The following is a 72,089-nucleotide window of genomic DNA, read 5'->3' on the forward strand; positions in this document are numbered from 1 at the left end:
GGTTTGAAACTTAGAACACACGGTTTTAGGTTTGGAAATCGCACGCCTTACCGCTTGGTTACCTTTGCAGACATTGATATGTACTCTTCCAGTCTCGGAAGCCAATTGGAACGTATATATGTATGTCAAAATGATATCAATTTGTTATTATTCCCGCTCGAATAAAATGTTTTTGCCTGGAAATATTCCATATCTAAATAAAGTATTGTGATGACTAAAAATAAGTGAGTATTGTATATGTGACTCATCAAAAGACTAATAATAATCGACAGCACAGATGTATTGTCTAAAAGGATATCATATGCTATTCTATGTACCTTTGCTAGTAGAAAAAGTATAGTCGATTCGCCTAGTGTGTCACGGGTGTGTGATGCGGAGAGATGAAAGTCATGTGACTGTACAAAAGTCGATTTTCTGCCTCATTTGCACGTGCCCATGGATCAAATCCAAGCTTTCCTCTCTCGTAGCTGGGCCTTCTACCTTGCTCACACTTCGCCACTGGTTGTATTGTATGATAACGCTCCGGACGTCCAGCAATTCACACCTCGCCATTGGTCAATTCCAAACTCTGCTTTCTTCCAGCTGGACCTTTGGCCTAATTCGCACGCGCCGATCGAACGCTCCGCGTCAGCCTTATGAAAAGCTAAACCTTAGACTTTGCCTTTAAAAACACTGATTTAAACTTTCACGACTTAAGTCAATCAAATTAGATCAAAAATTAGCGTTTTGAGGAATTTACAATGGCACTACCATAGGTTTGGTGGAACAGACACTGATGTGATAACACTGCAGAAGGCGTTTTCAGATTATTAACATGATTTTACCACAAATAAGGAAATTATAAACGGCGGCCATTTTATTACAATCTTGACTATGAATACATATTCAGCAACCTTTCGGATCCCCAGATATCAATTTTAATCATGATTAGAACAAACTTTCCGTCGGACGTACCGTTTTCGATCTACAAGCAAAAACCTAAAAAAGAGGAAAAATTTATGGACACCTCTTGGGATGGAGCAAATTTGGATTACACGCATTTATAGGACCAAATGAAGGTATTCAAACAAATATCAGCTTAATGGGAATTAATTCTTCGAAAAAATCTAATTTGATTGGCCTAGTTGTGACACATTATTATTTAAGAAAACGGGAATTAATCGCGTTCAATTAAGTTCAAAAATTAGCTTCAACGTCAAGATGATGATGTCGACTTTATCCAGTCTTCTCCGAGACTATAGGGACAACGCCGTCCTTGAAACGTTGGGTCAAAGGTAATTTTAAATCTTACGCGTTTAAGTCCCGTTTTCTTAATCAATAATTTGCTATTTAAGACACTTGTGGCTATTGGTTTTTGTCAGAGCTAAGCCCCTACTGAAGCTCGGCCTTTTCCCTCACAATAATGAGCTTAGCAGGAAAGCTGTAGAAGTTGCAAAACCCTGTGCGGAGCATGGTCTACGTCCTACGTCTTCGTTTACACTTGGACATTGGTTGGTTCTACCTCTGGCCTTTTGCGAAGCACGGTCTTCGGATTTGCTTACACTTGATCATTGTTTATTCCAAAGTCTGCTCTAATTATAATCAAAATACACTATTCAAATCTTTCGGGTTACTCTTAGGCAGGTGTATAAGTCATGTTACGAGTACCTTATTAACCAAAGCAGGATTTAATCGCATAGTGAAGCACACAGTGATAACTAAACTAACTAACTAACTATTGTGGCGCAGTGATCCAAAGAGGGTCTTGGCACAATGATAGTAATAGGTAATTTCGGTTATTTTGTTTAGGCCAGCTTTGATAAAGGTGACATTCGTATTCAGTATTTAGTAATTTATTGCCTTCATAGGTACAGTCAGCGTCAAATACTTCGTAGCAGTCAAAGTGGCCAAACAAACTATTTGGCTACTTTGGTTGCTACAAAGTATTTGACGCTGACTGTACATATTAAGGTGATACATAAGAATATCGCGACTGCAGCAGAATTACCTACTATTGCAACAGTAATGCTGCTGCAGCATTGTCAATTTCCGTGATAAAATGATATGATGGATTGAAAATTCTATTCTCAGCAGTAATGCGGCAATAAACGTCACTCAATTCATCGAGAAAAGTCCATGTAATCTTGATGACGGGGCACCATGGTCTAGAAATACTTCGGGCATCAAAATATCTTAATCCGGCACTGGTTGTTAACCTTTTCAACGCCAAAGACCACTAAAACGGTCATCGTCTGTCGTGCCCGCGACGCCAATGACCATTAAAAAGGCTATGGCGGACGTTGTCAAAGCGACTTTCCTACTGTCAGTTAAGCTTCATATTCGCTCTTCACCAGTTAACTTTTTGGCGTCCATGGCATTTCTTGACACGTGTGGAAAAGCGTTGAAAAGGTTAAAAACGTCCCTGTATGTTAAATTACGTAATTTTTGCGTCAACGGCATGAAATGTACGGGCCCTGCTAATCATATTCTGCGACTCTTTTTCTTTTTGTTGAAATCCCTGTTCAATGCTGCCTAAGCATTTTGTCGCCAGAATTGGATGTAATGGATAACAAAATGTACAGTCAGTGTCAAAAGTATCACTTATCAAAAATAAATATGTCTATATATGTAAAACGTGGCTTATATATTTGAACGGAAACTACAGAAATGTGCGTATTAGAGAGTGACAGATAATTTTCACGCCTTGTTCTATCTGCTACAAGAGTCGGATCAAGATAGCATGGCATTTGCAATGACAAAGTGTGGCAATGTTATCATTAATATAATTTTTTAATGAAAATCGGTGCTGGCCCGTTGTAAAAAAGTTACAAACTAACCTACTTCCCACAATACAAATTCCTGTTTAAAAAAAAAATGTGTGAGCATATTTAATATAATGGCTCCTCAAAATAAAACAAAGCGCCATCATCATTTAGGCCCAAAAGCGTTTGCATGTCATCGTTACAGGAATAAATTCCGTGTAATAAAACGACAGTGATTTTGAAAGGACTGTTTCATATTTACGGTTATTTGTCACTATTTTTTGCATCATTTACAAGAGCGGTTGACATTGAGGTATGTTGACGATTAATCTCAAAGTAGGGAAAGGACAGCGTTGCCATATTTACTAAATAATCTCTAGATTTATACATTTTGTGTTTGACGTAAAACATTGGATCTAACGCGTGAAAAGTACCTAATATGGAGTGTGTTTTAATTTCTACGAATACCTAATATGTAAGTATGACATCCAAAGGGTCTAAGTATGGGATTTTAGTACGTGCTCTGAACAACTGGATCTCTGCCAATAATACTCAAGAGTGACAATAGGCTACGAATGTTCAATATCAAAAATTCGGCTAAAATCGGAATGGTGTCACGTGTCATTAGAAGTATTGAATTCAGAAATAATATGCGATAAAATTGAGTAAATTATTTGGTTTCGTAACAGTACACCAAAAGGTTGTCTGGAAGAGATCGCTTTTTAGTTATATTTTCCTTTAAAATGTTTTTGTTGTTTTGTATGTAAAACGTATTATTATTGGTGGAATAATACATATTCACTTACTTTACTTATATTCCAAGATGTAACTATTCACCGTGTCTCTTGAATACAGATTTTTGTATTTTCCAGTCTGCTAACCTTATGTTTCGGTATATTCAAACGGCTGATAGCGGCCGCTATGAAACTCTAAAATTGGTCACGTTTTTTCATTGGTATTCTGGCGCTTTCGCACTCATGATGTTTTTTGCTGTTACGTGATGGCTTTTGCGCACATAAGCTCATCATTCTCGATCAGTGCATGTGACCAAGAAATCACAATTTGACACACAGGTACCGACATGGAGTCAAATCACCTTATATTATATTTTCGAGTTAAATAGGGCTTAAGCTATTTTCAGAAAAAAAAATAGTTTTAATATATAATTAAATGTTCCGTTTTCCCAAAAGCCTGGCAACACTAGAAAAGGGGTACGAAGGTGGAGCGAGAGAGATGGTCCGCATTATTTAGTCGAGCATTATATCAAGCCGGGATCCACACTTCGGCGGAATTAAATCAAGGCTCGACTGCCACGGAGCTATCGTTATTCATTAGTGGCTTGCATAACTCAGCTTGGTAAATTAAACTTAGCATTAGCGGTCCCTCAATTCTCTTCGTTCTATTTTTGAATACGAGTAGGTAACTACCTATTGATAAAGACGATGAATAAAATTAGTAATTATATTGGATACAATCAATAAAATCGACCCTCCATAACACATTTAAAAATAAACTGATTGATTTGAATACACTTTACTGACATTCAAGAAAGATAAGAAGTCAATCGAGCAGGCAAATTTAATGTCACGTCTTTAAAAAGGAAACAGAATAGTAAACATAATTATTAGTATTATAATTTTCAACTTTAGCCAATATTTTAATGTTATTTTGACTTATTGTCTGCTGTTGGGAGTTCTAATAGTGAACATTCGATTGTTTACTTTCGTTACGAAAAATACGCTAGGCGGATCCATTTTGAATAGGAAGGGGCATTAGCACTATCGAATACCAAGTGAGATTACCGACTCTACATTATCCCTATCAAACGCACTGCTCTTGATACTTGAACGAGTCACAGCGAGTGTAAATAATAGAGCTCAACGAGGGGGCGGCGGGTTTAGGGTCGGCAACGCGCATGTAACTCCTCTAGAGTTGCAGGCGTACATAGGCTACGGAGACTGCTTACCATCAGGCGGGCCGTATGCTTGTTTGCCACCGACGTAGTATGAAAAAAAATAGCGGTCCACCAAAGAGCTGTGGATGAGCAAAACGAAATCAATGTTAGCTATTTTGTTCTGCGTGTCGGTACGTGGGCGTAGGGGACAAGGGACAGCGGACCCATTTCTTATTTACTTAAAAGCTTTTATTTTAGCTGAGCCGGAAAGGTAAATACATTCAAAAGTAATATAAATGGGTCTTGAAATAGGTAATTTTACATGGAGGGTCAATGTTGCCATCCATCAAACATGTATCAAAAGTAAGACCAACGGAATATGTTGGTAAATTATAATCAAACCATGGGTTATGCTAGTACTGCCTATGTGCGTAATTTATATGTACGCTGGGTCCGAATAAATCTCTGATGCAAAAGTTGGGCACACTATAACAACACTCACTACTAGTTAATTATTTTATACATTATAAATGATAGGCCTATAAATTGTTGACATTATTGTATATATTCTTATTGTTGTAGAAGTCATTAATTTAGCATTAGAATGACTTTTTGTTGTTTTGTTAACGGTGAATTCACTATATATAATTTGACCCTAATTTAAGTATTTAATGTATCTACTAATTATATGCATGAAATATTATTCGACACGTGTTTATTTTGGTGTTTATTGTTGAGAATCAAATAAAACAAAACTCATATACCTACCTAAATAAATACATACTCATTACTCATTGCCGTAAGTCAAACTTTCCGAAGATACCATAAACCATGCGTAGGACCACGCTTTCCCTTGAAAAATCTAAGAAAAGTGTAAACGTGACGTGATAGAAAAAACAGACCGGTTGCAGACAACATTTCAGAATGAGTACACTAGTGGCAAAAACTTATAGAATTGCACTGTAGATGCACTCTACCTATTTTGCGATAGCAAAATAAGATTAATTAGTAAAAATACCTCTTCTGTTACAAAACGTTGATTGAGCATCCTATTAAATCCAATAGCTGCTCCACTGTTTTTGTTGCGCCACGTTGTCGATATTCGTCGGTCGGCCCCGCGTCGATTTGACTCCACGCCAGACCAATATTCAGCGGAGCGACAAATCAGCACTTCGATATTGCCTCCATTTGCTATCCAAATCAATATTATGGAAAATCGGATTTTTCATCGCGCCAAACCGCGAGCATTAAGTGAACCGAAAATGTTTAATGCTCAAAATGTATCGGTTTTTTCAGTTCGGCAATTTTTTGTGCTAACGCGCGAAAGATGGTGAACAACTTGAACAAAATGGATTTATTTAAGCAAATGAACATATTTAATAAAGGATCAGCCTCTTGATCAAGGCTCGGAACCCGGTGAAAAAATACCGGTATTATTACGTTCTTTTTCGTTCTTTGCTTAATTATTTCATTTTTAATGGCACTATCTAATAATGCGAAGTTGTAACCTAAATACATGATCCAGTCCTACTAAGTGTATAAAATAATTAAAGATATTGGACTATTTCGGGATTTAAAAATAAACCGGTTCCGAGCCCTACTCTTGATAGATACGTTTACAAAGTATGTATTTATATTCCTCGTCATTATTCTCGATGGTTTTTATTAAGGGAGGTCTAAGTCTTAGTTTCGTATGGCACTAGACGTCCAGTTATGTTAATCCCATAGTTTCCCATAGCTATCTGTTGACTTTTTAATACTCGTATATGTAATTAATTGTTATTTTTGCGTTAATATAGCAATAGCTACGAAAATAAGTTTACATGTCTCAATGAGCACCTGCTCTGCAGCCATCTGCCTAACTTACAAATTATATCAGTGCATTGGGGTAAGTTGAAAACAGGGGTTAGGGGTGTTCTCCGTAATTTCAAATCACGTGTAATATTTTATTGTTCCAACTACTTATACACCGTACGTACACTTGGAGTGCGAAATTGTATACTACGAGCAAATTAGTAAATTCTGGTACTGTCATCGTCTACTCTACTATTTTTAATCTTACGTTATCTCCTGTAAGTTCCATCACAAAAATTTTAAAAGTGTTATAATACCTTATACAAGTGTTATAATTAAATATACATTTATTGATACAAGTGTGACAAAATGAAATCCGAATGTTTCGGTGGTCAGCGGGGGTGACACTCAAGAACATGTACATGTATACATAACGTATACATGTGCCACGAGGTAAGCCTCACTCGCTTCCTGGCGAGCGCGTATGGCAGCAGACCGGGCGATAACGATGAGGTTTCTTCACTCCACCACTGCTTAGCGCCGACCTGCGCACGGCTTTGGTAACCAACTGTTTACGAGGAGCCTCTCCTCTTCGGGCGCCGATTTACGCGCGCCTTTGGTAGTCAACTGTTACGAGGAGCTTCTCCACCCGTGGATTTACGCGCACTTAAAAAGACTTCGTCTTAACTATCAAACTGGCTATAAATTGCAAAACTGGTTAAAAACGACCCGGGTACACAAACGACTTTTCCACTCCAAATTCACAAAACCATCTCCCTAAAAACAACTTCAATCTTTTCTTTTTCGAATATTCCATAAAAAATTTAATTCAAAATAAGCGCAAATATGCACTTAATTTATTAGAAACGGCCAGGAATTATACGAAGAAGGTCGGCGTTTTCGCGTTTTTGCTATAAGCGCCACCTAACGGTATCCGCGTGAATCAACATCAACGAAACATGGCCAAAACACTAAAAACAACCTGACCAAGGCACGGCGGTAATTCCACAAAACTACGACAGATGTAGTAGCGTTTCGCTACACAAATCAATATCACTTTACATTTTAGTACGTCTCTTCTTCTTCCTCGCGTTGTCCCGGCATTTTGCCACGGCTCTTGGGAGCCTGGCGTCCGCTTGGCAACTAATCCCAAGAATTGGCGTAGGCACTAGTTTTTACGAAAGCGACTGATCTGATCTTCCAAACCAGAGGGTAAACTAGGCCTTATTGGGATTAGTCTGGTTTCCTCAAGGTGTTTTCCTTCACCGAAAAGCGACTGGTAAATATCCAATGATATTTCGTACATAAGTTCCGAAAATCTCATTGGTACGAGCCGGGGTTTGAACCCGCGACCTCCTGATTGCAAGTCGCACGCTCTTACCGCTGGGCCACCAGCGCTATTTTTAGTACGTACATTAGTAACATTGTTGCTCGCATGTAGTTAAACCATCGTCTTGATACTCTTGATTGAAGCAAATTAAACAAATTACCTACACTACAGTCGGAAGATAACTCTTATTTGTTAGGAAACGAATATCGAAAACCACAATTTTGAAAACCTTTTATTACTAACAGAGAGACAACAAAAACAACCAAAATAGCTATTATTCTTAGAGGACATTGCCAATAAATGCCTACCTTAAAAAGGTTTTCAAATAAAACTCCTCGGCAACGTTTGTCACGCCTCTATCTTGTCGTTTGCGTAGGTATACCTATCTACCTACAGTAGTTACTAACATGACATAGATTAGATACTAGGTGGTCATCAAGGCCGTACTTAAATTGCTGAAGAGTCAAGACGGCGAAGCGAAGTGACATTCGTTTGATAGTGATGCTGTAGTATTTTTTTTTTATGTTACGTGTCTGTCCTGTCTCGCTTTTACTATAGAAAAGAAGACTATTCTTGTCTCGTCACCAAGGATGGAATAGTGGAAGGACTTGTAAAGACAATCATGAGTAACTAACAAAAAATAATTCGATTAGTGAGGCAACTTAGATGCCCCTACAAATATTTAAAAATGCCTAGTAATTATAGTAGTAATATACAATCTTTAGTTACTTGTATTATTTATTCAAAATTGCCGCAACATATAATTATAACCTTACAATATAAATCTTAGGCATAAATGACAGCACTCAAATAATAGTATACAAAAGGCTTCCATAACAGAAAATATTAAAATCAAGTTAATTATGTATGCCCACGATGGCTCACAGCCATTTTGCTTTTTGGTACGTGGTTATTGCCAAGTTTTATTCATTTTAGTTAGTAATACGAGCGAACAGAATGTTAGATCTATTTGTAATACTATTTTGCGCATCCGGGAAGTACGGCAATATGTGCATCCAGGAGTCCAGTGACAGCGACAAAATGCTTACCTGAAATGAAAAGATATGTACTTTCATCAATGCCCTGCTAAGGCCCCGCCATACAACAAAAAGTGGCTGTGACAGAATCGGACAGACAGACGGACATGACGAATCTATAAGGGTTCCGTTTTTTGCCATTTGGCTACGGAACCCTAAAAAACATGAATATTTGAATATTGAACCCATACATTAAGAAATAAAATTGATGTTGTTTTGTTCGAAAATCGAACGAAATAACACAAATGGAACTCTGTTCTAATTTAAAATGACTAAGACCTTTGGGCCTTAGGAGGATGCGTTACTCGTAAGAACTATATTTATTTTTTCAAATAGCAACTTGAAATTCGTATGATTAACAATCGAGAAAAATAAAATTTCGCCTTTCTACAAATCACACTTCTGTGCCTTGATTGTATTCCATCCACCGTTATTGCGTTCCATTATCTGACAACCTTTTGTGTAGGTTTTCGGTAGCATGAGTATCAATAAAAAGATCTGTCAATTTCGAGGCCCGATTGTACCCTCCTCAATTCAGTTTTGTACAAATTTACCACAATAACAGAACCGTTGACAGTTTATATCGACAAAAACTAGGTTAGAGATTCGCTACATTCGCTTCACAGTCGTTGTTTGTATCGTTAAATGTTTGAGAACAAGTATAGTTATAAGCCCAAGGTTAAAAAAGAAACAGTGAACGACAGCGCCTGACTCGCCTTGGTCTCAGCTCTGTAGGAGAAGCAGTGAATGATGCCACGGTGCAATCCCTGCAGAATCCCGAACACGTCCCCGGGTCCTAATAGTTCATGCGTGGTTTCCGTCAGGTCGGGGCGCACAGACACCACGGAGACGGTGCCGGAAGACACCCAGTGCATGCGGGCGTCGCTGTCACCTGCTACTACTATGTAGTTGCCTAAAACATACATTTATAATCGTAACGAAATATAGCTACGCTGGTCATTGATTCGACCTGAAATCGAAAGGCATTAACTACCAGTGGCGGCGCGTCAAAAATATTCGCTGGGAGTTCATTTAGGTTGCTGTTTCTTTTGAAATTCTTGAATATTCCCAGCTGTCTCGAAATGGGCAATCCAGTGAGAGTAGAGTTCTATGAACGCTCTGCCACTGATGTCTACGTGGTTATACGTTTATTTTAACAGTGTTTACTATGTCGAGTTTGATTTATCAAAAGCCCTGTGATTGAAATTTAGTTATAACAAATAAGTACAATCCCGCGCAATCCATATTTTCCTTGAACTTACTCGTAAAATAAACAATGATGAAAATTATCCTACTCTCTTTAGCTAAAATCTTGTGAGTTATTAACGTTTAAAATGAGGACGGAGACAATTAATAACGGAGTTTCTCGCGTTTTTATCTTAAATCCTTTTTTAATGAAACAAAAGCTTAATTAACTGGGGATTTACCAGGGAAAAATATTGTGTAATCCATGGCCACGGTGAGCTGACGAAGAAACGACTCCCCCGTGTCGGCGAAAACGTAGCAGTTCCTCAAATGTTGGCCAAACATTGCCGACATAAGGTCGCACCGCCTCACGTACGGGGTCTGAGCTAAGAGAGCTGGCAACTGTTTGATCAAACATTTGTAGTCATTATTACCGCGACTAGTGACGAAATTATTTATTTAAAAATATTTTTGGTTAGTACCTGTCGTCCACGCTCTGTCACCCAAAGTTGTTTGACATATTTCCATAATTTTTGGGATTGGTAATCTTAAATGATAGAATATATTTGTTAATCAGTTTTTTAAAATAAAACCTGTAAGACACTAGTAAACGATTACCAGCTGGATTAAAAATAAGTCGTTAAGTGACTCGTTTACCTGAAAGTCCTTGATTTTTAAGTACGTCCATAAGCTCTCCCGTTGCCTTTTCGTATTTAGTTAATGTATGTTCTTTTGAAAACGTAACCTAGATTTAAAACTTAGGTCAACATGTTTCGTTTTTAAAGCTTTTAGCCTAGTCTAAATGGTTAAGTTTAGACTATATATGTATACTAAGTATAGTTACTATAGTAACATATTTAAGTTAGGTTTTGTAATTAAATAATGTAATTAAGACTAATAGACGGTCATTAATAAATATTGTGATATGTAGAGGTCAGTAGGGAAAATATCGTGTGAATAGCAGTTGCGACTATTTACCTGCATGGAAGTTGCGACTACCACAGCTGCCAGCACCTTACCAGAGAGCAGACAAATGTTCTGAATGATCTCGGGAATCAAGTCGTTGACCAGATACTCGTCGCCACCTGTAGCGGTCAGCAAGGTCGCCATCACGTAGAAAGACGTCGTGTAGTCCCACACTTTGCTTGGCGTTTCCCTACAAAAACAAGGTAGGTATTTTTCTCATAACTGGCAAAGCTGCCCGCGAATTTAATCCTCGTTGACTTATGCGCACTTTTAAATTTTGCTTAATTGCTTCCATACACATTTCTACACCCTACTCTACCGCCTTTCACTCATGTACGAAATGAATTTCGATATAAAACGATTATTTTAATTATTAATTCAGATTATAAACAATTTGTGTTAATAATCTGCACGCCTTTGTTAACATAGAAATAAGGCGTACCTAATGCAAGATGCGTTCAGATATATTTGGCAACTTTGACCGTCACTACCAATTTGATGCTGACTGTACCAACACACCAAAGTTTTATTTAATAACAATAAGCTCGTAGACTCTCTGTATCTGAAGCAAAATCCGACTAATGATACAAACAAACGAGAATAATAGATTGTCTTGCGGCAAACTAATGTTAAATTCAACGAAGTTCATTTGAAGTCTGGACAAGAAAATACAGATTTCTTGCTTTATCTTGACTTTCGAAATATTTTTTTTTTATGAGAATTCTTACATTTACAGTTATGATTGTTAATATATATAGTTAATATTCTTCTAAAATTTGAAACTTATATTTATATAATTAACTATTGACTACGGGTATTTTATTCGAAATTAAATTTCACTATAAAATTTACCTCTGACACTAAAGTTACTTAGAACTATCGGATATTCAATGATATAATTATGAATTCCCAGGTAATTTATGATTAGTAAAATGTCTGTTCGCAGCTCGTTAGTGGTCAAAAGAATTATTAAATACATAACGAATGAGGCTGGACCGCGCACTTTATTACCGTAATTATTGTATCTCAGTGCTTAAGCTATTTATACCTATTGGTCAAAAATACGCTGAACATAATTATTTGGGGGTCAGATCGTTAGATCTTAAATGTCCTTTATAATTAACCTTCGTTGGATCCGTACTGAGAGCGATATCTTGTAACTATACAAATTAACGTTTTCTCGGATCCAGAGATGTAAATAGGAGCACATTGTTTATTCAGCAACAAGGAGTTATTGATTGTATAAAATGCCGTTCATATATTATAAAAGACGATTAAGGGAGAGGAGGGGGGGGGGGGGGGGTCGAATATGTGTTATTTTTTCTTACAAGGGGGTGGGAGGGGTCTTAATATTTCTTACGTAAGATCACAAAGATGCGAAATTTTCAAATCTCCACCACAGTCTTCGCCTACAAATACGGTGCGAAGATAGCTTAGATAGACTTCAGTATCTTAGGTTCAAATAAACGTGCCAATTTTTTTTTTTATAAAAACGAAAACACACCAATCACTGTAGCTATTTTTCTTTAAAACTAGTTTTATCTATTTCAACTTTCTTAATTTTCTTAGACTTAATACCTTTTCTACTTTTAATAATTATATCTATGTTAACTGTAAACTTTCTATATACTAAAAGTAAATAAATATAAAACACAATTACTCTTCAAGAAAGTGTGTCTTGATCGTCCGCACGGTGCAGATGGGTTGCACGGCGATGATGACGATGAGCCACAGGCACGTGAAGGTGTGCACGAAGAACACCACCGCGTGCACTGTCATCACCGCCTGCGTAAATACACACACACTTATCTATGATAACATAGGTACATTTTTTTCTGCCAAAAAATATGTTTGACACAAACACAATGGTCCGGCTCTTTTCCTGCATCCGGAAAAATATAATTCCTAGCAACATACTTTTAAAGGAACTATTGTACAGAATTTAATGAAGAACATAATATATATTGTTTATTAGCAGTTTTGTAATAATAATAACCTCATTCATTTTTCTAATACAATGAAAAACTGCAAAACGGGACACAGAAGAGGTAAAAAGAGTGGAAAATATCCTCTTGACAAAGTTGCTTCCCTTTTTATTTCTTTTCTTACTTACACAACTGTACTGTGACTGTACTCGAGTCCGAATACAAGCATTTAATGCTGGTTGTACTTGTATTCAACTGCTGTCAGCTATTTTTCATAAGTTTACCAATTTTCAGCCCAATCGAACATCAGGAAGCGGTTCTAATTTAGCTTCCAATATTTGACTCACATAAACTTATTTATTAATATATGTACTTACTAACAAGTGTGAGTTAAATAAAATCTTGTAAAAACTAACTTAAATATCAGTATGCAAACCTGTAACGTAGTAAGGTTATTTGTAAGAACAACCGATGACTTGTTATAAAACTCAAACAAGTATTTGATTCGGAACAGCTTGTTTGCTCTCAGGTAATGCATAGCCTTCATAGTTTTGCTGTAACTAAATGTTAATTGTTAATAGCCAACACTAAAATGTATACAAAAGGAATTTTGTATACCTTGATGGTCGCGCACAAATCTAAGGCCCAAATTGATGCTAAGCTACGAGTACGTTAGCCTATTGAGCGCTCTGAACTTGATCTGTTACATTGTTTTAAGAGCTCATTCATTATATATGCCTTATTACCCGTAATTTATAATCTGCTATTGGTAATAATCTCTGGTAATATATTATTAAGACAAATTAACGAGAATTTGGTGTAAAGGACGTAATTAAATTTTACACTTGTTGAAGCAAAAGGAAATAACGAGCATACGTTTCAGGAAATAATTCTCGAATAAAATACTTCAATGTTAAAAAACTACAGGAAATAAAATCCAGGATAGAACGTTTACAAAATACCATGCACGCTTCACGGGAATAATTTGATAAAATCTGCGAAAAGTTGTTTGTGCTTAGAAAACTGTTTTTAATCTGTTTATATCTAGTTCATAGACGGCATCTTGCGGTGAGTCGCGCCAATTTTATCACGCTTGTGCGATTTATATTAAATTACGCCTTTGCCTTTATAGATAGGTAAAATAGTACAAAAAAACATAAAAAAGAAGATGGACAGGAATATTAACTTTCATGAATGTTAATTCAACATAGTTCTTGCAATTAACTGATTAACTGTATGTTCATCCAGCTGCAATAGTGATGGCGACTTTGTCAATGAAATTTTGTAGCATCTCTTTAATAAAATGTATGTTTGTGACCAATGAATGTACCTGCATCTGATTTTAAACGGATTTGGGCTGGGAAAACATATATTTTCATTTCGTTTGTAATTTATACACCTTCTCACATTTAAGATGAAATAGGAATATTTGACCAGTAGCTAGTATAAACCGCAACGTCTATGAAATTGACACATGTTCACTAAAGACGGAACGTTGTTTTTTCCGATATTGCTTTATTAGCAAAAATGCAAAACGGAGCACTAAATCCAGTCAACTTACGGAAAACAAAATCCGAAGAGCATGAAAGGGAAGTTCACGAACAGATCTGAGTAGAACAATGTTTTATGCCTGTAGTAGTTTCTACGACACTTGCTAGCGTCCATAATCATTTCACCACGCTTGCTTGCGTACCCCTGAAAAAGTAAGAAGTTCAATTAACCCTGTATAAGAAACCGTAAAGACGTTACGAATTATTCCACTCGCGACACACGCAACACACACATATCGCGACAGTTATGTTGCCAGTCGTGCGCTCGTGCGATGTCGCCAGTATGTTAGGCGAAGTTTCGCGCAACTTCGCCTGACGGGGCTACCGACATAAGTCGCGCGAAGTTCCGTTCCGATATGACAAGTGAAATCACTGGACTTCGCTTGAATTGTCACCAACTGGGCTAAAACATTTTTCCATAGTGTATCCCAGGTTTTGTTCAATCCAAATTTGTGACGTGTTAACGTGATCGAGTATCACCCATTCAGGTTTAAACAACGGCTAGACTAGGGGCAATTGTCCCACGACACGTGTGGACAGCGACATTCCGGACTTTGACATTGCGCATCTTACACATGATGTCGCCCGACGCGTCGAGCGAAGTTGCTGGCGACACGTGTCGTGGGATTATTGTCCCTAGTCTAGCCGTGGGTTAATTAATATGAAAAACTTTACCTCATGCATAGTCAAGTACATGGTCAGATAGAAATAGATGTCGAAAAATGCCATCGCCCACATAATACCATAGCAGTCGTTTAGCGTAATAATGCTGTAGAGAACCATGACGTAATTCGCCGTTGCCATGAAACTGGTCAAGTAACCACCCATCTGTGAAATTTGAAAGTTATAAAACTGATTACCTACTTGCTTTTGAAATACGCGCTTGTCCCATCCATAAGAGAAAAAAAGCTAATATAGGTACCTATATAACTTTCTAACACCACGCAATAGTATCCAGTAGGTAAAAGACTCGCTCTACCACGTCTTTATCGACGCAATAAGCGGGACCTCACGAAGGGGCTATGGATTGTTGAAAATAGCCATTTAATTACACATATAGCAACTTCCGAGTATATTCTAACAAATTATTTTGGTACGAGGCCTTATCCGTATATGTATTGGCGCGAGCGAGACGCAAGATACCCAAATGACATCATTCATCATCATTTTAGATATAATTCTGATGTTAGCGTAGGTTCAAGTCAGCCTGTAAAACTCAGATAATAGTAATGATAACGCCAAGTAATAAACAAAAAAAACAGTAACTACCTAAAAATAATAAGTTACCTAGCATTTTTATCGCCGTCTAAATTAATGCCAGTTACAAATCTCCGGCAAAATACTCATATTTTATTTCTTCAGCCGGTTTTGGGTATAATTATTTAAAAGAGGAAAAGTAGCCGAGTGAGTGTAAAGGCTTAAAAGATAATCGGCCTGCTGACAATGACGAACGCGGGCCATTTCGGACTTTAAATGGTGTCCTGGCCCTGGCCCTCTAATTGAAGCGTGAATAACCAACAAATGATTGCTGAAAGTAGGTATAGATCGTGTCGTTCACGAAAACGCGTGCCTTGACTCGTAATTTAATGTTTTTAAAGGTTAGATTTGTCAAATTTTCGCGTCATCGTAGATGACACGAACTATACAGTATCAAACTTGTAAATTAGGTAGATTCATAGACCTATATATTACTTCGTAAAGACCGGCCTTACGAGCACTACGAATGGGGTCGATACATGGGTGTCAAAATCGCATTTAGTTACACCGCTGCGCGCAGTCGTGTGGCGAATTGCGCAGTGAAAAGTTGTCACGCAGCATAACACAAAAATGACTAATTGCGTTGTAAAAGGTTGTAAAAACCATTATAAAAAGTGTAAGAGAAAGATGGGATCTCATATCATCGATACGTTATTTCTAATTACGTTTATTTATTGCTTAAAACAAATTTTGAACGATACTTTTATTTCATTCTCACGCGCAATCGATGTTCGCTCGTACGTCATGACGCTAATGCATTAACCTTGTAAGGACGTCATTTCTCTTTGGAAGTTATTATGAAGTAGAAATGCATTATGCGTTATTTACATTATATATGGATAAATATATGTACTTAATACCGTATATAATTACCAAAATTAAAATATTACCTGTCTTATAGAGTTATTTCCCGTTTCTTTTACATAATGATTAATAACATTCAAAATAACAAGAAAACGGCTTTGTTATTGTTTTATTCGTTGACTTAGGTATATATTTATTCTTATCATGTATAAAACTTATATTTCAAATTCGTAAGTAAAAATATGAAAGTCCATATTATGCATTTTAACCAGTGGATCGCCACTAGCCACGGACACGGGCTCATGCTGATCCATATTTTTCTACATTATGTCACATTAACTCGTACATTTGAATACAAGAAATATGTACAATATTATCGCTCCGTCTGTGACGCGCTTAAACATAACCCGCGTAGCGTTAGCCTTGTATGTAGTCGTACGCCCGTACAAAGTTAACGCTTCGAGCGCTTGGTAGGCGGGATATGGGCGGTGCTCACGTGGTTCTACTTTAAGGTCGCAATGGAAATTCGTATGCAAGGGCTTATATCTAAGGGTAGACTACATTTACTGACAATCAGATTGACATATATTTGCCGTCGGATATATCTGAACTTGCAACGTCTTGCTAAGTAATTGTAAGTATGAATGTATAGAGCTGAATACTCACCAAATACATCCAAGTTCCCGGCCTGAATAAATTGTATATGTTCTTCTGGCTCTGCACGGAAAACGCGCTCATCGTGCCCACTGACTTGGTTTGGCTCAAGTTCGATTGCGATTGGGCGGTTCTCAATGTTGTAATAGCTGCGTACAAACAAATATTATTTTAAAGAAAATATTAAAGTTTGGGTTTGAATTGAACTTTAGCAGGAGATCCGATTTATCAAATCAATAAGTTTTTGGCAAACTTACATTTTTGGTACAAGCTTTTATCGCCGACTATACTTTCGACAAGCAACTAATACTCATCAAGAAAATGCTAAAAACCTCAAACACAGTTAGGTTGCATTGTTTTATCACATTGTTCCTGCGACCACCTCCTGTCTCCATCATCAGATCAGCTCGATGCACGATGGTACCATAATATTGCATTGTCACGCAAGTTACATATGTATGCAAAAATTCAGCTTCACCGAAAACCGGGAAGTGGGTGAATTTAACTTGCAAGATTTGATTATAGACGCACATAAGGCAACGGTACAGGTGAAACTAAATAAAAGCTTGTAAAAAAACTACATTGAATAGGCATAATACTCATGACAATAATCATTAGCCTTGATAGCTACGAGTATTAGGTAATTTTTCGTCTAATGATGCAAAAATAGGCTGGACTGCGAATATGGGGCACGAATGGGCGCTTTATAAACTCGTATAAACGGTAAAGTTATCGTGAACTTCCACGACAAAAGTACCATCACCATAAAGCAGAGGACTTAAATGTATAAGATTGTAAACATTCAATTACTGTTACTATATTTAAATAAATCGTGACAGGAAAAGATAATTTTCCCGTGAACGTTCACGATAAAGTATAAAAGCACACAATGGATTAAAATAAATTGATTCAGGTAGAAAACATACCTTTACGGCACGAGTCTCCTGAGTCGGAAGCATAGGGCACGTAATGGGATTTGAAGGTTCAATATGGTGATTATATTCCATATCTGATGGATGGATGATCCACATCCGCGGCGTCCAATTAAAATCGAGCGGATATTGTGTAAATTACATTTCAATACTGTATAGGAACTATGTACATACAAATTCCTGTGACTAGAAAGGTATGTGCCAACTCCGTCCGGTATGAAACAATCATAGCTAAGGCGCAAAAAACAATCATACGGTGCAAGCTTACTTTTATTATTTTGCATCGATTGCTACGAGTACAACGCGCGAAATCGGAGCAAACGTGTATGGCGACACAAAAAAAAGAAGGTAATTACCGCGGGGTACGTTCCTATAATTCATGTTGGTATAAAACACATTATACTTATTACCTCTCGCGAGGAATGATGGTCTATAGTTCATTTATATATGAAGTAGCAGTCACGTTAAATGCTTGTAGACATTTTTTTAATGTTTAGCACGTTAATTTATTCAGAAATATAACATTTAAGTAATAAAAATGTGATAAAAACATTTTTTAACTAAGCCCAACCATAAAAGGCTTGAAGAATCTGTGAACAGAACAGGAGGAATCATTCGACGCAATATATAGACGCAATGTATCCCTAAGTACCTGAGTATTCGGGCATGTCATAACGATTGTCATCGGTTGTGCAGATGGAGCTGAATTTAGAGTCCATAGAAAAGGCATCGTGTACCGACCCTTCTGTAAAGAGAACATGAAATAATAATTATGACGATGAATTCGCTATAAAATGGATATAGATGTCAAAGATTTCAGAAAATTGCATATAAATTGTACTTCCATTTTCCCCTAATTATTATTATTATCTTTTCATTTGATTATGAATAAAGTTACTGGATATTATGAAACCAATATAAACGCCAAAATGATAATTATTGGTATAAATACAAATTTTCCATGGCTCAAACATTAAGTCGAATTGGTACCTGAGTCTGAATCATCAGCGATATTCACATTGATTGGCAAAATGTAGTCTTTCGACGTTTCGAACGCTTTGTTCAAGGGTTCCTGTATCTTGGGATAGTACTTCACCAGGTTGAAGAACGTCTGGCTCGGGATGACGAGCAAATCAAGACTCCTACTTGCGTAAATTGACACTTCGGAACACGATATTGGATGCTGTAATCACAAAATTCTTGTTGGTTCTGACATTATACTGTCATTTTTCAAAAGTGTGGAAAGACATGCAATATTTGTAACAATATGAAATGTATCTTTTAAAACATTCGCCCTTACCCCGGTGAAATTCCCAAACATTCCGCCTGGTCCCATACAAGTGATCATTTCATTGTATGAATTCATAACGTCAACCTGAAAATATTATGTCCACATATTACAGAGTATTTACGGAACAGTAATACCTACCTTCCTTCAGAAAATGTAATGAATGGTGAACCCGCAATTCAAGCTTCCTTACCTTGCCCCGATAAATAATGTAAATATAAGATTGTACATCCTTGCATTGTATGACGGTTTCGGCTTTTAGGAAGTACATTTCGTTGAGGTGTTGAGTGATGACCCTGATGAAGGAGCGCTCCACTTTGCTGAAGAGTGGGACTTCGCGTAGGGTCCGCTCGTACATGAAGACGAGAGTATCTTCCATTAATGCAGAGTTGAGTCGCCGGCATATTTGCTATACAAATAAAATGTAAATTAAATCACTAGGTAATTCAAAAGAGTTGTCGATTATAATTTGGATTACATATCTTTGTAAAGTCTTTTGGTTTTTATCTTAGAATAAGAGCAACGCGTACTCAAACTATTCATTGAATTTTAGTTAACTATGAAGCATTCATTTAACCATTTCACCTGAGGATTGCTTCCGTTGGTGCGTCTCCACAAATAATCGAAGTACTTTAACGTTCTTGCAGTCAGCATTGGGTCGACGTTTTCTTGGTATAAAAAGTTTGCCAAGTCAGAAGTTTTTTCCTAGAAAAAAATAAATTGGTTTGGTTATTCAATATGTAGATTTGAAAAAGGTTCAATACTTACAATTTTGATAATACATGGCGAAATAAAAGCATTTGAGGGGATTTGCAGTCTTGGCCGCCTAGCACTTTTCTATATACATATTAGACTGCCACCCTACATGAACCTTAGAGCAAATCCGCCACTGCGGATTTGATTATTGAAGTGAAATGTTACAATTTGACACTCACTGTGTGATCAAGCAGGGCGGTGCCCGTGGAGGAGCGAGCGGACGCGACATATCCACACATAAAGGCAAAATACAAAATAGTTAAGATTGCAAGCGATGTAGAGATTAGGGCGTCCGTCGTATTCACAGACATAGTAGGCGTGCATCCACATCCTAGAAGCAAGTATCTATAAGTCATGGTACACTGCGTGTTCCTTGCGGTTGATTCAAAATTGGATGAGACGAAAGGCCCACTTAGACGGTGCGAGACTTTACATGCGATTTTCAATATACACTGAGGTCAATTGATCGATCAAATACACTAATGTGAATAACGTTTCAACCCATATGGTGTCAAAAACGTTAAATACAGCCACAAAATATATTTCATTTACCTACCGGTGTTAAAATGTGATACTATGCCCAAAGTATTTAGTGTACGATGCATCATGTAAAGCAGTCAAATACAAAATGACGTAGCTTTGAACAGTGCATAAGATTCCACCCCATAAAGAAGTCAAATATACCTACTTTGCGGGGACCAAATTACTTATTCATATTTTTATGGTTACGAGTGTACAGTCAGCGTCAAATACTTCGTAGCAGTCAAAGTAGCCAAATAGTTCGGTACACTATATATTTAGTATGGTGTACCGAACTATTTGGCCACTTTGACTGCTACGAAGTATTTGACGCTGACTGTATATTTGCATCTGCAAGTCATACTAACCGACAAAGGTTTTGAAACTGTGAAAGAACACTTTGACATACTCCGTTATTGCACCTAAAAGTTTAAAGTAAGATGAAACCAAATCAGAATTACATAAGGGAGTCGCGAATGTAGCGATGCGACGAGGATGGTTTCCATAAAGTGGAGAAGAGAAGGAAACCGACTAGACAGAATCAATGCAGTATTACGGTACTGCACTGATTCTGTCCAGTCGGTTGTCTCCGTACTGCCAGTACCGCACCGACTATACTCTGTTAGAAGTAAACAAACAATTTGTACATTTTCGGGTAGCTTATAACATTTATTGGCTAACCAATCAAATACAAAACCGCGATCTGGACCGGTCACTGAACGACCTGACTTTAACCTACATTATTTGATCATGTAATGTTTTCATCTACCCTCAACTGGCTTAAGGAGCCATTAGAGGGTAGATTTTGTATAGTTTTATTTAAATTCCTAAAGATAGGTACAGAGTATAGACCCACCCATTTGCAGCATCATGCAACACCGTCGACGCTGTTGTATGTGCCCTGTCTACATTACGTTACGAAGGTCAATGACATCGTAAAGTATGTAAGGGTAAAGTCCGGATTCGTTCCGAGGGTCGCGAAGTCGGAATCTCGACACAATGCGAAATTTAATTCTTTTGTGGTGAGCGTTCCGACTGAAAATTTAGCAACCTTCAACAAGGAGGAGTTTTGGCCGAAGGGTGTCAAGTTCCGGCGGTTCCGCGGCCAGCTTCCTGACAATGCGGGGTTGCGTAATACATCACAACCATAATGTGTTTCGTATCCTTTATCTCGAGAACGCGTAGAGGTATCGAGTTGAAATCAAAACCATATACTCAGGGGTCCCTGTTGCAAAATCAAACTTTAAGTTAAAAAAAAACATACGACCGTTTATGCCACAAAAAAACCCTATATTTCGATACTCTCAAGGGAATCGAAAATTTATAAGGTACTTCCCGTTGACCTAGAACTATAAAATATGGCAAGTAATAATGTGTCTTACCCTACAAGTACAGAAAAAAATCTGAAACCTATAACTTTGTACAAATAATAATAATAAATCATAAGTTAATATTGTACGGAATCCTCGGTGGGCGATTCTGACCGGGCGAAATGTCTCTTAGACAAAATTCAGCTTACTAGATGGAGCTGTTTTATTTTCTTGGAGTGTTTTTAAATTGTACAAGTTATGTTATGATAATGTACTAAGTATTACAAATACGATGAAATATTATATCTGTGACCTCCATCTAGATCCTTTAACACACTTACCTCCAATGTTATGGTTCGAGCCATGCATAACAATAACCCGTGAACAATTAGCCATGATAATATCTGTCCCATTTGGGAGGTAAGGCCTACAAAACGAGATGAAAGTAAATGCAGATGCAAAATTCACAATCGTCAATGCCGCTGGCAAAAATTTTAGTAAAAATATCAATTGGTTAGTCTGCATTATGTCTTCTTCCCAGTAATTCACTGCAGCCACAATTCTGGTTAACTGAAATTGTAATGATTAGTTTGTCAAATAGGCAAATCGTCTGCAAAGGCACTTTTCACTGCATTGTTTTAGTAGGATTTAAGCCCATGCATTTTGGGCTTATAATATCAATGAATGAATAGGTATACATACCTGGAACAATTTGTTCAAACGATACAAATCTAAATCTGCTTGATCATTTATAAGGCTTACCTGAAATACGAAGTAAGATTTAGGTAAAATCACACTTAAATAATGAATTAATGAACATTAGCCATAAAAACTATCATTACATCTTAAATAAAACAAAGTCCGCCGCCGCATCTATGTTTATATGTATATATGTTCGCCATAAACTCAAAAACTTCTGAACAGATTTTCATGCGGTTTTCACCTATATCAATACAGTAATTTTTGAGGAAGGTTTAGGTGTATAAACTGTATAATCTGTTATGGTTTACCCGTGCGAAGGCAGGGCGGGTCGCTAGTATATTATAAAAATGGATATAGTGTTCCTAAACCGGACCGTACACCGTTCCGAGTACGAGTCGAGCTAGGTATTGCGTAGCTGCAGCTTTGAAGATATAACTACCAACTGATTGTCTCAGGCAAGTTATAGAGCTGTATTTACCCCCAACTCTTGATTCGGACTTGGCAGTGGGTACCGCATGACACAATTATTTTATATCGTAAGTGAATTTACAAGATTTACCTTAGTTATGTACATAAAAGACACATTAACTTACAAAACGGGATAAAGGAAAAGAGATGAAAGCATCCAAAACAAATCCATGTTTTAGGTATCGTGATATCGTATATAAGGGATGAGTGACTAAAAGAGATCGCTCGTCGTAATAAGCCACATATGCCATTATCGCCATGTCAATATACAGTAAAAGGTCCTCGTAGTAAACCGCACAGGATCGAAATTTGCTGTATGATACCTGAAAACAGGTTTGATGTAGTACTTTAACTGCCTTACTTAACATAAGGTCCTAAACCCCGTTGGCGACTTCGTTTGGCTATTGAAAGTGATGATACAATACTTATCGAAATTCGTTGCGATACATCCGATGTATGCGATGCAAAAATGTGAACGGTTACTTTAAATCTCAACAAAATATACACTTTCGTTAACATATCATTTGATTGAAACCTGCTGGCATACTCCACGAGGACGCGAGGCAATATAAAAGTTCGAATGTACAGACTGATATACGGACTTTTATTTTTATTTTTGTTTGTGGAACTGGAAATAATTCATTTACTAACTTTTTCTTTATTTGAACAATGTTACGAATGCTAATAGCTGTTCTCTGGAATTTATGTATCCTGTGGGACTATTTTCAAATGAGAAAATAACATAACATTGGATTTAGATAGGTCGTTAGGGCTTGCTTTAACAAAGGGAATTTCAAATTCTCTTTGACTGTATAGAAAGTGCCATTCACGACGAAGTGTGCCTTGACTCGTATTGTCATATTATTAAAGTTTATGTAGATTTGACAAATCTACACGTCATCGTGGATGACACGAACTATATAAACAAGCGCTAATGACGACTGCACCGTGCACTCACAATTAATTAAATAAATTGAATTTCTCTCAGTTTACTTTATCTCATTCAAGAGTGAAACAGATTTTTGACTATTCATGCTGTATTTCATTAAATAGAGAGACCCCACACTAGCGTCTGCCGCGCTTCAGTGTCTAGTCAACTCTATAGCTACTACTCTAAGCAACGTTGGCGCAACTGCGCAGCGACGCCATTTTCAATAGCGCTGACTAGACGTCGACGCTCAAAGGCGGGGACACGCCGGGTGAGGGTCGCTCAGTGAGCTTCGGTTGTCAACTGACGATGCAACGTCGTACTTACCGCTATACAATAAGGTACAGTGATCAGGTAATATACGGCTAGGAGCGATCTCATAATGCACCAGACCTTCAGGAACATCCCGTAAGGTGTAATGCTTCCTGGTACTATGATGAACCTTAAAAACCTGGGAATAGAAAAAAGCTGCACTATATTCTGAGTTGAAAGTAGATCTATGTCTTAAAAAATATATTTTTCTCATCTTTGGTTGCGGTAACAGCTCTCCAAACAATTTATCATCTTAAAATGCAAATTCTCGCAATATTGTATTGAGATGAGTGATGACAGATATCACTATAACGGATCATACCCAAGCTATGTGAAAATACTGTAGTACCAATATTCTGCATTTCTTATCCAAAAAGAGATCTTTTCCAGGCGGTCATACTGTTAAAGGGCCTACCGTGAACCACGTTCCACGTGTTGCCTCTCTGTCGCAGTTGTAAATTAGTACGTAAGAGTGTCAGGGAAGCAAGACATCGAACGTGGTTCGCGGTAGGCCCTCTGGTTAGGATACGAGTATGAAGAAGTCGTTCAGTTAAATAGTAGAGCAATGTCCAATTTGCAATGATAAAGTCTCTTGAAATGGGCTCCTTACGTACATCATTGCTACTTCCTAGTTTTTGTTAGTTGGACACATTTTGACTTATTATTTAAGTATTTAGAATTATTATGGTTAGAAACATACTAGGTATGGAATAATTAAGCTAGGTAACTACGTACCTATATTACCATCCTTTCGTTAATATTTCTCATAATACCATTATAATGAATTCACTAATTAAACCAATACAAAATGTACCTATTATATATACCATATACATTTCAAATGACGTAAAGTATGTTCGTCTATAATGAAACCACAACATAAATAAACGGGTAGATTCTCAGTATTTCATTTCTTTCAAACGATTCTCCCTTTAAACTTAGTGTGGCGTAAAAAAGAGCCAACGAGAAGACAAAGCGGTTAATATACGTACCTAAGAGCATTCTTAGAAGATAAAAACTAATTAAATTTGCGTTTTGTTCACTCAGACGACAGACCTAATACCTAATAAGCAGATTCAGCACTTTTACTCCTTGGAGCTTATGTGATAGGAGTCGCTCGGTTATACAGTCAGCATCAATAGTAGCTGATGAAACAACGCGCCAAAAGTATCTGACATCCCAGATAACTTTTCCAAATATACATAAATTTCTAAAATTCACATTCAAAAGTATAACTTTTATAGTCTTTGTTGTTCTATATTACAGACATCACTTTTTGTTAAGCTGTTACAGAATGGCAGATATTTATGAAGCGTTATTTGATCCGTTACTTTTGATGCTGACTGTACCTATATGTAATTATTTCAGGCACGTGTGCTTATTAATGTGATACATCTGTTAAAAGACGCATTAAATATTCAGTGCTCAACCGACACCAAGTATCCAGATTCATCCTAGAAAATGATTTCAGACAATATCACATTTTGTAATGTTTCATTTTTCATCAGAATAATTTATAATAATCCTCAAATAAAAAACGTTGTGCCCTAAATGAAAACTGTCAAATCTGAAAAATCAGTCGAGCACGGCGAGCTATTCTATGGAATTTCATTGTGGGTGCTACTTTGATTCGTACGAGGTGATCTCTCAAAAGATAGGAATAAAAATACTGAAAACGGGTGTCATAGTAGTCCAAAACGTAAAACATTTGTGTAAAACATTGCTATAAATACAAGGTGAAAAGTCCAAAACTCACAATTCTACCATAATTTCAGAGACAGTATTTTAATATTTACCTCATAACGCCTAACTTTTCGAAGGTCTTCGTGTAGTGAGCTCGCTCCTCGCGGCCGCTTAAGGCGACGAAACTTTCTTTTATCTCTTGCTGTAAGGATAACAACTTTTCGTACGAGGTATTTATGAGCCTATACACACTAGCGTTTTATTCCAGCGGTCGTCTCTACATAATCAAGCGTTGCAATTCGGACGTGAAAGAAGCGTTCGAGTTAACCTACGCCGTGCTTTTCGCGAGGAATTCCAGTCTGCGAATGCTTTAAAAGTACTTTCAAAGCGAATAGTTTGAAATATGTGTACTATTTACGACTACATCGGAGAACTTCTCCACTTTGATTTATAACCGTAACGAGGAACGCTATATGCCCGAATCTTATCCACGGGAAAAGGCAAATAAAACGTCCTGTCCTAATTTTTCTTGACTTTGTGGTAAGAAATTGGTGCGAATGGTGCGATATCAGGTGATTGCTGTACAGTAGATGTAGGGGTGTGGAGAAAAAACTGCATACTACACGGATTCCGAACCGTCAGTTAGAAAAGGGCCTTAAATAATAAGTAAAATAAAAATGATTTATTCTCAGACAATTAATAATACAGTCCATATTTGTTAGTATCAACTTACAATCGATGTTACGTTACAGTACAATAAATGACATAAATGAAATTAGGTAACTTACATACGATTGCTGATTATTGTAGCTGATCTACCGAACTGCATGTTTGTGTCGAAATCGTCCCAAAATAACAGAATCAAACCGCTTGGCTATCATTTTCAGGATCCCGTGGATGTTCCCGCATATACGGTGTACCACTGATGCATTCTTTTTGCGCATAATGGCATAAAAAACATCTATATGCGCGTCCAAAAACATGTCAGAAGCACTACAGTATCGCTAAAGCGTTGACTTGCCAAGCAATTTAATTGCCAGCTTTATCTCTTTCTTTGTATCAAGGATACAAACAATAATACCTACAGAGTTTTTAATTTAGGGTGGACTAATGAAAGTGTATCTTAGGGTGTCCCGTATTTCAGGCACGAATTTTTCACTGTCCCGTAATTTGGCGAAATTTAACCAACACTGGACAGCCGATTGTCCCGTAATTGTATTATTCTATGACATTTATTGATAAAAATACCTAGGTATTTTGATTATTTCACATTTTCCTTTCCAGATACTTAAAATAAAAATTGTTGTGTATTATAATATCAAGTAATATTTAATTTTGTATTATAAAGTCTTTCATTAAGAAATTTAGTAATTGTATAGGTTAATTAATTGATTTTGCCAAATTTTAGTAATAAAAAAATGAACGTTGCTTTATAAGAAAAAAGGGTCTGTCCCGTATTTTAACCTCGAATCCCGTATTTTCAATGCAGTTGTCCCGTAAAATTGGAAATCAGATCTGGTCACACTAATCTTACCGCAATCCGATTTGTTTTGACATCTATTCGGCCGACCATAGGCTTAGCACTTTCGTATTGAACCACTTCGCTTCGGATTTCAGGGTCCTCTAAAACCTGGAAAATATTGAAGATTAAAATAATTTCATCAATAACACAGTAACATACAAAATGAATCCAATAAACACGGTCCGATGGTTTCAATATAACATTATATATAAAGACATTCAATCAGCCCACTGTTTTCTCATTTAGAGATACGCTACACTGGCAAATAATTTAGAAAAATAGATTGCTTATTATAATGATGAATAAGCATTAATTATATGATTAAATTCAAAGTTAAAAATATATTATGATACGACATCATATTTGAAGCTACGAGTATCGTTTACAAATTTTAATCCACTTATTCAGCAAAAATAAGATTTCCACTTTATGCTCATACTAAAATTCCTGACCCAATACTACCTCCCCTAAAAGTCATAAGTAAGTTCAAACAAATCCAATACAGTAACCGGACATAGTTAAGGCCGTGGTCTATCGTCGTCCGCATTGCACATGAATCACATGATAAATACTTTTTTGCCTAAATTCTGATACTATCAACTTAGTATAATCGTCATAAAATAAGCCTAATATCATTTATAACTAGTTAACAGGCTAACAACATGTCACGTATGGATCAGCCACATTTTACTCACCCGATAACCTACTAACCTAACCTAACATAAAATCACACGTCGTAATTAATAAGAATATTTTTCTTTGGAGAAACAATATGTAATAAAAAATACGAACAACAAAGAGATACTTTGTTGATTGCGCACCGCGGGTCTAAGACCTTCACCAAGGAGGAGTTTTGGCCGAAGACTGTCAAGTTCCGGCGGTTCCGACGCCGGCTCCCTGATACTGCGGGGTTGCGAACTACATCGCAGCCATAATTGTGTTTTTAATTTTTTAGATATATTTTATAAAAAAAAAATTATTTACAATAACAATATATATATATATATAATGAATATATATACAGATGATTACTATAACTAGCTTATATCTAAAATAGGCCCTAGAGGCAATGTACCAAGGATGCTGGCGGCATTTCCTCGTTGTATCGCAATATCAGCACGTATCAGCGTTATGCGAGGAAGCCGCCAGCTCTTCGGTCACCAGTTACGTCAACCAGACGTTTCGCGAATTCTCCAAAAAACTTGTAATAATAATATGTTTTTTTTAATAATAATATGTATGCTAGTTTATAAGGTATTTCTTCTATCTATCTCTCTATGGGCCAATAGTTGCCTGAAAATATTTTCATTCATTCATTCATAGACAACACTCAACAAATAAAGTTCGCTCTCTCACTAACAGACTAAAGCCTTATATCGCATTAATCACCTTCATAATGGGAGCGCTGATGTCGGGGAACGTGCCCCAGCACTGCACCAACGCACTGTACTCCATGTGCAGCAATATGCAGTTAGTCGACGTCAACACAGTGTACACCTGGGCGCAGTGAACAATGGGGTTAAATTAAGATATGTAGGTATATTCGACAAAATGGAGTCCTTTATTTTTATTTTATTTTTATTTTTATTGGTATTCAGGACAACAACAGCCGTAGATATACAATTTACATAGGTATTTTTACATAGTATTAGGCCAATAACAGTTATCCGTTGGGTGTAAAATAATATACAAATATAATTAGTTAAACAAAGTAATAATCAAAGTGAAACTGTGCAAGCCCTAACTTTGCTAACATTAAAGTCAGTTAAAAGCGTGTTGCTGTCAGTACTTGACAGGGTTACCATAGTACTCTTTACGTATATTCACTTACATTATTAGTACATTAGTTAACATTACTATAGAAGCCGGGACGAAAGGGGTTGCCGGCCGAAGACATATAGACCGGATAGGCCTGAGGCGGGCAACCCCATTTTCCCGCCAAGGTATGTAATAGTGCTTTTCTCAAACATGCAATGAAATAAACAACACAAAAATCACAGTTTTATTTTTAAAGAAGTTATCAGTAAACAAGACAAAAACTAAAACTAACGTGTGTATATAACTATTTCGCTATATTTTAACTCGGTTTTAATAGAAACAGATACTTCATACATTTATTTTTATTATCATGTTACTTCAAAAAAGTACGAAAGCACGTTTCTGAACGAACCTTTAGAATTGACACTTGTCATTGTTGTAAAAAAAAAATAATGCGCATAGTGGCAGAATGTCATGATGCCTGTGCCACAAATTTATAATAACGGGACTCCGCCGGCCTAGGCCGACAAGATTTGTATGACATTACATTAACGACCTCTTGTCCTAGCCACACCTGAAACGTCATACTTCGCAGCCTATTATAAGGAACATAACATCAATATTTCATTGCATGTTTGAGAAAACAAATGTTACTTACTTTCGGTAATCCATAAAGCATCTCGATCATTCCAAATTGGCTTCCAGGGCCCACGCACGTTACTACTTTTCCCTGATTATTAACAATATTGCAGTGACCCTAGAAATATAAACAATATTTTGTTAAAATAATGGTTTAACCACTTATTTCGGTAAGTGTTTCCTTGGGCTTGATCATAGATAAGCATAGGATAAATTTCATACTTGTCCCTTTCAGAACATGATATCCTCTTGAGTACCGAAAAAATCATAGGAGCCCTGTTTTCTTTAACATAATAGCTTAACCCTGTTAAGGCTGCTCCAACCTAAGACATTTTTACAAATACGAAAGACAAATCCAATACAGTTATTTTTGGTAATCAATTTTTACAATAGATAGTTTGAACTTTAAATCAGACTGCTAAGGTTGTATTTTTATGGTGGTCGGTAAATCAGACTAAGTATGCCTAAAAAAGGGTTTTATGCCATAGACGTTATAAACTTATAAACGGACTGACTAGCTCGTCTACTTAAAACAAATACTCAGCCAGAGCATGCCTGATACATACTGTGCCAATGTTATGGTATTTACAATTAAATAGGATATTTATATAATTGGACTTTCTTTCATTTCGCTATACTTACCTAGGTACGTTAATTTAACTGTTCTAAATTCTACAAAACCAGGCTATTGAATATGATTTACCTTTCAAATTATAAAATAACCTGACCTTTTGTACTATATACATATCGCGGCCTATGTCCGCTGCGTGCTGGACGACCTCGTCGTCGGGCAACACTATAGTCCTACTGTTGGCCGCAACCGTTTGCAGTAGATCTCGGCTACAATCCTAAAAATAGGTACATAACCTTAAGATAATATATCTTATCATAGTATTTTGTTGGTGGGGCTTTTACCAACGACTCCGCGTCGAAAATTTGTCAAAGGAGTAAGTATTTTCCCCGGGAGTTATGAATTCAATATTAACAGTGAATCAGCATTTCAATATGTACTACTTATTATCGTTTAACCAATTTATTGTATTTAATAAAGTCTGTTCTCTATGAAATACGGCCATGCATGATATGGTAAGTCTTTTTACTGAATGCAGATTTTCAAGCATTTCTTTCATTTTTCATATTCTTCAGATATAATGATATTACAATTTGGATTATCCAATTGAAAGTACGAGTAAACAAATATTTTTAACAAGAAAACTTGGTAGGTACAAACCATGGACGAAAAAATAAAGGTACGGTGGAATAAATAATGCTAAAAGTCGCAGACACCCTAACGTTACATTGTGTTGAAAATACACATTCATCTAAACGAATTGCCATATCATGACCAGATTTCATCGTGTACAGGCTTTAGGATTGATTTTTTTAGCTGCTAAAGACTAACTTTACAGGTTAGCTAATATTTATGACTATATCACTACTGGCAAATGAGAAAATTGCGTCATTCAAAAGTTTCAACAGTCATAGAAAGATTTAACTTGTAACATCCCGAAGTATAAAACAATAATGTAGAGTTATGACCTAGATATCACCTTCTTAATCGAACAGATAATAGGTATTTCAGTTTCAGACGGTACGGAACCAGTCCTAAAAGTTTGAAGGAAGTTCGACTCGTCATAATTCAGAAACTCGGAAGAGTTCATCTACTTACAAATTCTGGTGCGCGTCAAAAGTTAATTCATTTATTTACAATGAGGAGAACTAGTTTGATAAAATGATAATTTATATCATAGACGAAAGACAAACTTACCTACCGTTGAAGGATCGTAGATAGGAATGGTTTTAACATCTGAATTATTTAGGCGGAATTATTAGCCTACATTTTGTTATGGTAATACATAAACTGTAAACCTGTTGTGGTACTTAACTGTATAATGACCTGATAGATGAGTGCGAGTGAGGAGCACTAAAAATGATGTCATATCAAAACTTATTTGAAAAGAAGGCTTTTAAAAGAACAAAAACGTGAACGATGATAAATGGATAAATTGCTAAACTAAAATTAAAACGCCAAGGGCCCATTGCTAGACAAAGATACGTGAACAAGTAATTTATACCTATAAAACTTTAATTTTAATTTAAATGAGCACCTACTTTAATGTGAACGCAGGCTATAAAGGCATGTATTCTCCCTATAGCTAGCAAGTAATTTTAGTTTTTATATAAGCAAAGAGATAGGTACGGGCTGAAAAACAGCGCTGTGCAGTCACCAGACTCGCGGCAAAAGCTGAGTCCCGAGCCCATTGTCGCACTTAAGAGTTTGAATGTAAACAATAGTTCTATATGGTATATTATCATAGTTCTTAAAAGCTGTATACTTATTGCTACTGTGCTGTAATTAATGCTTATAGAGTGGTTGATTGTTTTAGTCGAATCAAGTTGCTCAGTCAAAACGATTAGTCAATAATGTTTGCTGCTGCTTGCTGTATGTACTATTTATTTATTTTTTGCGACAATAAATGACTTTTTATTTTTGTATTTTTTATATAAAATACATTTTATATTGATATGATAAAATACATTTTTTTAAATATAAGCTAGCTATAGTAATCATCTGTATATATCCATTATGTATATTGTTATTGTAAATAAAGACAATTGTATAATAGTACATTACGATACAAGTGCGAAAAATAGGAAATTCGAAACGAGTGGCGATAAATTAAAACACGACCGAAGGGAGTGTTTTAAATCGACACGAGTTGCGAATTACCTATTCGCACATGTATCGTACAACGTTTTACAGTACATATGGCCCTTTAAATGTTCGACACAGTAACATAATATGCTACTTCTCGCACTAGTGCTATAAAGTAGCCCCATATGTACTGTAAATACATTTTAGAATTTGAAAGTTCGAATCAAATAGGCATAACGTATAAAGTGTAACCTCCAAATACACGGCAGCCGCTACATGCAACATCTACTACACCTAGTTTATTTTGTCAATACTTCACTAGACAAATCGACCGGGATATGAACCGTGATTACCTTTTGTATTGTTTTCAAGCGTCCATATCCCGGTCGATTGAAGTCTAGTGAAACTAACCTTGAATCATACAAAACGGTTATTGTCAATACATTCTGAAAGTATACTTAATAAGATACCTGAAACAGCGGACAGTATAATAATGTCTCCACGGTCTCGATGGACAGCACTTCTTGTTGAATGTTGGCGGACATGTCTTCAAATAGATCTTTGACACATACAGCGTTATTGTAATACCTGTTTAGATTATTTTGTCATTGTTTATCCGTTGAAGGTACTTAACTTAAAAAATCAAAGGAGTTTTATTAAGATTTTTTTTTATTCAACCCGTAAAGAGATGAAAATAGGATTAAGTCAGAGGCGTATGTACATGTATACATAGTTAATAAAAACAGTTTACAAGCGTAAATATTTACGACTCCCTCGTCAGCACCAACAAATCCGTAGACGAAGTTTAACCATACTAATTATATCTCAACTACATAGATAAAATTGTTCAATTCTTGATCTTATTATATTGCAATAAAGTACACTTTCAAATAATGCTCGAATGTCGTTACGGCTCTCTTTAGCGGCTGAGTTTTTAATCTGCTAATGGCCAAATCTGAACACGACGTGATGGGACAAGTCAACCTTTACAATATTATTTTATTTAACCAAATGAAAAAAACTTACCACTGTACGCAGAAAAACTTCTTCACTCGAGCCTTGATTTTCTCGCTAACCTGATTTACCGATAGAAAGCAGAAAAGTTCCCGCATTGATTCCTGTTAAAAATTAATTTAGATGTCGCGAAATTGCAAACTTTTATATGGCTTATTATTAATTTTATTAATTAAGTATATAATGTTATTATTACAAGACTTTTGTTCGAAACTTAATTTTTTGTTTATTTATTTAATCTTTATTACATGAACAATACATGTAATAAGGTTACTCGTATTGTAAGGTTAAATTCATGGTGGCGTGTGTCTGCCGCATGCACCCGGAAAGGTGGGCCAAAATGGTTACTGATAGATAGATAATAACCTTGAATTTACATCTCCTCTGTGCTGCAAGCATAAAGTGACTGCACATAGTCGCCGTATAGAAACAGCTTAGATAAAACCCGAGAACAAAGATTACAATCACCTGAAACAGTAAATCTTTGTTATTTTGTTATTATATTTCAATACACATTGATAATGAATAAAAAAAGAATTGTTTAGAAGATCGGTATTATTTTTATTTTTTGTAACTGTTAAAACTAAGAAAGCCACATTTTTCGTATTTAAACGCTTCACTCATCTTTATATACCAGAACTCCTGACCAAAACTCCTCCACTCCAGATCCAGTGAACGCCACGGCGCCGAACATGGGCGACGACACCATCAGCTTCTCGTATATAGTATATATCACCTATATCTCCCAGTATGCCAGAACAGCTCACCACAAACAGGTCATCGACCCCTGGGGCTATGTCGGCTATTCCGGCGCCGGTGAACGCCGAGGCGCCGAACATGAGCGATGACACCATCAGCTTCTCATGCTTCGCGTTCATCGTCGAGAACACCTTCGTCTCCCAGTATATGAGGTGCTTTACCCATGAGTTCTATAAGCAAATAGACCATTAATTTAGTATGACTGGATCAGGCATGAGCGGTGGGGGGAAATTACCGAACGGGATAGTCTTATGTTTCTTTCTGTAGGAGTAGCAGAGAAAGCACTATTATTGTTTGTACTCGTCTCAGTCTTATTTTTTTTATTCCCCACCGTAAATATTAGTATGTTTTATGGTGGGCAACAAATAACCCGACCAAATTACGTAGGTCGGTTTTGGTATGTTGTTAGTAATTTTAAAACGTGTTTTTAATTTTGTCGCATTGCGTATGCTCTGTCCCTAACGAGCGCATGCGAATAGCGCAGCTGAGCTGTAGGATCCTACCATCTATGAAATGAACATTCATTCAGTAACAAGAATTCATTATGGTTGGTTTTAAACAGTTTTAAAAATTAAAACGAAGGAATTTCTATTTTTCTGAAATATGAGTGGAAATAACGAATATTACTAATTAAGTAACAAACAAACAAATTATAAAGTAAAAAATACATATTTTCTTTAATTATAGCATGGATATTTAAAAAGTTTTTTTTAGGTACTTAGATACGAAAGACATTTCTGGATTCTTTTATTTATTATAAAATACTTTGCAAACTACGTCTTAATTTACAAATGCCATCACCATGATATTAATAATTGTATACATACGTACCGGACGGCATAACTGATTGGGACAAGAGATCAAGCATAGAAAGCAACCCGCCCAGTAACAGAATATGCAAAACATTAGAGCGAACTTCAGAAGGCAAATAACCTGAAAACATAAAATTTTTTATTGCAATTAACTAGTAAATTCTGGTTGGAATTCTCTAGTTGGAAAGTAAACAACAAGTAGTAGGTAGGTAGGTAGAATTTCGTTGACATGGTGTCAATTTGTCTAAGTCTATCAAGACTACCCTTGTCCGCGACTTCATCCGCTTAGAAGTCTTTAATTTGCATGATAACTTTCACATTTATAATAATTAGTAGGATATATTATTTGAATTATTTCTTACGAAGCTAACTATAGATTCTGTTTTGAATCATCTGCGATACAACATCATAGACATACCCTGACGTTACTTTTAAAATTCCTTTCCATTTTGTCCATGTACTCCCAAATATGCCACACTTGCAGAACGGGACAGAGTGCCGCCACTTGATTGGCCACTGAACTCCCTTGAGGGTCCAGGGTGTCCGTGAAAATGTAGAAAGGGAACACTGACAGTATGTCCAAGTAGAAACCAATCGTTGCCATTTTTACCTCTGATATATCCTTCACTGTATTTCTTATCACATTCTGTAAACAAAAGTCACGAACAAAGTGGAGAGCAGTACTCCTAGTGTAAATAAATTCGATTTCCAAACGTGACGTACGCGTTTGCGTTTAGTCTCATTTTGTATTGGATTTCGAAAGAGCGCGCCAAGCGGGACGTTTTGGAACCTCAAAATCCTATACAAAATGAGACTTAACGCAAACGCGTTCGTCACGTTATGATGTCGATCAAAGTTACACTAGGGGTACAGGCCTATGTCAGTTTTTTTTTTTTTTTAAGTTATAGTATTGCGCGTACATTTCGTATGTCTTCTCCATTTTATAATATATAAATATGAAATCTGATGACTAAATATACAACACTAATGACTGACTTCAAATCATTGTACACAGTGAGTCGTTTCCATTTGTCTTTTAGATGCAATTTAGCACTAAATAAGGTTTGGGAAGAAAATATTTATTGCTACAAACTTTAATCGCTGACTGTACTTTTCCTTCTACAGGTAATAAATACTTATCGAGACAATTCTAACAACCCCAAACACAATTGTGTTGCATTATTCAGATTATCACAAGAGTTCGTTACTAACTAACTAAATTTAACTTGCAAGACTTTATTACAGACACACAGACAGATAACGGGACAGGTGAAGCTAAATACTTAAAAGCTTGTACAATAGACACTTAATATAATGTCGTTAACCGTAACGGTGACTTTGGCTTCATTTTAACAATTTAACAAACCTTATCATAAATGGCAGTAGTGAGCTGAATATAGATGTGCAGAACCAGCCCGGTGGTGATCACAGTGTTGAGCACCTTCTCCACGTCGGACTGCGAGGTCTGAATGATATTCGAGTACGGCACCATTGCGCATAAGTACAGGATCATAAAGAAGTGAATAACATGCAACATGCGCATCTGAAATGTCAATCTGCTTCATTATTTTCTACCTATTTAACATAAAATCACGGTTTAGATGTTCGTTCAAAAGTACAATAAAAAAGATTAAAAGTGGCTCCAAATGGTTCGTGTAACAGTATAATATAACACACGGCCGCTGCGTTACCAAGTCTCTTCTTTTTAACTTGGCTTAACACGCTGCCGCTAGATATCTTATTTGATTTTGTTATGTGATGTAAGTACTTAAGCGACAACTTGACATAAATAATTCAATAGGTGCGCACATTTATTAATAGTATATGGCTTGTTACTTACGAAATCAGTGTCAGGTTCTAAAATCCAAGGGAATGATGCCCTGAGACAAATCCTTGGAGCCTTAATACTGGTCACTTTCGGAGACATCTGATACAGTTCTAGGAACTCCTCCGTAAATTTCGGCCGACGCACGTTATTAGAATCTTTAAAATGTTTTGATACGTATGTACGTTAACAAACTATAGAAGACTTTAAGTTATATGTCCATAAGCACCATAACTCTTACCTCTGTAATACATGTGTGAATCATCCACGAACGTGGGATCCTCGTCTTCTATACCCGCTAACCGGTTTTTGAGCACTTTCATTGGTCTGTACCGCGTCCTGATTTGTCTCGAATCATTTTCTTCGTACGCCTCTATGGCCTCCTGAAGATATATTACGGAAGTTATTCATATCTCTCTTAGTTTTTTCTTAACTGAAGTTTTACAAAAATAAGTTAGTTTCTAATGTGTTAATTCGTTTTTACGAATTTACGAACCAAATTGATTTACCATTCAAAAGTGTGTGTTTGATCGCCTATTACTGTATGATTCCCATTGGATATAAGTAACGAATCTTTCAAGGCTAGGTGGCACATTGTGTTTCAAGATCGGACAGACAGAGTAATATAGATATTTTTTTTATCATTAATGACTGAATTAATGTCTCCCATGTTATTCTATTTTGAATCTTTATTTTAACAAATCATGTAGGGTATATTCTTAGTAGCAATTGTAGCAACCATGCGTGGTGTTGAACCACGGAATTTTCACTAAGCCGATCCGTCCTTTTCCAATGCAGCAGTGAACTAACTTGTTTCTAGTAGACTAAGTTTTATGTCTAATACCAAAGAGAATTTGAAATAGAGGTGTAGGTATTGTCAAAGAAAACTTTGTAGCCACAATTGACATTTAACAAATTTAACACACATCAGTGAAAGAATAAGGATCAAAGTCAAATGGCGTTCTAAAAGTTTTAATCATGTGTCGAAAAATGGCAGTAAATTGACTGTGGCTACAAAGTTTTCTTTGAAAATCCACCTCAATTTCAAATTCTCTTTGCTAATACTTACAACTTATCACACTGATGTGGATCGGCACGCCGCTCCGGTGGGCGAGCAAGACATCGCTATTACTTGCATAGCACTGGATTGCTCGTACATCAGATCAAATGTGAATACCACCTTACTTGCTTTGTCCTAGCACTACGGAGCCGTCGTTCTATCTTGTCGCGAATTTCGTACAATAAAGCCGGCTGCTCGGACATAGCGCGCATGAAATCAGTTCGTCGCAACACCTAACAAGAGAGAAATGAACCTTAAAACTTAGGCATATGCAAAGCTTTATATTATCATCATGCAATGCTCGATATTTAGGTTTAGAGTTTTATTATAATCAAATGTGATTAGCTGTTCCAACTGTGTGTTACCTCTTTACGCTACTGCTGAACCGATTTAGTAAAAATTTGGTATTGAGAGAGTTCGAGTCCCGGAGAAGGACCTAGAATAGTTTTTATCCCAGAAGTCATTCCTTAGAGAGTGAAAGGGGGGATGGAAATTTTTATGGGAAATCTATAACCGCTTTAGCTGTATTTTTTATGGAGATATTTTGACGCCCCAGGATGGACTTAGGAAGTTTTTATCAATCATCAATATCATCATAATCATGCGTCGCATACGAAATTGCGGACAGCCGCTAGTAAAGTCGCGGACTTTAATTGTTGAGCCAGAGTTTACTTTACATTAGACATTTCATACAGTTATTATTGACCGAACCAAATTAGCTTGAACCCCCAATTATTAATGTCTGTGACTGAACGTTGATATAATTAAAACGAAGTAGCTGAACGCATGAAATATTAATCATTGGTTTTTGTGTAAAAGCCATTATAAATAATTTCCATTTTCCATAAATTTATTATGGTAAAATAAAATTCAATATCGTTATGAAATCAGAAAATGAAATTGGCTATAATTAACAGAAGCCGTTAATCACCACGCCGAGGACGGCTTAAAAATGGAGTGCAGCAGCCATTTTAATGGTTTTTCATAAAATAATATCAAATATTTATATTTAAAGTTAAGCTACAGCAGTCGATCTAAAAGGTTTTTTATAATGCCGTATACCTAGTTAAAAACGTAATAATATACCTATTAAAGAATACATACATACATAAACTAAAACCTTTATGTTCAACATATGTTCATTTATAAACATCGAGTTATTTCATCACTGGTGATAAATCGTAAAGTGGTTTTATTAACACATTCACCACTGAGCTACGGTCGTAGCCGATAACATAGGTTTCCCGGTATGTAGAGGAAATGCTTCGTAGAGGCAAAACGACGACGTGACGTGATTAGCACTGAATAGGTTATTAAGAGAGATATTCTGAGGAATGCGACAGCTAGGGCTGTCAACCACGCGGGCTACTGGGCATCCCTAGAATAAAAAGAAACTTGGACACGTGAAGAATAAGAAGAAGAAGAGAGACGTATCATGATTATCTGTCTGTTGATCTGTCTGTCTGTCTGTCTGAGGTATTTTTCCGTGACTGTTAGTGCTAGAATTCTGCAATTTGGCGTTAGCACAATCAGAATAGAACAATTTAGAATATTTAAGGTCTTTATAAGTTGTTGTGGTGAAAAAAATGTATACTAGTAACCTTGTTAATATGATATCTTGTAATATATATATGAGATGCACTGAGAGGACTACATATAACTTTAGTGTCATGTAGGTATTTTTGATTACTTTTAAGATACAGGAATCGACGACAATCTTTAGTAACAACCCGTTTCTGCTAATATAGTCGAAAAGTTAAAAGCCTTATACTTGCCTGTAGCTCCACGTACGTAGCAGCTGTGACGGTAACTTTGGCCGGAATCGAGTAGAACAAACTCAGCTCTCCAAGAACCTGGGAAATCAAAAAACTTTTCTATCATAAATCGACTTTGATTGCGTTATACCTAAAGTTTTTGTTTTAAAATTGTATTTGAAAAGTAATGAAATGTTTTATTCAAGAGAATACTCAAATTACACATCGTTCACTTTACTGAGAGAACAGTAACTAAAATTAGACTAAATATTTTTAAATTTAATCTTATGAGACCCCGCGTACAATTTTTAGTACATATTCAACAATCAATCCAATGAATATTCATTGAGTAACTAAGGCTAAGGTAATTATATGGTTTAACTTATGTATGTATTTTTAGTCACTCGCGCGACATGTTTCGGAGAAACTAGATTAGCTTAGTGCAGGGGTTCCCAAAGTGTGCGCCGCGGCGCCCTGGTGCGCCGTAGAAAGTAAAGAGGGGCGCCGTTCTATCATTATCCGAAACCACAAATATTCGCGGGTACCTATTTGAGCGCTCGCATCGGTAACTAATATAGCGTCGTGTCACTCTTTTCGACCGTGATTTTAAATTTACAAGGGCGCCGTTGCAAAATACTAAACTTGTAACTGCGCCGCATGTTGAAAAAGATTGGGAACCCCTGGCTTAGTGTTAGTATGACTCAGGACAGTTAAAATTCGAATAACTAAGGGTTCCAAATCTTCTAAATTAAAAGAAAAACAACTACTTCTCGGTCTCAGGAGGCTAAGAATGGCGAGACGGTTTTACTACTTAAGATTTTGTATATTATAATTCGATTTATATACATACATAAAATATTGATCACATCAACTAGGTAAAAGCAGGTTATTTTAGAAAGCAGCAGAAAGTAAAAAAAAAAAATTAAGTACTGAACGAATGCGGCTGACATTGTCAGTTAAAAATAGCCATCATTGGATCCTAAATTCGAAGGTATTATTTATTTACCTTATACATGGTTTCGCCATTACACGATTAGTCCAGTCATTTTACAGGGAAGTATGGTAAATTAGAAATTAATTATAATAGCTGATGTTTCCAGTTGAAAGTATAAGAACGTATAGGAACGTATATTCTAGTAATATTATACGAACTCGAATCCTAATAAATATCGTTATATGCGTTCCAGTACATGTATGTATATGTTATGGACCAAGTGATTAATGTATAATTTACAATGCCCGGGCATTTAATATTTAAGAAATCTTCATAAAATATTATTAAAAAGGAGGAAATTTTCAATCAAAAAGTCTTGACTTGCAGAGCTGTATCCCCATTATTTGTATTTTTTATTCAACGCTGAACATAGCCGGGATTTTCGGGATACGTGCGCGGCGTGAAAAAGCGAGTAGGTACGTACGAGTAACATTAATTATTATTTTAAAGGTATTAAATACACATTTAAAAATTTGGAAACTATATGGTGTATTTTAAACATGTTAGAAAATTTAATACTGTTAGAAAAAGTTTTTGGCAAAAATTTCATTTTTGGTACAAGCTTTTATCGCTAACTGTACTTTTCTTTCCACACGCAACTAATACTCATTTAGTCAATTCTTAAAACCTCAAACACAATTCGGTTGTGTTGTTTTATCACAGAGTTCCTATGTCCACCTCTTGTCTCCATCATCAGATCAGCTCGATGGTACCGTACCATAATATTGCATTGTCACACCCGGCTTACATATGTATGCAAATTTTCAGCTCAATCGAAAACCGGGAAGTGGATCAAATTTTACTTGCAAGATTTGATTACAGACCGACAGACAACGGGACAGGTGAAACTAAATAAAAGCTTGTAAAAATATCTTAAAGTTATTTTTTCAACAAGTTACGAAATTATTTAATAACACATTTTTCTCAAACATTTGTCTTTATTGTAAATGTATTTTTTTTTTTAAGTTGGCGTAAAAGTATGTCACCTTGTGGCTTGTGGAGCTCTTCTTATACGCATACATACTTAACAAGATCACTTCATAAAAGTATTAATAAATTAATACTTAATTTAAAATAAATTTTACAATAATGGTACAAAATAAAACTATATTATAACCAAACTATTAATTATTAAATAACTTTTATAACGTAATCTTGTTTAGCATGTATATAAAAAGAGCTCCATAAAGCAAAAATATATTAAGATAATTAATTTTTTTTTGTTGATTACAATGAAGAAGGAAGAACCTTCAATAAAATTTTTGTAAATAATCTTTTAGTATTTATTAGTTTTTAAAATACACCATAAGTTATAAAAAAATTACATAGACAATTAATACCTTTAAAAAAATATTCAATGTGAGGTACATACTTGTTTTTGAAGCCACCGATACCTACCTCACCTTACCTTTTCAGCGTTAAATAAAAAGTACAAATAATGAAGATACAGTTCTGCAAGTACGGACTTTGCTATAGGGTATATCCTCCTCTTTTATAATATTAATTTTGATTTCTTAATTATTAATACTTTTTTAAATATTAATACTTACAAGCACCCGTACATAAGGAGATCCAAACGCGCAAATGGCATTGGATAGGGCATATCCTCAGGATGCCTGACACCCACCTATCCAAGGTGGCCCTGACCTGGAAGATGCCCGGAAAACGGAAACATGGTCGCCCTAAATTTACTTGGCGCCGTTCCGTGGAGCAAGAGTTGGGTGTGTTGGGGATGGGGTGGGAGGAGGTTACCCAAGCTGCCCAGGACCGGAGTCAGTGGAAGAAAATGGTTCGAGCCCTACACCCCAGCAGGGGGTAACAGGATGAAAAGAAGAAGAAGAAGAATACTTTTTCCCCTTTTTAGGGTTCCGTAGTCAACTAGTTTTTTAATAATTTTGATATTTATTTTTTGATATTTTTATTTAATAAATGATTCTAATACATTTTTCTACACATCGTTACGAATTGAATGAGGTATCACACGGATTTTTAGTAGGAGTATCTCTATTTTTCACCGGTTTCAGTTTGTCAATATAAATTCTTGGATATTAGTGCCACCTCATTCTATTTTTAGTTTTATAGTTCTAGTTTTACGCGCTAGCCACGGCATTGCGCGACTGGCTTCGGCTAAGACGACAACCATAGGTCCCATAGGTTCTATCCAGCGAGACACAGCGATCGGACCTTTCGTTCCCACCTATGGTTGTTGCCTTAGCCGAAGCCATTCGCGCAATGTCGTGGCCAGGCCGTTAGTCTTACTAGGGCGCGTAGCCAACGTTACCATCGTTAACGCTCCGTAACGTAGCGTAGTCATCTCTCTCTATCACTCTTCCATATTAGTGCGACTGTGACAGTTGCGTTTCGTTCGCCACGGAACGATAGGCACGTTGGCTACGCGGGCAGGCTTCACTGGAAATCAGCGTCACGTAGTGTATCCTAGGATTCTTAGGACTGATCTGACTAGAACATCAAGCTGAGAGTGAAGACCTATTAGCACAATTTTCTGTTCCATTAAATAATAATTTTTGAATACATAATAATGGTTAATGTTCTTTTTGTGCTAATAAAATCTCATCTAAACTCATTAATTTCAACTCATCTCAACTCAACTCAACTCATCTCACCTCAGCTCTTCTTCTGCGCCCTTAAATAAATTTGATCGAAATTTTTTTTTCAAAGGTGTATGTGAAGTCCCCAATCCGCATTGGGCTAGCGTGGAGACTACAGCCCGAGCCCTCTCGCACATGAGAGGAGGCCTGTGCCCAGCAGTGGGACGTATATAGGCTGAATTATTATTTATTATTATTATTATTTGTATGTCTCTTACAAATTCTCGGGACCAATGGGGTCCCGGGCATTTTGAAGGCGTGCGTGGGGCCGAAGCCAACACGTAGAGGCCCCTTGTAATAAGACAATTTACTCTAAAAGTAATGTGACACCAACCGACGATTATCCCTGTTCACACTATAGCAGTGCACCCAAGGACAAGCCCCGGTTAGTGTAGGACTATTGTAAGAAAAAGGTACAAAAAGAAACCGGGCTATTGGGTTGAGTTGCTAGTGGACTGGTAACCGAGACTATGGAGGTGACTATGGCACCTGCCCTGATCATATGTTAAAAAACACGAAAAAATGGACAGGTGGTGAGGTGACTCGCCAACTCACAATATGGGTCCCCGAAAACGGCCGCTCGCACAGAGCGACAAGGGGACAACATTGCGTGAGCGGCTCAGGGTGTGGAGAGGTGTGCGCCGCTTTCTACCCAGTGGCTGTCAGCAGCCACTGTGCCAACTCGCGTCTTATGCATATTTCACTTCCACCCTGCGAGCATATAGCTCTGACACCCCACTCTGGACGGCCGGTAAAGGCAAGCCAGAGGTGAGAGTCCTGCGGCCCCTGCTCAGTGTTCACTCCAGCCGGCCAATCAAGGCAAGCCGGAGAGAGGGGCCTGACCGACTCTCGGGGGCATGGGACCCAAGGGACGTCACTTCCCATTCAGCTCGCCACAAGCTGCCCTGGGGGTTTTATTATTATTATTATTTACTTTTAATTTATCCATACATCAGAAGACACTCATTCACCTTTACGCCACCACGTCAATGAAGTAATAAGTGTCATCACCGCCTGACCAAAACCACGACTTGATATGAAGTCGTACCGTGTGGTGCACGAAATGTACTGGCTTTATATCAAGTCAATGGCGGCGAAAAGGTTAAGTACGAACTGTATTTACCGTTCCTTCCGTGAATGCTATCATCGGACTCTCATTGTCCTCGTCCGACAGCATCTCCACGACGCCCTTCTTCAAGCAGATCATCCCGTTTTTCACCACACCTTGGTTCCATATATGCTGGCCAGCCATAAAGATCTCGTGGCGCATGAGCAGAGAAATCTGGCGCAAAAACGCCTCCGCTACAAGATAATGACAAGAAAATCTATAAGATTAGTAAGCAAAACTTCACGTCTTCAACTAAAAACATTATTTTTGATACTGACAGATCAGATCAATATCTAATCCAAAACTAATTCACAACCTCTTACTAAAATTAGAATACCCCCGTAAGTAATGTTCCGATACCGAAGTTCGGAAATAGCGGACACCTTTCTCTGTCACTTCTATTTCTATACATGATATTTTACTATTAATACTGTTAGGAAAAGTGTTACGCAGTCATGAATAGCAATGTGTCAAAGAGAATTTTGAAAAATTGCAAAGATCCCATGAAATGTACTCGGCATTTTTTCTGGACGTGTATTACATGTATAACCATCTTACAGTTACTTTTGATTTCTATGACACTCGAAATAGACGCCAGTGGGTGATTTAAATTTTAAATGAAAAGTCGTCAACAGTTAAGAACATTGAATTGAATCTGAAGGGAATTTTTATGAATGGAAACTTCTTACGCAAGTTCCCAGCTGCAATTTTGAGAATACTCTGAAACTTGCATATCGCTAGTCATGAAGAATCACCAAGACCAAGCATTAGTAGACATTGTGTCCGGAGCGAGTGCGTCTGTTATTGGGCTGGGAAATGAATACAAACTGGATCAAATAATTTAGCGCCTGATCCTAAAACAAGACGACGACAGGTCTGGCCTAGTGGGTAGTGACCTTGCATGTGAAGCCGATGAACCCGGATTCAATTCCCGGTAAGGGCATTTATTTTTGTGATGAACACTGTTATTTGTTCTGAGCCTAGGATATTATATACGAGAAAATCGTTGTATAAATACCTGCAACAAGCCTTATTGAGCTTACTGTGCGACTTAGTCAATTTGTGTAATAATGTCCTATAAAAAACGATGCTAGAAAACCTTACTTACACGAATCTCGAAATATCAGAGTATCATGGAAGTGGGCTATGTTAATGTCAAAAATGAGTTCCATCTGCAGCGGCAACGGTAGCTTTTGAAGATGATCAGACGTCAAGACTCCGTCTTTCATGCGCCAAAGCTGCATCTTGTATGTATAGGCGAGCTCAACCAGCGTCTCTGGGGCACCGGACTTTTGTAGATAGTCTAACATGTGGTGGAACTGAAAGTAAAATTTTAAATTAAAATCGTCAAACTTCATAAAATTTGCAAACATATCTTACCTAAATTTTGTCCCTTTTTAACAAACACAAATGTCCAAATAACGGATACGAACAAACATTTTCAAGGGCTTGTCAGACATAACAGGCGTTTATGAATTACGCCATATGTAGGTATTTATATATCCTTTGCCAATAAAAAACGAACGAAGTGATTTTGTCTGTTATTTATATCATCACGGAAAGAAGACCATTTTATAACTTTGGATATTGCTCAGCAATCCTGAACACCAGACTTACTTCGTCTTCAATTCAAATTTAGCATAACAAAAAGCAATTTTTAGCCAGATGAAATGCTCAGATTCACGAAGAATACACAATATCCTAGCCACGCGAACAAAAGCCAGTTATCCAATAAAAGTTCCAATCGTAATATTCATATTCGGTTCAACACTGACAAGATTTCTATAGAAACTTTAAACTTGTGTTAAGTTTCTTGGAAGATGAAATTTTAAACTTTCTTTGTAACTACCACGAACGCCTGTACACGTTCTGTAAAATACTTTAAACATAACTAATATAGCTAATGTTTTTTAGGGTAGTTTTCTATTGAACAATACTATGGGCGGACACGCCATAGTTAGGAAATCTTTAGAGTGCATATGTGCACACTACTTCATGTATGTATTCACATCAATGTGTGTAAGTGCCTTAGGGCAGTAAGTTATAAATATTTTGACGTGGCCTACCATGGCAACGTGGTACAATGAAAAGTTGTTATTTATTGAAATTGACAGGCACCCAAAATGGACACAAAACTTTCTGACGCCGCGTTCTAACTGAACTGAGATTATGTTATTAGTATTACCAAACCTGTGATAACTCGGGGCACATTCTAGGGATTTGATATCGATAAAATAGATGTCGATAAACAGTCTATTTAGTCACCTGCAATAATTTACAGGGTGAATATGTAGGTCATGAGCAACCTTTACTATGAGACCAACCCCGAAATCGCGAAAAAATAATGTACTCTCTCATAGAAAATGTTAAGGTCAGACAGCCAAAATGTATGAAACAGCCAATTTTTTTTACAGTAACATCCATATATTTAACTGTCGGCAGAATATTTTATATTTTGCTATGTCACTTTAGTGTAAGTGCCCCGAGTTAACCCAGGTTTGGTTATTACTTGGGTGAATTCCAAAAAAACCGTACATAACTAAGCGTAGTTAAGATGCTGTGATTAGTCTTAAGTTAATTAATTCATATGTGTTACGACAATTAAACATAAAATTATATTGTATTGTGCTTAATTCGTCCATACCTGTATATGTATATCTATCATACACTTACACACTTTGATGCACATAACTGAGATAGAAATGGCTTAATTTTCGGAACACAATGGAATCATGTAACTTTTGACTAATTAAATGTATTTTTGCAATTCACTCATTACAACAACTATACAGTGTGTAAACTCAATACGGGCGAATTTTTAAACAGTGGTTAGCATTAGATTATCGAGATATGTTGCTAAGAAATACAATGTAAAATATTAGCCATACTAAATAATTCGGCCCGCAATGTAAAGCAACACACAAGTTACATACGAGCTTTTTATAGTAACTGTCAACAGTGTCAACGCTTTCCAGTACGTAGCTGCTCGGTACATTTTCAAAAATTAATTACGGGGTCAAAATTAAGTGTAACTTTAAAAAAACTTCTTAATGATTACACGGATAAACTCCATGTCTGATTTAATTTATCGCCCGTATGGGAACTACTCACTGTGTAGTATGTATTGTTTCAATTACTAGTTTATAATTTTCAAGAATAACGTACTTGGTCGACGAACAGCAGACGTCGGCTATTTATCACAACCAAATCCCAAGTGAGCTTTCCAATGAAACGATATCGCACGATACTGTGTCCCATTATCATCACGGCTGATGTCAGCCACATCTCTAAGGGGAACTATGTAAAAAGAAATACCAACATTAAATTAAAAATCACACATATACATCTTTACACTATCATTTTCATCCGAGGGACATAATTATGTATGCAAATTTTCAGCTTCATTGGAAACCGACTACTTACAAATTAAATTTTGAATTTGAAGTGTGGATCAAATTTTACTTGCAAAATTTAATTATAGACCCTCAGACGACGTGACAGGTGAAACTAAATAAAAGCTTGTAATTATGGAGGGTAGAGGTAAGGAGAACAATTATGTGTATGAGAAGTGTCCATCAAAATACCTTAAATAGGTGGCGCCACAATACATCGCGAACAAATGTTTGATTTTGAAAAAAAAATCAAATCACTGACAGCGCACTTCACTCTGTCAATGTCTATGTTCATGTTATGTCCTTGTGCTACCTTAACGCCACCGGAGAGATTTCTAACTATTATTTACAGCTGCCAGCTGGACACTTAGCAACAGTTCTCCCATAAGACATTGTCCTCCTTACCTCTACCCTTCATACTTGTAACATTATGTAAAGTCTAGGACTATCGGTCGACCGTAACTAGTAGTAGAGTATAAGTCATTATAACTAAATAAAATTTTAAATATACTTACAACAGGAAAAGAATCGCCAAATATGACATTTAAAAGGCGACAGGCACAGTAATAGAAGCAAGCTATATAACTGTGAAACAAATAAAACATAATTTTATCATACGTATGAATTTAATTTACTGTGGTAACATGTACAGTCAAGGAATTTTATTTATGCGCCACTTAATACAGTCAGCATCTAATAGAAAGTGACCAGATACGATAGTGACATACCTTTGTTAATATATAAATTAAATAAATTAATATTGGACAGCAATAAGTATAATATATCTTATACCTTTAAACGAGCAATTCTTGTATATATATTTATATATATATATATTTCTGTGATCTCGGAAACGGCTCTAACGATTTGGTATATGGGGGTTTTTGGGGGTATACAATCTATCTAGATTATTCTTATGTTTGGGAAAACGCGTGTTTTCGAGTTTTCATGCGTTTTTCTTTCGACGCAGAATATGGTCGCTAATTTCGTGTTGCCGGCCACTGTCCGTCTGGTCCAGCGGGTTAAGACGCGGACTGCTAAACGAGTGTTACGGGTTTGAATCTCGCCCGGTGACTAACTTTTTTTTTATATGTTCAAGTTTATATATAATTTTTTAATTTTTATTGTTTTACACAAGTTTTATTTAGTAAAAAAATGTAGTTAAGATTATCACCTATACACCACCATATTACAATAAATAGTTATAACCGAGCAAAGCTCGGTCGCCCAGGTACTAATTACTTAAATAAGTACTGACTGATGTACCTTGCCATAGTAAATATCGCTAATGATGTCATATTGTCACTGACAAGATATGAAGTGGCACGGTAGTACCAATTGTCCGAGACTGAAATTGTGCCTTTCACCCGAGTTAAACACTTCTTTTCATTTTGAATACGAGGAAAGTAAAATAGATGCGCATTTAAAAAACACGGCTAAGTATAAACTTCAGTAGGATTTCTTGAGGGTACTTTCAAATAACAATTTAAGTAAAAATATCATTTTTATGCAATGGGGAGTCAAATATCAGAATACAAATTGTCCAACAAATCTATTTAAAACCAAAATTATAATTGCTTATCGTAAAAAAGAAAATAAAGTACTACTTAAAAAGAACACTGTGGCCCTAGTGAAAAAGGGTACAAGTCTCTGGCAGCGCAGGTGTAAAGGGGTGTAAGTTCCACGTAACACTTATGCCCTTATACACCTAAACTGCCAGAGACTTGTACCCTTTTTCACTAGGGCCAAATTATTTATTTATTTTACAGTGCTCTAGAGCAGAAACGTATCATTTTCTGCACACTTTTTAGAACAACAACGACCCAATTTCAGAGCATGAAAAATGAAAATTAAATTCCTTGACTGTATCTGTTTTATACATAATCCTTAGATTATCAGAATTCTTACTATTAAAATGATAGGGCTATAGGGACCTAGGCATATGGACACAACCTAAAAGTTTGAATTAAATGAGGTTAAACGCGCAAAGCAGACGGCGCTGGGATCGTTTAAAAAACCTATTTCTAAGACAGAACCTCTAAAATCTGTGGGCGTTTTAACCTTATTTTGCGATCTTTTAGTACGCATAAGCACAACATATCATGATATCATTTACATTAAGATTTCCCGGCAAGCTCGGCCGAATTTCACCTTCCCATACAAACGAAGTTTCGTTCTCATTTTAAAACAACGTGTTGGATTGTAATTAAACTTTACACATAAAATAGCATGAGGTATATCTAGAAATTAGTTTATATTGCACCACTTTATAAAACAAACGAAATAGAGCAAAAACAAGTTTTGTATGAAAATCTTAAATTCGCTGTATTTTTTAAGTATAGTATCGGAGGCTACATAAACTAATTACAGCACTAGATATACCTTATCCTATTGTAAGTACAAAGATTCAGAGCAATCTAGTTAGTCGTTTTAAAATGAGAGCGTAACTACATTTGTGTGGAGAACCGAGCTTGCTGGGGACCCTTAAACTTACTTGTTAAACCTTAGCTGATCAGCTCCGACTTGCGGCGGATATCCCAGGTTGTAATGTTCAGATGAATCAAATGTCACTTTGTGAATGTGGTACCAAACGCATGTCGCACCATGCAAGAACAGCACTATCAATACGAAGTGTTGCGAGAGTAAAATCAGTCGCCTCGTCTTGTGCATCTGGAACAGTAAGAGCCTGAAAACCTACCGCGAACACGGGCAACTTTCTCTGTCACTCTAATTACGCATTAATTGGAGTAAAAGAGAAAGATGCCCGCAATTTGCGAACTTCGGCGTTAGCGGTAGCCCGGTAGGCCCTTCTTTTTACAGTGCTTACACAGTGATATGTGTTTGTCAAACATTTGCTACTTGAGTTTTTTATTTTATAAATATTCATGTTTATATCTAGTGAAAAAAATTCTTTCTCTGAAGGCGAAGTAAATGGTGGCTGCTTATTATCGAAACAGAACAAGGTAAATCAATATAGGGCACATATTGGCTCGTTCTAATGAGTTTTTCGGAACTTATGTATGAAATATCATTTGAAATTTACCGCTAGCTTATCGGTAAAGGAAAAACATCTTGAGGAAACCTGAATATATAATAACATATGAACTACTTAAAAAAAATTACGTGTGGATGTCTGCCGTTTCTCCACCCACCAACAGAGCTGCAGCTGACGTTCATGAAGGTTTATTGTGCATCACCCTTAATCACGTTACGAGTTATCTCCCGGGACGCGATAACAGACGAAATTAGCGCCGAGCCCGCGGTTATTGAAGAGTTTTTTACTTGCGATTTTTTTTACTTAATTTATTTGAAATATAAATAGGTACTTACATACTCATTAACTTGCATAAAGAAAATTAGCAGCCTGTATATACGGCCTATACAAAACCAACAGCCCATGTTAGCCAAGAAGCGGTAGTTCACGCTGTTTTGAACTAAAAGAAAATACCTACAGTTAGTGACCAATTGACCGTTCAGTGCATCGATAAGCACAAAATGGCTGACATTTGTAATTAATTGTATTTGAGGAGTGTCTTTTCAAAGGGGCTCATTTCTTCTACAATTTTTTTTCGAAAATCGAGAAAAAGAAGTCCACGGTTTTCATTTGGTAATTATTATTTCATTTTCGATATTGTACTAACGTATGTTGACATACATACTATGGTACTGTATACGTCTCTTTATCTATATAAAAAATTATTTAAATTAAAAATTACTAAACAATTTCAGAATTGAACACTTCAAGGAGGCCTACCGCAAAAACCAAAATTCACAAATTGCGGGGATCTTTCTCTTTTACTCTCACTAAGACGTAATTAGAGTGACAGAGAAAAATGCCCGCAATTGACGAACTTCGATTTTCGCGGTTATAGCCATGATGCGAACTTCAGGAATTAAGTCGTTTTGGAGTGACCTTGTGATAGCTATAGAAATAGATACTTATAAAAACATTAATAGAAATTAAAGATTATTTCAAATAAACAATAAAAGAAGTGACACTCTTATCGAGGAACGTTTATATGTACCTATGGGATCAAAATGTAGCAGTAAAAAAATGATAAAATTTTGGTAATGTATTACGAAAATCAAAATAAAATACTTTAAGAAATAAATACTGATGTAATAATTGAATACAATGGTGACTATTATTATTCAAGTTGAAACGTTTCATCATAGATCAGCGTTTACATAGTGAAATACGAGTTTCATTGACCTTTTCCAACGAAAACTTCATGCCAGATATGCACACCCATTAGAGGCTTAGAATGTGTAGGCAGAATATTTCGTTTATACAAAACAGAGCCCCTTTTCCAACGAAATCTTCATGCCAGATATGCACACCCATTAGAGGCTTAGAATGTGTAGGCAGAATATTTCGTTTATACAAAACAGAGCCCCTAGTGTAAATTTATTCGATTTCGAAACGTGACGTACGCGTTTGCGTTAAGTCTCATTTAATATGGGATTTAGACACAGCGCGCATAGCGGAACGTTTTGGAGACTCCAAATCCCATACAAAATGAGACTTAACGCAAACGCGTACGTCACGTTACGCCATCGAATAACTTTACACTAGAAGTACAGGTATACTCGTATATTTTGTTACGTGTATTTTTGACAGGCTTGTTTTTGTTACCGCGATAACGATGTATGTAATAAATTAAATGTAAAAAAAAGCCTTGGAGGATTTAACAACCGGAGCCTTTAAGAGCTGACCCCTCTGTCGAAAACCTCGGCCAATGGTCATATCTATCGTATGGACTGGCGTTTATCTTCATTCATACATCGACATTTGACGTGCCCCTCCCCCGAAAAAAACGGCAGACAGTTTTGTACAAATAATTACACACAAGGTGTCTCCAGTTGTTAAATCCTTCAAGTTATAAGTAGAACTGCATTGATAGTAAAAAAAAATGGAAATTAAGCCTTTTGAAAAGTCACTCCTAGATTATATAACTACCACAATTCAACATACTTACATATCAAGCGCAATGGTATAAGACTGACCACGTCGTAGATTAGTAATATGACACTTCTCCTGTAAACTCTTATATGAAGTCTAGCCAAAGTCCAAAAAGCGTGTAACAGATATACACTGACATCGGCCGCGAAAATCAAATCGCAGATGGTTGTGTCGAGCCAGAAGAAAAAGACTTCAGTACGAGTTAAGTAATATTCAGTCATTAGAAGTATAATATACTGGTATATATTCGTTACTTGTACAAGAACCTGTAATAATTAAAATTAAAATTAAATAGCGCTCCATGGGATTTAATGATACTTATGGTAAGTTTATGTGAAAATCGAAAAATGTGTCAAATTTAAATTGTAAAAGACTTTACGAGTATAATAAAGAAGCAGAAAGAACCGCAAAGGAAACTTACTAAGAGCCTGTCCATTAATTAGGTCATAAATTTTTGGCTGGTTTTTTGTGTGGTGTGCTATCCATACTTTAGTACAACTAATCACCCTAAACTCTTTTTTGGATATATCACCTAAGTATGTGTTCTACAAAGCATTTAGAGCCTAAAAACGATTTTCACACAACACATTCTGAATGTTAATTTACACTTACGGCTTGCCCCAATTTAAGAAGTAACACGTGATATTTATTAAGAGTTTAACTCTTCCGGTGTTTTTTTCCAGACCCCCTCCCCCCTTACTTTGTATGACGTGATTAATGGACAGCCCGTAAGGACCTTTCCAGATTTGCCAGGTATTAGTGCGACATCAGTATCGCTACCCTGCCTGATCCCCTAGAATGACTTGCGACCCAACGCCATAATGTCAAGCGCAACTACAAAATATGCAGTCGCGTGCGATCAGATAAGTCATGCTCCGTTCACATTTATTCCAGTAGCATTCCAGTTCAGTATATAATAGATTTGAATGGACACTACTGACCTGCCACCACATAAGCCAGGGTAGAAGGATGACGGCCATGGTGACGCGGTACAGCCGCCCCTCAAAGAACCGCTGTCCTCGGAGCCCCAGCTTGTCCAGCTTGCTCTGGTCATGGTGGATGTTGATGCGGCTCGACCTTATTGTTACGTCGGTGTTGGTTGTTCTGAACCAATTCAAAACTTGCAATAAATATAATTTATGGATTATATTAACATCCAAAAACTATGAAACTCGATAGAATTGAACTAGAATCGATCCGTTTGAAAACTGCTCACAAAGAAAACCTTGTTTTTATATCTCAACGTTATTTTTTAATTTTTATTTAAAGTAATTAATATTTTTATATGAGAATTGAAGGTTATTTTACCGATATCATTTTATTACGTTTACGTTAAGACTTTAATTACCGCGAGCAACGAACAGCGGGCAATGTATAAAAGCGGCCATAATTATTAGTAACATTGAATATTTAAAATAAATTCCAACTGCAATACAATTACTTACCCGATGGTCCCCAGGGAAGGTTCACTAAGACTCCTCAACATAATTACTAAATTACCCTTTATACACTAATAGTAATTGTTGCAACCATGATGGTTTCATAACCATCTAGTATTTCAGCAATAATTTTAGTTACAAATGTAGGCGCTAGACGTCACAAGTCTACTAAACAAGTTGTTTAATACATCTGGGTGCGTAGCCAACATGAAAATCGTTACGGAGCGTAGCGGACGAAACGCAACTGTCACTGTCGCACTAATATGGAAGAGTGATAGAGAAATGACTATGCTACACTACGATGCGTTAACGACCGGCATGTTGGCTAAGCATCCTGAGAGAAAAGCCATGATTCGTGACCGTTAACTACCAAACATCTTTATTTTTAGATGATCTATTATGTGAATTCACATCATTATCAGTGCATTGATTGAAGATGGATCGATCGGTCAAGACCGCATTTCCTTCCACAGCGCTATTACCGCTGCCCACGTGCCATTCAAACACCACAGCTCATTGCACATATGACGCAGATTACATATTATTTAGGAAAGATACACCACTGTCAAACAGCAATCATTTAAAATAAAATTTACGTCACACACTAGAAAAAAAAGTCGACTAAGATAAGTCGGCAGCGATTTTGATAGCTCAGACGTCAAGTGTCAAGTAAACGTCATAATTTCATCGAAGTTTGACGTTTATAATAAACCGTGCACCGTCTGGGCTGTCACAAATTCGCACATCGGTCTAATTTATGAGCGTGACAGCGCTATGCGTTCATATTGAGCAAAAACTAGTTGGAAATTCCCTTTTTGCGAGTGTATACAACGTTCTCCACTCTTGTATCACTTGTAACTATTTTCGCGCATGTGGTTGGCAGCCTAAAACCAGTTTACGTGGTGGCGCGACGAATCCGTGCATAAATAATGGTACTAGGAGCATAGAAACGTATGTTATAATGGTACTAGGAGGCCAAATCTAAGTTTAAAATCTCAATTGATTTGTTATCGTGATACGGCCTTACCGCGACTTGCAGTGAATATAGAATGTTAACGGCACCAATCATAGGATATTTAAAAGAAAAATTGGAGTATTTTTGATATTTCACCGACATCTGTAAAATTTCTACCGCGTTATGATTTAGAAGTTGAATGTCCTATTCGTCCTATATGTTTTTTATGTATTTAATTAAAGCTACTGCAATTAGTTTCAGTATTATTAACAAATTAGAACTATGGTTTCTTGCTCCAGTCATGGGATGTATGGCACCATTAATTTTGAAACTAACAAATATCAATGAAAAATTAAACTTAAGCAGCTCTTTGACTCTTGTTTATGGTAAAATGTTGTCAGCGTTTAAAAACCGATGGTAAATACTTGTTTTACAGGATTTGTCTCTACCAAACCATTACAAAACCTCGAGAGTCACACCAATCCTAAAGTCGGGTGACAAGTCGCGAGTCGAAAACTACCGTCCCATCGCCATCCTGAGCTCTTCTGCTAAGGTATTCGCGAGTGTTTTGCACTCTAAATTGTACACTATAGTTGATCCTTATTTAAATGATGCGCAGCATGGGTTCAGGAAAGGCCGCTTCGTTAAAACAAACCTTTTCTCCCTCGTAAACCACGTCTCGGATAAACTGGACGAAGGATGCCAAGTTGATGTTGCATACCTTGATTTCAGGAAAGCATTTAACCAGGTTGACAACGATATCCTTTTAGAAAAGCTGTCCGCAGTAGGTTTTGACCCATCACTCCTTCAATCGGTTGTTTTGACTCCGATCTGTACGCAACAAGATCTGGTGTACAAGTCGGGGATCCTTGCTTGGGCACTTTCTCTTCACTATTATGGTGAATGATTTTTCGACCTGTCAGCAAAATCAACACATTAGTGCATTGAATTTTTAATTTGATCATAATACTAAGTCGGTTCTGGTTATTTGGTCATGGTTAACCTAACACGCTCCTCATCGTTTCGCTCAGCGTCGTACCTATATCTCAACTCTGGCAGAATACCGTTAAAACTAGTTTTATCTAAAATTAATTTTGAATAATTAGTGAAAACTAGATTTCAACCGGCGGCTTTACGAAAACCAGTTTTGACTGAAAAAGTCCCAGTCAAAACTAGTTTTCACCGGGGCCTCACAGAAAACTAGTTTAGTAGCAGTTGCAGTATAGTACCTAAAAACGCGTGAGGCGATACGGTAAACTAGTTTTAATTAGGGAAAACACGTTTTCACTATAAACTGGTTTTTACGGTGACATAGGAACACTAATGCCAGTAATGCCGCTAAATGACGCATGTTTGTTTACGTCATCCTAGCTAATCAACACATAATACTGTAATAATACTTGCTAGCTGCTATAGTCTGTGCGGAAAAAGAAAAGTCGTTGTATGTAAGGGATCCCATCTACCGTTTGATTGACCGTACGATTGTTTGATTTTTCTACGGCTCTTCTCTTTGCGCACAGACGCTAACGAGGATTTATTAAGGAACGGTTAAAATAGTAAGTTTTACATTAAAATATTTAAAGCCGATAACAATCACCACGGCAGAACATTCGCTGTTTTAATTGGGCTATCAAGATGCCAAAAATTAAATATAGTAAGGAGAACAGGGGATGATGAAAAGAAAAAAAAGGTATTTTATACGAAGATAAATTTTAGCAGACTCAAGAAATTAGGCTGTTGGGAGCTTAAATACCATGAATTGTAAAATAATATTTAACTCATGCAACGCAAAGTAGACTCTTATTAAGTCGAGCAACATTTTAATATGGTGAGATGTAGCATTTTTATCTTGAGGCCCAGTTTAACACTGATTTTCAAATGCACATGACATAGCAAACGTGATCTATAAAAACCCCTATCTGGCTCTTATGATTATCCCATGTTAGGGTGTGAAGTAAATATTCCGGTGATACCCAATTTTTGTTTGGCTATTTGCCATGGAAAAATACAAATTCGTATGCAAGAATTGAATTTAATATATATCTTTTTTAAAGGAATGACTGCACATCCACTTACATTAAACTATTATACACTTATGACGGAGAGGGGTAAAATAGGATTGGGTATCGGTTCCGGAAAACAATGAAAATAACAAAAGGGTTTAAAGAAAACCAAATACCAGTATTACAGTCGAATACTTAGACGCTGGTAAAAGTTAAGTCAAACATTTTTAGGGTTCCGTATCCAAATGGCAAAAAACGGAACCCTTATAGATTCGTCATGTCCGTCTGTCCGTTTTTTAGAGTTGTTATTTTCACGAATGTAACTTACTTATGTACGAAATATCATTTGATATTTACCAGTCGCTTTTCGGTGAAAGAAAACATCGTAAGGAAATCGGACTAATGCCAATAAAGTCTAGTTACCTACTGGCTTGGAAGGTAGTCGCTTTCGTAAAAACTAGTACCTACGCCAATTCTTGGGATTAGTTGCAAAGCGGACCCCAAGTTCTTATGAGCCGTCGCAAAAAGCCGGAACAACACGAGGAAGATGACGATTCTCACGAATCTAATAACCTAAATTAATATTAAAATAATCCTGGAATCTACCTCACATTATCCAACTTTTTTTACGACAGGAATGAAACTAAACTAGTCGAATGTCTCCTGTACGTTCACGTGCAAAATGACACCCAACGGGTCCATTATAAGAGAAATCTAATACAGTTTTATGTTTCATTTCGGCTGTATCACTAAGCAGCCGAAATGAAATGCCATATTTGGGCGGATATTGAAATTTTACTGCGCTCGGCTCACGAGAGCGTCGGTCGTAAAGCGTGCAAAACGGACGAGGGCGCAGCCCCGCGGCACACTGGGAGATCATTATTAATATATTGAAGATATAACTTCGTCTGTAAGGTAAGGTGGGATAAGACTATTACCGGGTCAAGACAAAAGCTGTATGGAATCATACTATTTGTCTTGTTCTGAGCTAAATAAACTATGTTCTTCTTACCCCACCTTACCTTAACCACATTTATTACCTAACTCCGACAGAATAATCAATTACAGCATTTCTTTCAAGTAACCGTTATTGATAGGTATAGGTTTTACATTTTTCTTTATCGAAGAAATGGATATTTTTAAACTGAAAAATATTTCCAATGAGATAAAAGTACCAAACATCTAACAAAAATCATAATCACCATAAATCCACCTTGTCATCGCTAATCCGTTCGTTTATAATAAATCAACTGTCACACAAGCAGCATCTCGAATGTTTGAGATTCAATAGACCCGTTCTAAAATTGTACGGCCACCCAGTGTAATCACACCCTCGGCATGTGCGATGGACGCCAAGCGCGGTGCTAAACTGCAAAATATCTCCAATGAGGTGAAAGTGCCAAAATCCTAACATTACTCCATAAACCCACCTTATTACCGCGTCAATCCGTACGTGTATATTAGCTCATTAGCCACATTCAATTCAACAGTGTTCTGTTAAAGTCTTGGCAATGGGGTTGCCGACTTTTCAAAGTAAAATACCACCCAGTGTAAGCGCACCCTTAGCGTGTGCGACCGACGGCGAGCGCGGGGCTAAATTGGAAAATATCACCAAAGAGGTGAAAGTGCCAAACTCCTAGTAGTGACCGTCATAAGCCCCCTAGTCATCGCTTCGTTCAGTTTGTTTATAATAAGTAGGTCATCAGTCACATTAGCAGTATTCAACATTCGAGAATTGCCTGTTAAAATCTTGGTGTGCTGTGTTACCAGCTATCAAACTCATTCATAAGACCGCTCAGTGTAAACGCGTCCTTAGCGTGTGCGACGGACGGCGAGCGCGGTGCTAAACTGGAAAATATCCCCAATGAGGTGAAAGTGCCAAACTCCTAGCAATGAGCGTCATAAACCCCCCTTGTCATCGCTCCGATCGGTTCGCAAAATGGTGCTATGAAATATTCCGTCGGGGCTGTTCACGTACTTCAATAAAGTTGTATATTAATCATTACAATAATTTACTTGAATTTATTGGTTTGAAACATTATACTTTGCCTTTTTTAGGTAATTTGACAATAAATTACTTACTGCAAAATTTCTATAAGGGGTCGGGGGTTGGGAGTTGAAGTTCTTTGTCACCTTTTCACGGCTAAACAACAGAACTGATTTTGGTGAAATTTGGCATGTAGGTAAGTTTGCCTTGTAGATGTAAATTGCTTATATTTCCTTAATGGTTTGGTAATCAAGTTCTCTGGATGAGGGACGGGAAATAACTCTGTCCCAATCCCACGCCTGTGCGTTATGCCGGCTCAAAATTTTGTAAAATTGTTCTTTAAAAAACTCGGCAATGTAAAAGTTTTTTTCGATTTCGAGGATAAAGCCATTGGCAACAGAAGCAACGGCTACGCAGTTTCACGCTGTAGCAACTCATATAAAATGAAAATACGGGCCAAGCTGTAGCAACGAAAGAATAATTCATATTCAGGAGGGTGGAGGGAGGCCATCCACTTTGCATAGGTAGGTAGTTATTTTGGTGAAATCCGTGCAGCCAGCTCTCACGTAATTAAGAGATTAAAGATCAGCGGGTACGTGGAGCGAGCTCGAACAGCTTTTTACAAAAATCAACATGGCGTGCATATCCAGCGTTAACCGTTGAAGCATATTTTTTACATGAATTGTTTTGCTCTAGTTTATAAGTGATAGAGGTTTTGATTGGATTTGTTCATTTATGCTTATCTGATGGGCGAAGTTTTTCTCGTTATAGTGATTTAGTGGCACATTAGAGGAACGAAGTTTTGAAGGTGAGGTATATTGTGATAGTAGTTGCATACATTCTCGTAATGTGCATGTAATATGCTGTGCCTGTAAAATATACTACAGGTTTACGTACAACTGAGGGGATGGTGAGATGTTATTAGGGTTTACTATGATGCCTTTATGCTGTGTGCGGCTGATTTGTATTATTCTCAGTGGGTAAAAAAGCTACGGTATTAGCAGATTTGGGTTATTCATATAACCCCATACTTACAAATTTACATTCCCTTTTTAATGAATTTCTCAAAATAGCTTCTTTTATCTTGTACACATTATAAATGTAGTTTCGGCTCTGCGTTAATGAGTCATTCAGTAACCAGGACACACGCATTTATATATATATATATATATATATATATATATATATATATAGGTATATTTACAAAATGATTTTACGAGACCCTTTTTTTGAATTGACATATCCCACGACATCCCACACTATAAGGTTGAGGCGAAGAAAAATCATTCCCACTTTGCGTGTGCGGTAACCCTAAAAAGCGGCCAAGTGCGAGTCGGACTCGCACATGAAGGGTTCCGTACAATTTAAGACGTATTAAAAAAAAATCTACTTACTAGATCTTGTTCAACATTTTACAACTTTGGACACACATTTTACCACTTTGGAAGTGTCTCTCGCGCAAACTATTCAGTTTAGAAAAAAATGATATTAGGAACCTAAATATCATTTTTGAAGACCTATCCATAGATACCCCACACGTATATGTTTGTTGAAAAAAATTTTTTTTTTAAATTTTATGACATATTAAAAAAAAACTACTCACTAGATCTCGTTCAAACCAATTTTCGGTGGAAGTTTGCATAGTAATGTATATCATATATTTTTTTTAGATTTTTCATTCTGTTATTTTAGAAGTTACAGGGGGGGGGGGACACTTTTTTTCACTTTGGAAGGTTCTCTCGCGCAAACTATTCAGTTTAGAAAAAAATGATATTAGAAACCTTAATATCATTTTTGAAGACCTATCCATAGATACCCCACACGTATGGGTATGATGAAAAAAAAAATTTTTTAATTTCATGACATATTAAAAAAAACTACTTACTAGATCTCGTTCAAACCAATTTTCGGTGGAAGTTTACATGTTAATGTATATCATATATTTTTTTTAGATTTTTCATTCTGTTATTTTAGAAGTTACGGGGGGGGGGGGAGGCACACATTTTACCACTTTGGAAGTGTCTCTCGCGCAAACTATTCATTTTAGAAAAAAATTATATTAGAAACCTCAATATCATTTTTGAAGACCTATCCATAGATACCCCACACGTATGGGTTTGATAAAAAAATATTTTTTGAGTTTCAGTTCTAAGTAAGGGGAACCCCCAAAATTTATTGTTTTTTTTCTATTTTTGTGTGAAAATCTTAATGCGGTTCCTAGAATACATCCACTTACTAAGTTTGAACAGTACAGCTCTTATAGTTTCGGAAAAAAGTGGCTGTGACAGAATCGGACAGACAGACGGACATGACGAATCTATAAGGGTTCCGTTTTTTGCCATATGGCTACGGAACCCTAAAAATGGTAGCTTCTATTTACCATTTTGTCGACGTGATATTATACCAATGCCAAATGGCACTTTTCTAATGCTAACAATCACTGAACTAACTCATCGATGAACAAAGCAGGCGGACATCGCAAAATAGTATAGGATGTATAATAAAAAATAATATAATAAAATATATTTTACAGTACATATGGGGCTACTTTATAGCACTAGTGCGAGAAGTAGCATATTACGTTACTGTGTCGAACATTTAAAGGGCCATATGTACTGTAAAACGTTGTACGATACATGTGCGAATAGGTAATTCGCAACTCGTGTCGATTTAAAACACTCCCTTCGGTCGTGTTTTAATTTATCGCCACTCGTTTCGAATTTCCTATTTTTCGCACTTGTATCGTAATGTACTATTATGAACCCTAAAATTTGTCGGTATGAAATTAGTCGGTATGGAGAAAGAAAGTAAAAACTGAACATTTTTATAATAGAGTTGGAGGATTTAAATGCGAATCCCTCGTTTCGGAATCTTTTTATTTATTTTGCCGAGCTTTGTTAATTGGTTAACGTATTAAAATATTAGTATTGATGTCTGAATAAAGCGATTGTTTCTAAATACTACACATTTGATACTTATACTTCACTTAGACTGTCTATATTTAAATTTGACGCTACAATTTAACATAGAACTCATTATGATTAACAGACATACACACGCAGACAATAGACATACACGTAGAGCGACCTTACTGCTACAAACAATAATCTGTCAGTTGGAACCTATTTCAAGCGCCCTCTATGCTGAGAGATTGCAAGTTTTTAACCCCTTTTAGTAATAGTAACCCGTTCTGAAACCTTTCATTGTCACTCAGATAATCCTCTCCGTGTTGAATGCTAAGTTCTACGTTCTTACAAAAGTCTCTTCTACTTAAGCACCTTTATCTAAGCTAAAGCGAATACTCTAATAATCACTAAAATTCGCTAGCTGAAGACTATTTACTAGTTTCGAGAGAGCGTTGAAAAATTACTTTTTTGTGCAATATAATTATGTATGTTTATCCTATACATTTTGCATGTATTTATATCCTCTACTTTCTGGTACCTTGTTGTACATGTTGTACAACAAGGTACCAGTATACTACTGTCTCCTCACCAACTCAAAGGTTAACTGGAAGGGATCCCTTCAAGGGATAACTTCACCTTTGTACTTAGTTTTTCCTAATTTTAAGTTACTTTTATTATGTATTTTTGTACAATAAAGAGTTTACTACTACTACTTACTGAAGAGATGAAAAAGCAGTAAAGTAAAAAAATATATTTTTCACCACACCAGCTCGTAGTGACTCCCTTTATACCTACTTAAAAATTTATGAGAAAGTTGCATTTTATCCACAAGAGTGGCAAAGTAATCTAATACAAGTTTTGAGTATTTTCTACTTTATACTTTAAAAAAACTAACTTTGCCATTCAGTTTCCTTAAATGTACTCGTACTTAGCCATATCCTAAAGTTAGCGGAGTTAAAAAAACCTGGTGACCGAAGAGCTGGGAGCTTCCTCTCACAACGTAACAGCATTGCGATATTTGCGTAACATCGAGGAAATGCCGACTCTACCGCCAGCATCCTTGGTACAATTATATATATTTGTAGTATTTTAGATTTAATCTAGCTATTAATTTAGTTTAGTACTAGGGATCCGGCTTCGCACGGGTGACACAAAACCGTAACAAATTATACATCTAAACCTTCCTCAAGAATCACTCTATTGATAGGTCAAAACCGCATGAAAATCCATTCAGTAGTTTTTGAGTTTATCGAGAATATACATACATACAGACAGACGCGGCGGGGGACTTTTTTTATATAAGGTGTAGTGATTTGTACAGTTACTTTAATACCTCTGTGTATATCTATTATGTATATAAATGTACAGGGGCGGCCTTTGGGGGTGTCGAACGGGGCAACCACCCGGGGCGTCGCGCTTGCGGGGGCCTCGCGCAAGAGGCTGAGTAGTTTTTTTTTACGTGAAACATGAGTAGAGTCAAAATCGATGCAGAAGTTATTAAAGACGGACTCTTAAACGTCTGTAAAAAGACGTAAGAGGGTTTAATTGCAAAAAACAGTTATAAATAAAGTGTCACGGCACGCTAATGTTTAATGAAGTTTAAATTCTTTTTTGCCGCGCCACCGTATGCAATTTGGTATATCTGATACAAAACTGGCATGCTAAAATCGGACAGGGGGAGGGAGAGTCCAGCCCTCGAGAACCCACCACCATGGTGCCAGGCCCCAGGCAGAGCTACAGGAGGGTTGAATTCGGAAATGACAATGGTTAATTGTTTAGTAATTAACCGAAAGGCCGAAGGGCAATATGCAGGACAGCAGAGCCGGACACGAACAAAAGATGATGTGTTTGACGGATCACAAGAATGAGCTTAAAGGCTCTAGGTGGCCGACGAGCGCGCTCCACGTCTAAAGCCCGAAATGTGCAGCCCGAGGCCAAATGCCGGTTTACTGCACAGCCGTGATCGTATGACTCAAATATGAAATTAAAAAAACTGCATATGGCTGCAGGCCCAAAACATCCAAGCAAGTCGAACTTTCATGGTTGAGTAGCAAGAGAATCAATATCATATTGATTAAAATCCAGGCTATACTCTCCAGTAGCTTGGCCTTGCATGGAAACGCTCTTCGATTGGACGGTTCGGCCTTCGGCCGTTTGTCCGATTCCAAGCTCTGATCTCTCGTAGCTCGAGCTTTGGCCTCACACGGAAGTCCTTAGGTCATTCGTGGAGCTTGGCCTGCGGCCTTGCATTTTCATCATCATCATCGCCATACAAACGATGCCCCCATTTTCCTCCCTGGATATTCACATTATGGAATTATACGCTCTTAACTCTTAAAATAATTACAAATTTTAAAAAATCAAACTTAGGAGCATAGCTGTGGTCGATAAGAGTCAATAAGTCAATAATGTATAAGTATAATATATATCCAGAGGGGAAAATTAAGACTACGTTTGTATGAAAAGGCGATTTCGCTCAGGTCCTCCACTTTCGTCTAAGCGGTTACCGTAGCCTATACCGGCAACTCCAGGTATCGTCACATAACATTATCAATACTGTAAAATTTTGTACCTACACTCCTTTTCTGAAGAACCCCATACAGCCCCTCGAGAAAACCTCGACAGTATTTCCACTTTAAAATGTAGAATTCCCAGTCGCTATGTCCTTTTTTTAGAACTGTCCTAACAATGCGGGTGCATATGTTGTTATCATCGTTTGCAACACAGAAAAAACATGTTATACAATATCGAGGATCACAAACAGGAACAATATCAATGCAGAGAGAAAAGTTCCAGGTAAAAGGTGTTACGTGTGCGTGCGTGTGAGGTACCTTTAAATGTGTGTGTAGATGTCACAGTACTCGTCAGAGGCATACTTGGATTGAAATCGTCGAATATTGAGCCATTGTTAGGGCACTTAAGGTGTGATGTGGTGAGACGATATGTTCAGTTAGCAAACTTTATACAATCGTGTAGTAATGTCACTAGTTTGGGGCTAGCAATTTGTGCTATATATAGATACACTTTGCTATATGCAATATAGAAATGAAATGACAATGTCAGTAGATATTAGATAACTCATTCGATTATGAAGCTAGAAAATCACCTTAGACTCTTTGTACTCGTATTAAAACCACGCAGAATGCATACAATTTAGAGTTTTAGACTGGTTCAAATAAATCCCATGCAATGAATATTACAATGCAATAATAAACTTTTTTCACAGCATCATGCTTGACGTATCTTGTAGTTATGTATGTCCGTACGTGATATGTTTACCATACAGTGTGCTCGTGTGTCTCAAGCCTCAAATAGCTCAACAAAAGCCGGTGCAAGCCGGCACGCCGCAGCCGCCATGTAAAAATGCTTGCCATTCCCGGGTAAAGTGCAGCAATATGAAAGGTGGTAACTTTGTGCAGTAACTGTGCATTCCGGCACGCTGCAGTAACTGCACTTCTAATTAGTAATGTTCGAGCTTTGTGCCCGACATCAAAGCAGTGCGTACCGACGCTCTCTACCCTATTGTAATAACTAGTGAATTTTTCATATCTTTTGTAGGGAACCAATTGCGCTTTTTTAAATTATGTATTTACAGAAGCACTACTTTGTTTGTCGTTTTTTAATATTTTAGAGAAATAAAAGAGTAGTGCTTTTGACTTATACTAATGGTTGAAGAAAGAATTCTCAGTTTTAGTTTTTTATCTGGCTGTTTGCGAACAAGCGGCCAGCGTAGATCGGGTATGTTTTTGATGCGTCTGTTTTATGTTACGTTATGTTTTCAAAGGTTAGAGCTTGACAACCAAGTATAATGTACAAAGTTGTACAAACAGACCACCTTCACTCCTCCTAGTCTTTGCCAAACATACATAATGTTTAGTGTTTATTCTAGAAAAAATGGTGTCTTTATACACAGCGCCAGCCGTATGTAGAATGTTTCATAGTCTACTTATATTTTTCCTCCCGTATATCGGGAACACGCATTTCGAATTGTATCATTACGACCGGTCTGGCCTAGCCCTGCCTATAAAGCCGATGGTCCCGGGTTCGAATCCCGGTAAGGGCATTTATTTGTGTGCTGAATACAGATATTAAATTTATTCCTGGGTCATGGGTGTTTTTTGTATGTAGGTCGATTTGTATAAGATTGTATATATATATTATTTTTTTCTCATGCTCTGAAAGTGGTTGAAGCGCTGGTGGCCTAGCAGTAAGAGCGTGCGACTTGCAATCCAGAGGTCGCGGGTTCGAACCCTGGCTGGTACCAATGAGTTTTTCGGAACTTATGTACGAAATACCATTTAATATTTACCAGTTGCTTTTCGGTGAAGGAAAACATCGTGAGGAAACCGGACTAATCCCAACAAGGCCTAGTTTATCCTCTGGGTTGGAAGGTCAGATGGCAGTCGCTTTCGCAAAAACTAGTGCCTAGGACACATCTTGGGATTAGTTGTCAAGCGGACCCCAGGCTCCCATGAGCCGTGGCAAAAATGCCCGGACAACGCGAGGAAGAAGATTCTCTGAAAGTGGGTCGCTGTTGTTCTAAAAAGTGTGCAAACGTCTGCTCTAGAGCACTGTACTTTCTTAGTACGTTTTTAGGGTTCCGTACCCAAAGGGTAAAAGGGACCCTATTATTCATATTCATATTCCTTTATTGATAAAATTACAAATTTTACATGTCAAAAGGTAATACAATATATAATTAGGTCGATGTCAATGTTAAGTACAGTTAAGATAATAAATAATAATAATCAAATTCAATTATAGTAAAATAAAACAGTATAAAAATAATCAAAACAATTCAAATATCCAATAAATTAAATTAAATCATTATTATAATATTCTGACATGTCATAATTTTCAAATTAAATAATATAAAATATAACAATATATTGCCATTGCCAAAGCCATTTTTTTAATAGAGTGTAGAATATCAGATCATTTTCAATATTCTTTATGTTGTCGGGTAGTTTATTATATTATATTACTAAAACTCCGCTGTCCGTCCGTCCGTCCGTCCGTCTGTCAGCAGGCTCAATCTCATGAACCATGATAGCTAGACAGTTGACATTTTCACAAATGTAGACTATAACAACAACTATTAAAAAGTACGGCACCCTCGGTGGGCGAGTCCGAATCGCACTTGTCCGATTTTTTTTTTTGCGATAAGCAAGTACAATTGGACAGTGTTATGAAATAAGCGATCAAGCGACAATTAGTTGAAATCGAGAAAATGAGCTCGAAAGATTTGAAATTTGAATCAGTTATTGCAAGTCCATTTTTAAAGCAAAAAAAGTTAATTTTGACATTAAACCTATAAAAGTGTTCATAATTTAAATAAATTAAAATAATACCTATTCAAGTTTCGAAATTATTAACGTTTTTCCGCTTGATTATTTATTGCACTAATACTGCGATGAGGTTAATTTATTTCGTCGTAGCGTACTATGAGACATAATTTGTCGCTTGATTCTTTAATGCAAATTGTTAGAGGTGAAGTGAATAATGGAATAAAATAAAATTCCATATATTTGAGTAAATAGTTATATTGTAAATAAATCAACAACAATGTTTTCCTCCACAATGATTAGGACTAATCCGTCTAACAATTTAGTTTTGTACTGCAATCAACTTTTTTTATAAATGTCAAAAAAAACAGCGTAAATGGCAGAACTAATAATAATTCTTTAATACTAGCCAGGATTACACACATAAGATATTATAATATAACAACTTACTACTTAGTACGTAACAACGTACTTAGTTCTCATTAAGCGAAATATCCTGTAATTTAAAATATGTAACAACGAATTAAACGACACCACGGGCGGTTAAATCGATATTGCGTTTATAAATCATTAAAACTTTAAACCAAAACGAATTAACAACATCTTTATGGCGTTTAACTCGTTTTTGCGATTTAGAATATACGCTTATTATAATTTGTAAAAGTAAATTTGGCGTTCAATTCGTTTTTACGTAACGAGTTAGTGCATAGGGCCATACATATTTTAACGTGTCGCTTGATTCTACCCCTTAAAATAAGGCTGTAAGCATGATTTTTCAACAAAGAAATAATCAATACTATAGATTATCACATTTATATCCGACCTGCATTGACAACATTTTTTTCGGATTTTGGCTCTTATTTCGCTATTCCATAACACTGTCCAATTTTGGTTTTAAATGGATTTTTTGTACAATTTCAATTCTTATAATCAACTCCCTATTCCATAAATAACGATATTTTTACCTAAATATTTAATTGAAAGTACCTTCAAGAAATACAATTGATGTTTATACTTAGCCGTGTTTTTATTTTACTTTCCTTGCATTCGAAATGAAAAGAAGAGTGTTTAACTCGAGTCAAAGGCACCATTTCATCCCTTGGTTAACAATCTGCTATTATTACATTTATTATATATTCTTATCAATTTGGTGGTTTGGTGGTTGGCCTGAATGTAGTTATATGTGTTCCTTCTGAGGCCATGTTATTGATATTATTTCGACGGCAGGCGTGATTGAAAAAACATCTGTTACTGCTTTGGGTTCGCGCAAAAACAAATTAAGTAGGCGCGTTAATCGAAAACATTTCTTTGATGTTTCCTCACAATATCCCAAAATAAACGCGATTGTTATTTTACAATAACGGTGCCTGCTACTTGTTTAAATAGCGACTTATTGAATTGAATATTCCAATAAGCATTTTATTAAAACTTGGATAATTATAGCCATTCTCTTAAATTTACTGTGTGTTTAATGAACTTCGCCTAAAACGAATCCTAATAAAATGTCATAGGAACTGCCGAAGTGTGAAGAGCTCCGATGTTGAATAAATAAAAATTAAAACATTTAATTTTCCACATTTTGGGACTAATTTGATAAAGACAATGGCATTATGAATAGTCCTATGCGTGAAAATAGTCCCAAAACCAACATAATTGAGAATTAGGTAATTAGATAGGTATTTCTATGTACTTCATTTCGTTCTATTGGCCGGGTGAACGATGGCAGCGCCGCCTAGCGTTGGCAACTGGGTAGGCGCTCAAGTATAATGAGCGCAACAAAATAAAGATTATCTCCTTCAAAAACATTTTTTTATAATGAAAAATCTATTCGTTTCTAAGGTTAAACACATTTGGTTTTTAGCTTTACTGAAGATAGTAAGAATTATTTGTGCATTTAATACTAGGTATTATGTCAATATTATTCGTTGATCTTTCGTTACAAATTATAGAAAAAAAAAGTATGTTTTGTGGTGTTTTGATAGCATACCTTGTGATGTTCTTTTAGGGAATACGTAACTTTCTTCTTCGTTCTTTTTATGGATTTTAAACAGCAACTTACACCTACAGTACGATTATGTTACCTCGTTCGTCATCGTTCTCGGCCATACGCTTGACTTGACAGACGACAGACAGAATGAAGATGAGGAGATAATTGATAATATCATAGAAGATTGACGTTGAAAATAACACTTGGACAGTCTGTGCTATCAAAATCGCTGCCAACTTAGCTTGGTCTAAGCAAGCATTAATTCTGTGTTGACATAAGCTACATAAAATGTTTAGCCGTTACGTTTATTTTTTTATTCTCGTAACGTATTAAATTTTTTTTAAAAGCCCTACTACAAAGATCAGAAGTCAAACTGCGGTCTAATAATTATGCATAGGACACAGTTCTAGAGACTCTCCACTAAAACTTTTAACGTAAATAAATATTTATGTCACTTTCACCCTGTGCCGTATTAAACAGACAACGAACGTAGGTAGGTACAACTCATAAGACAAGAAATTCACGCTCTGTCACGGAATCGATGCTAAAAGCGACCTACTTTTAGAGTAGACGAATGATAGAATTCGACATTTTAGTTTTTAAATGGTTCGATCGAATACGCAAATGGCTTTGAAAAAACTTAAATAGTTAAAAAATAATAAACGAGTCGGAAACTACAGCGTTCATGTATTTTGCGATACAACATAGGTACTTAGATTACTTTCATAACCAACATAATTCTAATGACATCTCATAAGTTAAAATCAAGAGAACTTTCAATAACAATAGAATTTTTGAACCATATGAATAACCGTTGAAATGAGAACTACCTCTTTATAAAACTTGGATAACATTTAATAAAAGACGAAAACATTCATTGCAAAGCTCACAATTACCTAAAGCACCCAATATGTACACTCTTAGCAGGAAAACAAATAAACCACTGCCAAAATCCGTCTAAAGCAAATAGCTGAAAGGTCCACTCAGGGACAAAGCAAAGGGAAAATACCAGGGAACTTTGTTAGGGTGACATCAGACAGTCCGGTCCTTCGGTCACGTTTCTCGCTGTGTTAACAGACGAATTCGTCGGGAGGAAAAATCCTGTAAAGCGGTGATTGAGTTAGCGCCCGCCCCGAGGAAATGGACGTCCGCTGTCGCCTCTGTAACGTAATACCGCGGCTAGAGCTCGAGGCGGCCATTTGTACGGGATTGAGTTAAGGGCACAGGGAACTAAATAGCTTGGAAGTGGTAACTCATTTTTTACGGTGGAGTGGCACTAATGTAATTCATGGTCATACAATTTACCACACTCTATAAATATATACAAATAAAATATTGTATAAAACGGAGAGCTACAAATTCTAAACGTCAATTGATACTATTTTTATATTAACTGTTATTAGGCCTCCCTTGCCTTATCAGGTATTGGTCAGTGTTTCATATAGGTAAGTATGCATAAATAAATTCGTAAATTAAAATATACTCGACTTTAACTTAAACATATACGGGGTATAATATTACAGGTAACACATTACATATCTACGCGACTGTACTGATTAGGTACTATGAGCAACATTTGTTATGAGAGCAACCCTGAAATCTTAACGAATTGACAATAGAGATTTGCTGAGATATTAGTGAAATCCTTAGCTACCCCTATACAGGGTGGACTTGTTATGATTGACCATACGCTGAGGGGTGAATATGTGGGTCATACTAAACAACTTTAATATGGGGCCAACATTGACTTATATGTACTACGTATGGGGACCAACCCCGAAATAACAAAAAAAAACCGCAATTTCGAGGTTAGCCCCATAACAAAAGATGTTCAGTAAGACATACATATCCACTCCTCAGTGTATGGTCAAACATAACAATTTCACCCTGTAGGGTAATCCCGGGGTAAGGGAGGCCATAAGGGATAGATAGCCCATTGAAAAGTCATGGAACCGTTGACTATGTCTCACAAGTTGTACTGTAACTATAACTGTTCTTTGCGTCATCCTATATATGGATGCTGAGTTAAGACCAAAACTTTGGCGAAAAGAACTCAAAAGTAAGGTATGTAACATCCTTGTTATGGTCATCACACCTGGACATTCCGGAAAAGATGGCCTGTTGTGTGTAAAACCTTTGACCTCGGGAGAGATGGCCAGTCGTAGTACGTTTTAAAATATTTTTTTAAGTGGGACCTTATCGAGTTAAGTGTTCCAAGTCTAATAATAAGCTTAAATTTTTATGATAAATTATCATTAATAATATGTCAGTTATTTTTGTATAGCGTTAAGAAAAAACTATGGCCAACTACCCCGGAACTACCCTATTTTAACTTGTACCGACTGCACTTCGTTACCAGCGCACTGTAGTCAAATCACAATAGGCTTTACTAAAATACAAAGAACCTAAAGGTCTCATCAGTCATCACGCTAACGCAAGGCTTCATTAATATGTGGCTTATTAGCCTCTTATATTCTGTTTGCAGTTTCCAATCGTACAGTTCGTACAGGTATATATGAGGGGTATAGAATCAAAGTCAGCTAAATCCATATCAAATCAAACTATAAGTTATGAATGCCATTGTAATCATCGATCAAATTCGAAGTACAATTCCAAAGTTATTCAGT

General features: G+C 36.6%; 1 protein-coding gene across 5 annotated transcripts; it reads right to left on the reverse strand.

Annotated features, from left to right (window-relative positions):
- Positions 1 to 8,479: 8,479 nt before the first annotated feature.
- Positions 8,480 to 54,464, reverse strand: LOC133522075 (uncharacterized). 5 transcript variants are annotated; one of them, XM_061857274.1, is made up of 47 exons: positions 54,346 to 54,463; positions 53,842 to 54,004; positions 52,917 to 53,166; positions 51,268 to 51,371; positions 50,432 to 50,607; positions 48,453 to 48,522; positions 47,711 to 47,842; positions 45,654 to 45,864; positions 44,561 to 44,739; positions 39,856 to 39,933; positions 38,206 to 38,313; positions 37,262 to 37,403; positions 37,036 to 37,178; positions 36,562 to 36,738; positions 35,614 to 35,841; positions 35,215 to 35,316; positions 34,392 to 34,553; positions 33,991 to 34,092; positions 33,637 to 33,728; positions 33,081 to 33,198; positions 30,683 to 30,802; positions 29,974 to 30,072; positions 28,947 to 29,054; positions 27,570 to 27,665; positions 26,149 to 26,237; positions 24,368 to 24,491; positions 23,238 to 23,435; positions 22,645 to 22,704; positions 22,284 to 22,512; positions 21,001 to 21,054; positions 20,293 to 20,444; positions 19,943 to 20,062; positions 19,551 to 19,766; positions 19,370 to 19,444; positions 19,060 to 19,252; positions 18,722 to 18,814; positions 17,150 to 17,286; positions 15,098 to 15,250; positions 14,434 to 14,567; positions 13,309 to 13,432; positions 12,608 to 12,732; positions 10,960 to 11,137; positions 10,639 to 10,726; positions 10,464 to 10,528; positions 10,224 to 10,383; positions 9,513 to 9,709; positions 8,480 to 8,808 (listed from the first exon to the last, which is right to left on the reverse strand). In XM_061857274.1, the coding sequence occupies exons 1-47, from the start codon at positions 54,384 to 54,386 to the stop codon at positions 8,692 to 8,694; spliced, it is 6,282 nt and encodes a 2,093-aa protein (XP_061713258.1). In that variant the 5' UTR covers positions 54,387 to 54,463; the 3' UTR covers positions 8,480 to 8,691. The 5 variants fall into 5 exon arrangements, 4 of the variants coding, with proteins under 4 accessions (XP_061713258.1, XP_061713260.1, XP_061713259.1 ...); XM_061857276.1 differs by lacking the exon at positions 35,215 to 35,316; XM_061857275.1 differs by lacking the exon at positions 21,001 to 21,054.
- Between the last annotated feature and the right edge of the window lie 17,625 nt (positions 54,465 to 72,089).

This window comes from Cydia pomonella, chromosome 10 (genome assembly GCF_033807575.1).
Source record: "Cydia pomonella isolate Wapato2018A chromosome 10, ilCydPomo1, whole genome shotgun sequence".
Taxonomy (NCBI): Eukaryota; Metazoa; Arthropoda; class Insecta; order Lepidoptera; family Tortricidae; genus Cydia; species Cydia pomonella.

Coding starts and splice junctions, on each gene's coding strand:
- LOC133522075 (XM_061857274.1), bottom strand. CDS start 54,386: ATGTTGAGGAGTCTTAGTGAACCTTCCCTGGGGACCATCGG. Junction 51,372..52,916: donor TATACCATTGCGCTTGATAT/GTAAGTATGTTG, acceptor ATTTTCTTTTAG/TTCAAAACAGCGTGAACTAC. Junction 19,445..19,550: donor ACATTATTTATCGGGGCAAG/GTAAGGAAGCTT, acceptor TAATATTTTCAG/GTTGACGTTATGAATTCATA.